The sequence below is a fragment of the Bidens hawaiensis genome, unplaced genomic scaffold, assembly GCF_021521415.1.
Source record: "Bidens hawaiensis isolate Kalapana, Puna unplaced genomic scaffold, B.hawaiensis_p1.1 tig00060888_1, whole genome shotgun sequence".
Classification (NCBI taxonomy): Eukaryota; Viridiplantae; Streptophyta; class Magnoliopsida; order Asterales; family Asteraceae; genus Bidens; species Bidens hawaiensis.
The window spans coordinates 6,023-69,726 of record NW_027500952.1 but is presented as its reverse complement, the minus strand read 5'-3'; the positions used below and the strand labels follow the sequence as shown (position 1 = coordinate 69,726).

Below are 63,704 nucleotides of genomic sequence, written 5' to 3'. Positions count from 1 at the left end.
AGCTACAAAAAATATTATTTCATCTTGTGTAGGAAATGTTACACCCAAATTCTCCAGTTGGTGCGTTAACCACAGGATTATCAGCGGTGCAAATTTCCCAGTTACCGGTCTTCAGCTACACATCCAGAATGCTTTTGAATAACGATGACGAAAGGTAGGAATTGTTTCCCGCCAAAGAAAAATATTTCAATCATTTGATCTCATATTCGTTATTTTCACGGATAAATATGTGGATTAAATTTAGGTGCGCGATATGTCAAGAGAGTTTCAAAATTGGGGAACACATTATCACATTGCCTTGTGTTCATTTGTTAGGAATTGCATCATTAAATGGCTAAGCCTTAAAAAGGTAACATGTTTGTGTATTTTAACATTTGACATGTTTGTTAGTTCATCTATGGTTATTTTAAGGTTATTAATCTTTTTTCAGAACTGTCCTATGTGTCAAAAGGAGGTGGTTTAAGATTTCAACCTTGAAGCCAAAACTTATGAAAGGGTTTGCCCAAAAGTAGTTTGTTAAGATTGACTCAGTACTCTATTTTGATTAATCTTGTTACATTTATTTTTTTGCTTGTGTTTTTGGTTAGAAAGATTTATACATGATGGATATCTAAGTTTCTGATAGATTCAGTCTTGTTTAGTAACTTGTTATCGCTCTTTATCTTTCTTGGCCCAAAGAAAGAAATGCACATTTGGTATTTAGTAAAAATACCAAATATCTCGGTCAAAGCGGGCATATGTCAAACCTGAATGCCTCCCGAAGTTACAGGTAGGGGTTTGCATGGGTCGGTTTGGGGCAGATTTGAGCTAAACCCATAACCATAACCGATATGTCAGTTAATGGATCATCATAACCATAGCCGACCCGTTATGGCGGTTTCAGTTAATCGGTTTTGAATGTTATAGTGAGTCGGTTATGGAACAGTTAACCGTAACCAAAACAATTTAATTAGGCCTAAAAGTTTGGTACCAATTATTACAAAAAACCGGCATGACGTAATGCAACAAAGTATATAATCCATAATATTAATACCAAATTTTCAAAAAAAGAATGACATTATATAATTCAATAATGAAATCCGACTTAATTTTATACAAGCGTAGAACCAAAAACATCAAAATGATGTAATCCAACAATATGTTGGTGGAAGTTAATCCCAAACATATTGTTGGTTAAATAAATAGGTCGGTTCAGTCATGGTGGTTTTGGAATTATCTTTAACCAAAACCGACTCGTATTTGGTGGTTTTTAAAAATTTATTAAACCGACCCATCGGTTATGACGGTTATCGGTTAAAATTGGTTTGGTTATGTCGGTTATCAGTTAAAATTGGTTCGATTATGTTGGTGGTTCGGTTAACAGTTATGGCGGTTAAGTTGCTCATCCCTTAGCTACAGGCAGAACACCTGATAGTGAGACCCAATCATGGGTGAAATAAATACCGTAACTTTTATCTTTTTCAATAAAATCATCACGTAAGATTAAACAGAAAGTAAATTCTAGTAAAATTACGGTAGGTGATTTAGTAAAATGGAAGAAAACTCGGTTATATTTTACATTTTTTTTTTCTTCTTTTTACCACATGCATATGATTTCTCACATGATCCATGTGGGTGTTTTTTTATTCATCTAAGGACCATGCTTTCACATCAAATGATATATATAATAATAATATCTCTATACTCTAATTCATCAATGATGTTTAAAATGAACAATATTAATAAAACAATATAAGATGCCAAATGGAAACCGAATATAATAATGAGTGAGCCAATAGACAATAGTCATCGTGTGAGGACATGCTGTAAGATATCGTGTTTGAAGTTGGTTTGATACGCCAACTATCCTCTCAAATATATGATTCTTCCTTAACGTCTCAAGTTGATGTTACTAATAGATGATATTGTACTTGTATATGAAAATTTTGTTTTAAATTTGTTTATAATCAGGCCCGACCCAGGGGAGGGCGACAGACCCAGGCCCACTCTCTCAAAAGGCCTATAATTGTTAAAAAATAATATTTATATTTTTATATATAATTTTGTTTTAACACAAATGCCTACAAAATGTCTTTTTGGCTGAATGAAAAGTATTCTAAACTATGGAAACAAATGTCATGTGGTCATTTTAGTAACATAGGGAAAGGTTAACGTACAAATGAAATTAACGTGTTAATTGTGAGAATCAAATAGAGTTTTTATATATACAAGTAGAGTAATTATGTTATTACTCTACGATGTAATTACATAATTACTCTACTTATATATATAATTAATTTATTTAATTTTCACAATTAGCACGCTAATTTCATTGTATTAATCCAAACTGTTTGTTATTATTATTTGTTTGTTTTGGGCATTAAAAAACACCTTTATTGATAAATTGTCAAATTATCTATTACATAATTGATAACACGATTTTAGGGCCGTTTTTTACTTGTCCAGGCCCCAAAAGTTTAAAGAGTTCTCGAAGACGCCCTGTTGATAATATTATATAAATATGTTGGAAATTTGGCTTATGGTGAACTATTAGTTTTACGGTGGTTACTCGTATTTACGCGCTTAATTCTAATTGTCTTAGGGTAAAATAAATGATCATGGACCCTCATAACCGATAAATTTGAAGCTTGTTTATCGTATTAAACTTGTATTGAGTATGTCTTTTTATCACGCTATGATCACATCTTAGACCCGTATTTTAACCGCGTGTGAACACGTAAAGCAATATTCATATTCGTGATCTTTCTACAGCATCCATCAATTGGTGACCCTACCTTATCAAGTTCTCAATAATACATTTGAAAACAAACAAAGAATTGAAAATGTGGTTGGGACGTTTACATAAAATAAATTATATGTATATATGTATCATGTATGCATAAATGTATGTATCATGCATGTATCATGTATGTATGTATCATGTATGTATGCATGTATGTATAAAGTTAAATGATGGATAAAAACGAAGCACATATAGAGGATTAATGAGGGCATCAGTGGCACGGGTCCTGAAATTTTTAAGTGGGCCAAAACGATCAACCTAGAACGGCCAAGTCAAACTAAAACGGGTCAAACCAAAATGGGTCAGGTCAAAAGAAATTACATTAAATGAACCACGTATCACCAAAGCACAATAAACAAAATACATATTACAATTGACAAAAACCTTTGCATAATTGTCACAACTCAAAGCTCTTATGTACAAATAAAAAAATTAGAGTTAAATAGTGTAGAATTATAAAAAAGAAATGATACTCTGAACACTATCATATTTTGGTCTAATTTTTATAACGGTTCAGTTAAACTAACAAAATAAATCTAAGCTTTTTGTGAAAGAAAAAGTAAACTTGCGTTTGAAAAGTTGGCTCAGAAAGTCAGGTTTGGAGCACTAAAAAACTACGGATAGAGCACTTGTGATATCTGAACCTAATACATTAGAAGTTTATAGAAGAAAATACGAACTTTAAGGGGTGTCTACGCTCCCTCAGTCTCACCATTGAATCTGTCCCTAAAGTAAAGGGTATGGTTTCTCTCACTTGGGGGATTATGAGGTGTCAGTAGCTAGAAACAGGTTTCACAAAAATGCTTATATATATATTCACACCAACTTATTGGTTGAATAGGTAGTGGTACCAATGTGGGTGTCGTTTTCGGCTTTTATCTTTGCATGCACTAGTAGTATTACTTTTAAGATTCAAATGACAATTGTGAGTCTGGGGATGACCAAAAGAAATTAGCCTAAAAGCTAGTATTCACCTTTTATTGCTATTTTCTACAAAATAATATTGGTTAACTAGATTCAAATTTTAATAAGTTATTGATTATACGATGCTATTAATGTTAACTATTTTAAAATGAAGTATTACTATTTAAGATTTTTATAGAACCAATTATAAAATAAAATACGTCCACCCATAAGTTAAATAAGATGCTTGTTTAGCAGCTCCAACTCCAACTCTGTCTTTCGGGTTTGGCAATGGCGATTGCTTGCCATTAAAGGAGACGTCTTAAAGGCCGTACGCTTGTTTATGTTTCTCCATATTTTCAAACGGAGCTTGGACGGATGGTGATGAAGCCTCTCTCACACAACCTCAAAGAATATATAACACACACGTGACAAAAAGTATTTGTTATAAGATGTGTATGTAAATATAAATTTGTAGCTTATTTGTTGTGTTTATGAACATCTCAATTCTCAAATACCTATAATCATATAATCATAGGATATAAGCTTATTCTATACATTCTTAGAAAACTGGCCAATTTCGATCTTCTGAATTGCCTATTTTGATTGCAATTGGCTGGTTTTTTCAGTTATAATAATAATAATAATGCCAATTTCGATCTTCCAGATATATTGATTGCAATTGGCCAGTTTTTTAGTTATAAAATAATAGCAGCAGCAACAATAATAGTAATAGTCTAAATTTAAGGACTGTGCTGGCCTAACATACAATAAAGTCGTCTGTTTCATAATAATAACAACAACAATAATAAATAATAATAAAATTATAATTGTCCCGTATACATATTAATATAATATAAGAAGTCGTGATTCACATTAGCCAATAAATGTCTTCGACCTCACATTACCTTTCCTTAACCTTTCACACACTACTCTTTTCCTACAAAATCATATCCTAATTAACAATCTGATCATTAATTCTATGTGTTTATTTCAATGGGATCTAAGTTTTCCACAGCTAACAACTACGTGTCCCCGAGCAGCGAACAACAGCTTGGTCTTGGGGCCATACCTGAGAACTGTCTGGCTTTGGTTCTCGCTCACTTAGACCCACCCGATATATGCAACTTGGCAAGAACCAATAGATCTTTTCACCGTGCATCATCAGCTGATTTTATATGGGAACCGAAACTGCCAGACAATTATTGGATGCTTGTCGAGAAACTGATAGCTTATAAAGGGAGTGATGAGTGTTTAGGAAAGAAAGATATCTATGCTGGATTGTGTCGTCCGGTTCGGTTTTCAGGTGGTAGAAAGGTAAGATTTTTTCTTTTACTACAAGAAAACTCGTTTGATACGACGAAGCTTTTACTGACGACACCATGTTGTTTGTATAAGCTCTATAGCGATGACATGTTACCGGCATAGCATGTATGAGAATTTCACAAACTCCTGTCTCGATAGATGTCTTGCGATTGTTTTGATCAAAAATTTTCAAAGCTTGACCGTTCATGGTCAAAACAATAGTCTGGATATTGGCTAAACTGCTGTTTTGACTAATAATTTTCAATGTTTAACTAATCTAAGGTCAGAACAACCGTATGGATATTGTCAAACGGCCATTCTGACCAATCATTTTCAAAGTTTGTCGTTTTTTGGTCAAAACGGCTGTCTGATTATTTTCTGGACGGTCGTCTAATAGTGTGAAATCAAATGGGGGTGGTGTAGTTATAACATGACCTACTTCCCAATTCTTTACCTTTACTGACGAATTGTCATCAGTTTTCAAAGCTTGGCCGTCCATGGTCGAAATAATAGTCTGGATAGCTAAGCCGCCATTTTGACTCCTCTAAGGTCAGAACGAACATCCGGATATTGTTCAAATGGCCATTCTTACTAGTATTTTCAAAGTTTGTCGTTTCTTGGTCAAAACGACCGTCTGATTATTACGGACGATCGTTTGATGGGGCGAAATCAAATGAGGTGTTGTAGTTGGAACATGACCTACTTCCCAATTCTTTACCTTTACCGACGACATGTCATCAGTACACTTAAGCGTTAAGTTTGAAAATGACGGGAAATCCTATGCCGACAACATTTGGCAACTTGTAGTCCTAGAGGGTCTGGGGTCGACGTATCAGACAAAAAATGTTGTGGCGTCTCTCACTCGCACACACAAAAGACGAGAAAAACACAAAAACATCGACACGATTAATGGAGGTTGATCATGTTGCAGGAAGTGTGGATGGATAAAGAAAACGGAGGTATTTGCATGTTGGTTTCTTGGAAGGGGATGAAGATCACAGGCATTGATGATCGTAGATATTGGAGTTACATTCCCACCCTTCAATCAAGGTTATTATTTATTATATTCATCCTATCTTATGATCAAATTTTCTGTCACAAAGATTATGAAAAATAACGTGGAATCCACTGCTTTACTCAAATGACTCACAAAACTTATAGTTTGTTCATATACTTCATCTAACCGAAAGGTTATAGACAAACCGAAAGGTTTAATGTTGATATAAAAAACTATTTATATATCCTATGAACCAAGACAGTTTTAAATAATAGGGATGGTTATATATTAAGAAAGAAACTCATAAAGGCTAGCCAAAATTAACATAATTTTAATAAAGTTATGTATAACTCCTCTAAACGGATCACCCATCGGGTCGGGCTTAATCTTGAATAAGATGTTCCGCATAAAAAAAAAACCTAGTATTTGTGAGGATTTCAAACATGGTCAAGTTATTCTACAAATATGGACAAAAATAAGAATGCTGAGAAGGATTTTTGCTACAAAAAAAAAACCCTCAAAGAAATGACGGGGGAAATATTTTAGTTTTTTAAAAAATTTTCGGTTTTTATTTATATTTTGAGTTTTTGTTTTTTTATTATTATTATATTTAAAAAAAAAATTTAAGATTTTTTTGTATTATCACAAATTCTTTTCACATTTCTTATTTTTTATCCTTTATATTATAACTTTTCCTGATAATTATTGTTTAGAAAACACTCAGCATAGTTTTCTATAATGAGTTTTAAAGATGCTCATAATATTTTCTAGCTTAAGAAATTATCTATGTGTATATTTGATTATTATCATGAATAAAGGATATCATGATATTGGGATATTTGTGAGATTAATTGTGGTTTATATTTTTTTTGTTTAATTTTTTATGTTACGTCCATGATCATCACTTCATCATTAGTCAAAACATAAATTTATAGGACCAATTAACGAGTGTATTTAATCAAATATTTATGGCATTTGTACGTTATCTTATGTACATTCAACATCAATAGCTATCTTAATCATGCTTAAGCAACAATTTGTAATTACCCATTACTTTGCAAATGTACTCAATCAATAGCTATCTAATGTACATTCAATATCAATATTAATAAAATTATTAATATTGTTTCATTTAATTTGAAAAATTATTAGTTTATTACTTTGCGATTTATAAAATAGTAAAACACCCATTAATATATGAATGAATCTTTTTAGAAGTCAAAAAATGAATCTTCTAAATTAATTTATACACTATTTTTTTCTATTAATTTATACCTATGTGTTATTAAACAAAACTAGATTCTTTTACAACGTTGTCAACATTTGTCTAAAGTATTTCATGATTAACTTGTAGATTTCACACGATTGCGTATCTTCACCAGATATGGTGGTTAGAAGTCGAAGGAGACTTGGAGTTTAAATTTCCAGCCGGAAGATATAGCCTTTACTTTCGACTTAAACTCGGGAGACCATCTGACAACCAATACTCGAATACAACGTTTCAACAAGTCCATGGGTGGAACATTAAGCCTGTTCGGTTTCAGTTTTCTGTATCCAACGGTGAGCATGCAACATCTCAACATTTTCTAAACGAGCAAGGGGAATGGTTGCGGTATCATGTTGGTGATTTTGTCATCCAAGATTCGTATAAACCGACAAAAATCAACTTCTCGATGATGCAAATCGACTGTACTCATCAGAAAGGTGGGTTGGCCTTAGATTCGGTGTTTATATGCAGCCATAAAAGATGATTATGAAATATTATTATATATGCTTGTAAGGATTGATTTTGTAAGTTGTTGAATATATTAAAGGGATATTGGATTTTGTCATTTTACAAATCCAAATTTGACCTATTAGCTGATATTAATTTCAACTTAAAAAATTCCCTGCATTAGTCTTAACTTTAACTCTATTGGCCTCCACTAAGCCTTTTGTTAACGGGAACTAACGCGGTTAGTTTTAGAGCAAAATATATCATTTCTCCAAGTTGAGGAAGACGAATGAAAAATATAATTTAACTTCAGAACTCACCACCACGGCCGTCCCGCCGTGGCCATCACCACTGCCGCCACCAACGCGACCGCCGCTTAGAGGTGTACAAAACTGGTTTTAAACCCAAACCGAACCGGTTTATAAACCGAATCGGTTTGGTCAACGGCTGGTCAAAAAAACCAGCTTGACTCAAACCGGTTCGGTGTATAAACCGGTTTAGAAGAAAGATAGGCCAGCTTGGACGCCTAGTCACGTCGGTTCGGTCCAATTATAAACCGGTTTTCCTCAAACCGGTTTGGTTTTAAAATCGGTTTAGTAGATTTTAAGGGGAACCGGTCATTGAATTGACGGTTTGGGTGAAACTGGTTTTAAACCCAAACCAGTTCGGTTCAGTTTGCTTAAAACCGCTCCCAAACCGATTTTTTTTTACACATCTACCGCCGCTGCCGACATCGCCACCACCTATATTAAAAGTTGATTTTAAGTAATGCACACAAAGGTCCCTTAAAATTAAGGCTGAACACATGAAGGTTTACTGACGAAGGCCCAATATAAAAGAGCCTATTAATATGGGCCTATGAATATACTAAAACCCAAAATTCAGGCGAAACATTATACTAATTCCTATTAGGTGGATTAAAAAAACCACTTTCTTAAATTAAATAAACATGTATTCCTATCTTATTTTAAGATTTTTCATACTGATTTGATATATACAGCATGATGCTTTCATCATGTTTCAACATTTTTTTTGTTGCATAAAGTTGCATTAATGACATCCACACTAAACCATATCAAAAAGTAAGCAAAAAAGATACTTTAGAAATCTAAAGAATATTAACCTTTCTTTTAGAATGGCGACTTTTAACCGAGTTCACGTTAGCTTCAGAGTTTGGCTTGCGTATTCCTCTGGGAAATCATACAACCGACTGTCACTTGACAATCGCTGTGCCACTACAAGAACAAAACTCTCTGATGTAACACACGATAGTACTAAATCCCAAATGAGCTCGGGATTTGAATTGACAAACTCACAAGGCATAGCTCAAATGACTTATTGTCATAAATAAAACACTTTTAAAAACAAGGATAAACATTTTGTCACGTATTATTCAATCGTTTTTAAATGAATTTATTCAACTACTTTTGTTGACATTTAAAAGTGAGAAAAGAAAAGGACATGAATTAAATGGAATAAAGAAGGAATATTATGAAATAGAAAATGATAGTAAGCATTATCATTATCACCATTCACCAACCTCATGAAAATAGTCAATCTGTTGTTTAACTGTCAATTCTATGATTTCCTTTATCATATCTTTTTGACAAGTTTTTAATATTATAAGGCTATAGGCATAATAAGTAGTTTATTACAAGCTCATAAACATATTACTTCAAAATCTAGTTTAGTTAAGTAAATTTATCCTTAGATGTATGCACATTGGTAAAAATATAAACCAACGAGCATTTGGCCCAATGGTGTTTCCCTTTTTTAATAAAGGTTAAGAATTTAAATTATGCATTTAACAAGTTATGTATATTTATAATTAGATTTAGACGTTAAAAAAATCATCGTATCATATCTTTATATCACACCTGTTAATAACAAAGTTTCTTTAAATGTCCTATTAAAGTCATTCAACCTTCACTTAGTAGTTCAATCTTGTAAAATATGATCATAAATGTTAATTTTAAAAAAAATAAGATAATTGATTTAAATGGAACGCATATGAAATCCTAAATACTATTTACTGTTTAGTTTTATTTTAACATTTAACTGAACTAGTGACTAGCGAGTGATAAAAATTAACTTATAAATAATTATTTTTTTTAATAACACAGGCCCCCGACAGTCAGACACACCATGAAACATCCTTCTGTCCGAAGAACAAAATGTGGTGATCCGAATCATCCACCCACAAGCGAAACTAACAACTCGGAAAATCATCTATAGCTCAACTTGAACGGATTGTTACATACGAGACTCGAAACCCACAACTTTTCATAAGAAAAGTTACGGAATTACCGTCAAAACTTGGTTGTTATTAGTTGGGTTTGATATAATAGGAAGTATGGTTTTTGTAGGAAGAATAAGAAATATACTTGTTTATTAATTTTGAACATGGATGGTTGAGATTAGTTTATGGATGAAATAATTATTATTTAAGGGGGATATCATAATAGGGATAACACATTTGTTGACCCCCCCCAAGACAAATGTCAATTCCCTCATCATTTTAAAACGTCTATAAATTTTTTATACAACATTCAAAAATAATAATAAAAATAAAATCACCATAATAACGAGTGTTTTTTAATCTTTTATATGAGTACCTTGCGATATAAATAAAAAAATGAGTTTTTTACAAATTATATTTTATCAAATTGTGTTATATAATTGTGTTTTTCATCGTGTTTTTCCATTGTGTTTTCTCCTGCGACTTTCCGGCCAAAATTCTCAACGACTTTTCCACCCAAAAAAATCCTGATGAATTTTCCGGCGAATATTCTCGCCGACTTACAGTTAAAATTCCCGGCCGGCGAAATTCCGGCAACTTTTCCAGCAAGGTGTGGCGATGGGTAGTGGAGTGGTGGTGGTTATAGGAGATGAGTGAATATATAAGAGCATTCCCAATCCATTCTTCATCTTTATATCTATAATTACACTAAAAACACCGTCTTTTTACTCTCATTTTCAATTAAATAATGTATTTTATTATTTCATTCACTCACAACCACTTCCAAAAAATATTAAAAAATTATAGAGTGAACAATATGTTTCTCTAAATTTAACCATAAATAATAATATTTTCTCTCAACCACTTTTAACCATCTTTAATAAATGAAGAGCCTCCTCGCATAATTTAAAGAATGGATTTGAAATGTCCTAAGTGAGTTTTTAATATTAAATTAAGTGAACTTTTAATTAAAATAGTGGAACAAAATACCTTTCACCTAGACTTCATACAAAAATGGAACTTTTTATTTAACTCGAACTCTTTAACTAACTTTTCATTTTATTTTATTTTCGAAACACAGTTTCATAGTGATATTCTTTTAATTTCGAGAAAAATAAAAAAAAGAAAGACAGTTTGGATGAGATCGAAAGAATTGGTAATTTTGGCTTCACTCCTCCTCCGATCATTATCATCACCAACACCAACAAACGCTAACGCTGTTTTGATCCGGTAATGCTTTCATTTCATTTCATTACCTTTTGTTATTAATATTATATCAATCTACCAATTTCCTTATAATTAATTCAAATTCTATCTTTACTTTATGCTTCTTGTTTTGTTTTCTTCTATATTTTTTTTCCAGATTTGTGTGCATTGGAACTCATAGTTACCGTCTAGCATATTAGGTTAGGTACATCTAAGGTGTAAGCGAGCCGTGCCCGAGCTTGTTTTGACTTTTGATTTACAAGACCTCGGATTGTGAGTTGTTTTTTCTGGCTCCGGCTTGGCTCGTTTACTAATCTAATAATTTATATATGTTTTAGATTACTTTTTTCCTTTTTTTATTTTATTATTTTTTTAGCTACTAATTTAGTAATATTACATTTTTATTTTAACAATTCTAGTTTATATTATAATAAAAGGATCCAATTATAATAGAGAAGCAGGTAGTTTGTGATTCGTTTTTTCTAGCTCCGGCTTGCTCGTTTACTAATCTAATAATTTATGTATGTTTTAGATTATTTTTATTTTTTTTAGCTACTAATTTAGTGATATACATTTTTATTTTAACAATTCTAGTTTATATTATAATAAAAGGATCCAATTACAATAGAGAGGCAGGGGCACCCCTTTTGAATGGCAAAACTGAAAACCGATCCTACTGAAAACAAATTTATCGTTCTTTGGCGTAGTTGAGTTACTGTGTACGACCCGCTGAACTCTTTTTATGTACATCGAGAAAAACCTTAAACGAGGCTAAGCTCGGTTGTGTAGGGGTGTGTGCAGTACCTTAAATGAGCCAAAAGCCAGCTCAAGCTCAGCTGTGTAGCGTGAAATTAATACATAGAAGTCTAAAAGAGGTAAAAATACACAAGGCTCAGCTGTGCTTGTTGAGCCTAAACGAGCTTCCCATGCAAGGCTCGAGTTCAGACTTGATAAAAAAAGAGCTTTATTTGAGACTTGAGCTCAAGCTTTTTTTATCCGGAGCTTGAGTAGCTCACAAGCGGCTCGGCTCGGCTCATTTGCACCCCTAGGTATATTTGACTTATGCACAACTCTAATCTACACAAGCTCGTGTAGTACCTTAAACGAGCCAAAGCTTTGCTATGCCTTGTGAAATTAATATGTAGAAGTCCAAAAGAGGTCAAACTTAAAAATACCAAAGGCTCGTGAAGGCACAACGAGCCTAAAACAAGCTTCCCATCACAAGGCTCGAGCTTGGACTTCATAAAAAAAACGAGCTTTATTTGAGGGCTCAGCTCAAGCTTTTTTTATTGATTTGAGCTCAAGTAGCTCGTGAACAGCTCGGCTCTATATTTGACTTCTGCACGACTCTACGCATATGGAAATCCTTAATATTAATTTAAAGCTTTGTGCAGAATTAATACTAGAGTTGTAATTAATGGAAGATTGTTGTGATTTCATACAATGGCTTGGAGCTGATTTGTCCATAAAGATATTAATGTGCTTGGACAATCCAACTGATCTCGTTCGCGCTGGTGCGGTTTCAAGCTCTTGGCGTCAGTTTGGTGAGTAGTTTACGGCTATTATTTAAGTACATTTTGATGTTATATGTGGTTGATTAATCGATTGTAAGTTTGTAACACGGTGATGTTGTTGATGCAGTCATCATGAATGGACTTTCAAAGCAGCTTTGCATAAGAATGTTTCCAGAAGTAGCAAATATTGCTAACGTTATAGAACTTAATGATGAAATCGAGCCGCTGCAAAATAGGTATGAAACTCCTACGGGACGGTTGTGTTTTGAACGAGAAAACCGAGTATTTGCGTTTTTAGCTAGAGGGTTAACATCTTTTATGAGAAAAGATTGCATGTTAGAGGCGGTTGTTGCGTCAAGCACAGATAATTACCCTCAAGAAGGCATCCATAACACGTTAGAACCAGGTGATCGGGTTGACCAGAGGGCTTGTTACTGGTCAAGTCAAGGCGCAGTTGACCCGACGGTTCCTGAAACTTTAGCATATAAGCTGACTTCAAACCTGTGTGTGATTACTGAAATCCACATTCACCCGTTTCAAGGTTAAAGTCGTAATTTGTCTGTAGTCAAAATGTCGAATATCTATAGTTATTGTACTAACAAAAGATTTGTTGTCTGGCAGCATATTTCCAATTTGGTTTTCCGATTTACTCTGCGAAAGCGGTGCGGTTTCGCTTGGGTCATCTGAAGCCGGCTTATGAATTTGAAACTGAAATAAAAGACAAGCCTTTGTCTGCTTTGAGGTTTATTAGCGAGAACGTTGTGTGGACATATACATCTCCATCGTTTCCGATGGCACAGGTGAGTTTAATACGAGTATATGGCCCGTTTAAAAAATTACCCACTGACCCGCCCATTTTAACACCTCTAATCATGACAGGAAAGCCGTCTGCAAAAGTTTAAACTGCCAGAACCGGCTCTGTGCATCGGAGGGTACTTGCAGATAGAGTTATTGGGTAGAGTTCAGAAACAAGAAATGGATGCAAAATACTACATATGGTAGGTTTTTTTATAATTTTGTCACCCTCTTGAAATCGAAATTTTTTAAATCTTGATAAGTCGATCGGTTTTCTGTGATTTGATGCAGTGTGTGTCATGTACGAGCTGTGGGACGACCACTTTCGCCTGCATTTGATGTGGATATTACTGATCCTAGTGGAAAATGTACCTTAAAACACTACCCTGATGCAGAGTATTGCTGTTCGCCGACAAAATCTGAAGGTGAATCAAGTGGCAGTCCGTCCCGTTTCCGTTCGTTTACCGCGAGTATAAGAGGATGGGAGCAAATGATTCGCAACACATTACTTGGTGGTGGAGCGGTGGTTGGTCATGATGATGATTCAGATGAGGATGACATTGTTGGCATGGTATAAAGTATTAACAATAAACCATAAACATACATGTAGTAGCAAATAACAAAGTTCTCTTTTGTTCTATATCGCGTTGCTAATAATCGAGCTCGATTTTTCTTATTATGTATTTCTCTGTTATGTTTTGTCAAAACTGTATGGATTTTCAAACTCATAATTGCATAACATAAAGTCATAAAAGTCATAAACCCGCATAACCATATAGCATCAACTACGTCCATATCTCAGCATTCTAAAAAGGAAAGAAAATCCAACTATACAAACCAAAGTTCTCATGTTCACGGGTCAGTCAGGTCAGATCGGGTCAAGCTTTCCACCCAAAGCCGAACCCGTCTTCAGATTCATTGTTAAAAAACTCACTGGCTATATCCTGAAAAACGTCCGATACATGAGGCAGATCGTCTGCACACGAGTCGCTGTGTGAACCCGAGCCCGCTTTAAAACTGTTGCTTCTTGTGGGACCACCTCCGCCTCTGCCGCGTCCGACGCCACTTTGCCCTGAGAAAGACGGTTTTGCCCCTCCATCGCTCATACCCTTGAGTGCTTGCTGAATGATGTGGTTTTGAGCCACCTGGCCACCACCTTGAGAGGATGACTGTTGAAATATACCACTCGGGAACCGCTGATATCCGGCCGGGATATTGTTGCTGTTAATCTGCAAAGGCTGACCTAGAATTGGAGATCGGTTCTGAACAGAGTTCATGGAGTTCTGTCTCATAAGGGAATTCTGGTAATTTGAATGCGCCATAGCTCCTCGGCTGCTGCCCAGTTGAAAATTATTGTTCATCGAGCTGTTAACTCCCAGCTGTAATCTAACAAGGCCACCGAAGGCATTTCTGTCATTTGGTATGCCCCGACTACCCGACGACATCTGTTCCATCCCCTGCATCCTTTGCATTTGCGATTTGCCTACACTCGTCTTTCTGGGAAACCTTTTCAAAGCCTCTGTAAAACATAATGAAACGGTTCATTTTCGCATACAAAATAACGGTTTGAAAATTGAAACTTTGAATACAAGATATAATGTTATGAATCATTACCAATGGGGCCAATTTTAGTTTCTTGAGTGAAATCCATCAAGTCTTTCATGCTATTAACAACTTCAGCAATCTAGCACAAGTAATTGGATAAAAGAAAACAATATGAAATATTGAAATATGCCCAAGGTACAAACTAAATAAGTAACTGACTTATATTTAATATTTTTTACCTGTAAGGACCTCACGTATCTTTTAGTAAATCCCAAGTCGTTTATCGACTGCAACTCCAAGCTCCTGGCTAGCTGCCTGCCAGCTGTCATGAGCCTGAATGCCAAGAAACAACCAGCCATAAAATTAATATTAGAATGTCACCAAACCGACAGCATTGAATTAACAGCCAACACTCACATATTACTGCTTGTCTGCAAATCTTGCTGAGAAACGCCACCAGATCCACTTTCAACAATAGTAGACTGCAGTTTCTGAGCAACTTCTAAGAACTGATTCACCTGAAATACACAAAAACCTGCTTTGTTAACATGCAAAAAGTGGTTGTTTTGATATATACTTATGTTTAAAAAATATAATATTTACCTGAGGAGCCACGAGTCTACGAGGAAGAAGCTCCTCGTGGCAGCGTGAACAGAATTCCCAACTTAGTATCTAAAATTGTTTCAAGGTGTTAGATTCAATTTCCAAATCAGTTATTATATCAGATTAAGATATACACTGATCAACCTTCAAATCAGGAGCGAAAACAACTTTAAGCCGACCCTCATGAACCACACGAAGTTGCTCATAAACACTTTCTTGAACCGCTTTACCATACTCTAACACCATGATTCCAGAAGAAAATCTATATTCCCGAGGTAAATCTAGAAACCATAGCTCATCAATCACACCACTACCAAACTTAATTTCATTAAGCCTAGGTATTACTTCAAAGGCCGCCTCTATCAAAATACACCAAAATAACAAAAGAGATTATTAATTATTACATATCATAACCACATCTATAATTCAAAAACTTTGAATAAAATTTGGCATAAGTTGCATACCGAATCCTCTTCCAGATTTTGACCCACAGATGCTACACTGCCATAAATCCTAAAGAGGTAACAAAGAAAAACTCACAACATGATTTTGTTAACCAATTGAATGTTATATTATTGTTGTATTCAGAAGGCACTTACTGTAGTTGCAGGAGGAAATGCACCTAACGGGTGATGCCCGACATTATTATGTACAGACAAGCACCATCTTTGTTTAGCACGTGGAGAATAATATTCCGCCACAAACTTCCGCCAATAAGTAATATCCTAAAACCAAAGGTTACACTGCATTCAAAAACATAATTAACAAAAAAATAATGAACAACGAGTTAATTCCTTGATAATCGACTCACAGCTGGACGTTGACTCTGATGATATAAGTATTGCATCAGTCTACGTGAACACACACCACCATCAAACGGTCGGTTGACTGCAGATGCAGGTTGTTGACCATTTTGCCTAGATTGCAATTGTTGAAGCAAAAGGGCCTGCTGCGGAGGCGGTAAAGACTGATACAAAGCTTGAAGCTGATTGTTAGAGCTTTGTAACTGCAACTGTCTGAAAGTTTGTTGTTGCATGATATCCTCTTGTTTGTTATCAACTCGAGGCTTCTTTTGCAAATGGTATGCATTTGCATTATCATGATCTGGAACGAAGGGCCCATGAAACATTGAACTTGGCCCGAGCCTTGGGTTAGGTAATGATGTGGCGGTTGAATCTCCTTGATGAAGACCACCCTGTTGACTGGATGGCCCGTCTATGACAGTTGACCCGGAGATGCTGATATTATTAGAATTAAATGATAATGGTGATCCTGGAAACCGTACATAAGATTCTGTGTTCATACTTGCACCTTGTTTGAATGAGCCCGAGTTAGCATTTGTAACCAATGAACCCAGCCCGGAACTACCATTTGCCAAGTCACCAGAAACAGGAACCATGTTCGGGTACATGTTTTGAGGAACTACATTTGGATTCACATAAGGGCTTAACTGTGAGTTTCTTAAAGTTAGAGATTGTTCATCTTCTTCAAAGAAGATTCCAGAACTTGGTGAAGAATGCACCATCCTTCTTTTCACTTATCCACAAATTATAATACAAACAATTAGAATAATAAAATTGTAATTTTAAATGAAAGATTAATATAAAAACAAGAGTACAAGGCGCACCCAAAATCTTTCCAATATCACTAATTTCGCTTATATTTAGTGCTGTAAACGAACCAAACCGATCCGGACAAGACCTTGCGCATGCTCGTTCGTTAAGCTTTTATCGAAGAAACAAACGGTTCACAAACACCTAACCGAACAAAATTTCTTCACGCGTTCATTCATAAAATGAACTTGTTCGTGAATGGTTGACGAACACAAACGAACCAACACAAATGAAATTATTTGATTTTGGTAACCGATAAGGCAATAATGATAATGGCCAGTGTCAACGGTTTGGTCCGGATACCAAGTTTGTGTTGGTGCTTTTTAACATTCATACGCACATGTTAATATGCATATATAATACTCGCATACTTTTTTGTCTTATAACTTATAAGTAATTATTTCGCTTAAATCTATATAATAAGATTAAAAAAGTCATTAAAAATATTTTTCAGAAAAAACATTAATGAGCAAACAAACATTAACGAGCATAAGCCGCCATTAACGTTACTGAACGTTCACAGACACAACTGAACAGACACGGCCTGTGGTCATGTTCATGTTCGTTCATTTAGCTAATTGAATGAAATTATGTGTTCATGCTCGCTTATTTATTAAACAAACTAACATAAATGAACTTCCTGCCGAACGAACGCATATGTTAATTTACATGTAAATTAATCACGTAACCGGTAACACTCGTATATATTTTTTTTTATTTAATAAAGTTTCTTAAATCTATATAATAAGATTAGAAAAGTCATTAAAAAAAACCTCAATGAACAAACAAACAAACATTAGCAAACACCTTATCAAAACTTCACAAACACATTTGAGGCGCAAACACATTTGAGGCTGTTCACGAGTCGAGCCAGGGTGGTTTCAAGCTCGAAATTAAATGAGGCAACTTAGCTAGGCTCTAGCTTGATTTTGAAGTTAAAAGAGCTTAAGATCGAGCCAACGAGCCGAGCCTGGCTCGATTTTGGCTCAGTTACAAAAATGATCCAAATCAGCTCATGATGTTTCAAATCAACTTTTTAATTTTTATAGCTAATTTTATTCGAGCTTTTATCGAGCGAGCCACGAGCCTCGAGCTTTTTGAACAACCCTATTTGAACCAGCATGGCCTCTGTTCGTGTTCGTTAATTTATTAAACGAACGAACTTCCCGCCGAACAGTCCGCCAAGCATTTCGGTTCGCTTACAGCCATTTACATCATTAATAAAAAAAACTGCAACTAAACATGAACCAGAGCGGCAGTTACAACAAAATCCCTAAATTAGAAACCCTAATTTATCGATAGCGTGCTGACAAAGAAAACACAGACATGAAGTAACTTATGCTTAATAATTAATATTTAATACCCTAAATAACCGCCTAATAACACGTAATCACAAACAAAACACGATATTCATCATCAGTAGTCATAAACTCATAATTGATTAATTTCCACAACCAATTTCATCACATTTTATTATTATTTAAAAAGTCCGTACAATTGCATCAAAAATGAGAAAATTAAAATTAAAAACCCTAAAACTCGAAAACGTATACAGATTCAAGGTTAAATAAATAAGTGATTAATTGAAGCAGTTGATAATGATAAGCTTACGTTATACGGACGAGTGAAGAAGCATCACCGGCGAATTGAATAGAATTTGATCGGAAAATGAAAATATCGGAAAGAGGGTTTATATACCTGGCGGGATGAGTGACCGGCTAGTGGCGGTTTGTAACACCTATGTGATTGGCTATAGGAGGTTGTCCAGTGGTATAGTTTAATTAAAACAAGTTGGATGTTTTGGTGTTGCAGCGGCACCAACTTTATTCTCAGATGAATTTTGACGTCTCTGTTGGTTTATCTGTCAAAATCCTCTCTTTGTAGTTGATTTAAGCCGAGGTATTGTGGTTGAAACTTAGGCGTAATCGGTTTGATTCGTTACGGTACTCAAAGTTAAAAGTGAAAAAATGTAGTAATTAAGAAATGTAAAAAAATGCAATAGAAGAAAATGCACAAGGCCATAAACTATAGTCTCGCATTTGAAAAATGGTTAAATGTTTGAAAAATGCCTTTTTTTATATATAAAAAATGTAGTAACTTAAATGCTTCAAGAGCTTGCACACCAAGTTAAAAAAGTTGTATATCTCATGAGCAGTGAATATGTGAGTGGGAAATCTTTTGGTTCTTAATATATATATATATATATATAATATGTGTGTGTGTTAAAATTCCTACAGACTCTAATGAAATTTTGGTACCGATCATCTTCCGACCCCTGTGAAACTTTTTCTGGGCTTGTTACTATCTGAGTCTCCATTAAAAAACTATGATTTCCTATCACTACACACGGTTGTCCGGAGGTATAATACGGTTGCTATGATAAGGGTCACACTTTTTTAAATTAAATAATATGTGTTTTAGTTTAAGGAAAATAAGTAAAGAAATGATACCAAACATGCTAAAGTTAAAATCATTAGGACTAATGACATGAGGATTGATACTCATTGGTTGGTTATAAGTCAACTATATAAACTTCAATTTCTTTTAAAATAATATTAACTTTTTTTATGTTTGGTAATTGTGAAGTATACATGTTGTTAACTTATACATCAAAGAGTTGGTCAACTGTAACAACTTAGTACCGAAGGATTTCATAGTGTCGACGGTTATTGTGGATGGTAACTAAATGCTACCAAACTGTTTTTATTGACAAATGACTAATCTTTCGTAATGTTGTGATATACTCCATCTATAAGGGCGCTCGGGACACCTTTGGGTATCCCATTGGATTTGTTTTGGGTTCTCGGCAACACCACCACCATCCGACCAATTATGTTTGGTGATTTGATTTTCATTTTCGGTTTCCACAACCAAATGATGATTTCCAAAACAGAAGAGTGTCGTGTGTGTGAAAAGCATTCGGGTACTTAGGGTATTTTTGAAAAACCACCCCAAACCAATTTGGTTCATTTGGGTAATTATGAGTTGTCTCCATTTGGTAGTTGCGTTCTTGTGTTTCAACAGGTTATGAACTTAAGAGCATGCTCCTAGTACCCAAGACGAAAGTCTTAACTTTATTTATGGTATGAACTGCTATAAAGAAAAATATAAATACTCATTCTTGTTTCTCTTTGAATATTCAGTTAAATATTTTGACAGTATTAAACTACGTTAATATGACAGGTATTCATACACGACCAGGGAGGTATCTAAGCTAATCCAAATTACAGAAACGAAACTAAAAATATTAAGATGATATAAATTTAATTATTAGATTAAATAAGAACATTTTAATCAAATAGACACCCGAGTGAAAACAAAAAAAATGTAATAAGGTATAAAAATATAACATAGATGTTATGTACGAATTTTAAAATACTTTAAAATTATATAAAAACGGATGACTGTTCTCCTATGCTTTTATCAGTTTATGTTTTGACTCTTAACGTAGAAATCGTCGAGCTTCTTCATCAATCATCATCCATTGGGCCTATGGGCCTATACAAAAATATTAGACTTCATGGGCCATCAGTGTTTGCTGTTTTACTAGCCTCGGTGGGCCTATACAAAATATTACATCCACTGATCCACCCATAAAAAGCCCCAAAATCTAAAATTTAAAATAGCCCACATTAATCCGGCCCTTCTTTATTCTGCAAAATGTTTTGGTCGTCCACTGGCCCATCATCAAGCACTCAAACCCGGGGTTCTTCGGTTCAAGTTTTAGTTACCTCGGCTCAGTTTTCTTGACTTGAAAATTCTTTTCAGTCAAACCGAAGCCTTAATATTTAATGACGAATATTCATCTGTTTGGATTACAAGTTCTCCACGGTTTTGTAATGGCCTAATGGGTTAATTATTAAATATATTTAACCATGCTAAGCAGAAAATTGTTCATTAGATTGTAACTAAGACACTACATGAGCATTATAAGAGTCGATCCAAAACACGACATGAACATGATTTGATATTTTGATTAAGTTGTTCTAACCCAAACACAACATAACACAAAACAAATATACGAATGGGATTCGAGCTCATCTATTCAACCCCATCTACCTATAACAATATTGAAACAGTAGTTGACATAACCCATATAAGTATTTAATGAGAAAAATTGCTAAAAGAAACATGTAAACAATCTGGTGCATTGTATGATTGCAGTACATTCAAATGAATCTATAAGCAAAAGACAAAGTTTAAACTGTTTTTTACTTTACTTTGTTATAAATTATATTACTGGTGGAATTCTCTTATTTAAATATATTTTCATAATACCAACTTTTGACACATATTAAATAGTTGTGGGTCCCACAAAGGACAGGTGAAATTGAGACATCTAAAATCTAAATCTAAGTAGTTCGACTTCTAGACAAATTCTATGTATTTGAATCCGACGGTCAGCAATTGTTTTCATAGTCACACGACCTCTTACCTTTTTTGACCTTAACAACTTTCAAACAATATGATTGGTTCTGCGTCTAACCTACTTACAATTAAGAGTTTTAAACTACCATACTCGGAGATAGTTAGCCGAAAATATTAATGTAGCGTTTGGTATACAGTAATAACAGGGGAAATGGAATGATTTATTACGTGAGAATGAAAATAGTGGTGTTTGTTTGCTCAATGGAATGGAATCATTCATTACACATAGAATCTCATTCCATCAAAACCATTCCTTCTCACCCCCCCCTTCTTTTTTTTCATTCCATTCCTCCTTCACCTTACTTTCTCAACAACAACACCACTTAACAACAACCACCACCACCACTACCATCTCCACCTCCATCATCTCCGCCTTACCATCAACGCCACCGCCGCCGCCACCATCATTGTTGTAACCACTGCAACCATTGTCACCGTCTCCGTCTGGCCATCGCCGCCACGACCACTGTCGCTGCCTGACCACCACCACTTAATCGCCACCACCGTTGACGCCATCCTACTATCGCCATCACTATCAATGCTACCATCGCTTGACCATCGCCACCACCACAACCATCGGCCATGTCGCCTGACCGCCACCACCGTCGCCATTGTATTTTTTTTATTTATTTTGGAAAAAAATATTATTTTAAGATATGAGTGCTTTTATTATTTTTAATTCATTCCTCCAATCTTTTTGGATACCAAACAACATAAAGTAATAATTCATTTCATTCCTATAGGTTAACCAAATAAGATAAATGAATGGTAATGATCCATTTCATTCTCTTGTCCATTCCATTCCTTCTCCCATTCCATTCCCTCTTCATTCCATTACCTCCAACCAAACATACCCTAAGAAACGAATATTATTTTATTTTTGTTTTAGCTATTTTAGTATTTAAAGATATACCATTTGATTTATATTGATATTTATATTTACATATTTTGTTTTAAATATTAGTAAAATTATGATATTTAGTATTTTTATAATTTTCTAAAAGTTTGTCATGTCTGATTACTATCCACTTAGGCCTAGTATTCACAACTCCATAGTTGACTAACCTGACAACGTCTTGCGGCTTGTGCAACCATGTCAATTTGTAATAAAATAAACACTCATATATGAAAAGGAAATTAGACATGTGGCTCTTGGCATTACGGTCAAATGACATGGGGGTAATGATTAAGACCAAATTTCAGGTTTGAAACCAGACTCAATAGAGTTTTTCAACAGTTATAAATTTCCTTTTTGATAGTGTTTTATTCTTCCTTCTTGATGGTGTTTTATTCGTAGGAGATTCAGGTGGTTCCAAACATTGTTTAAAAGAATTAGACTTGTAACATTATTAAAATATAAAAAAGAACAATAGCTTTAATAATTTGGATATCATATCAGTAAAGTATGATTGGTTTACAAATTGATTAAATAATAGTTAAGTATTAAAAAAAATAAAAATAAAAGGACTATAATTTGGTTATTAAATTTTGGCATTGAAGTTTGAAGTGTCGGTACATCATCTTTTTAACAAAAACTGAAAAACATGAAAAAGTCGGTCGGTTTGTTGCAAGTTTTTGCCTTAAAGATTCCGTTAACGCAATACTGTCGGTGGCACATTTCGATGACGTACAATAAAATAATAAAATTAAAAAAAATTGCTTAAAAATACATTTTATTGATTTGAATTCAACCATTTTTGTTTTGGATTTTAGATTAGTTGTTTTATTATTTAAAGTTTACTTCAACATTTTTACACAAATTCCCATTTACTTCTTTTATTTATTTATATTTATCTAGTAGCTTTACATATACCTTAATATGTTATACCATAAAGTTACAAACTCTTGCCTTCGACGGGAAGACGATGTTGCAACCAACCTTACACTGGTCATCACGCTACATTATAATGATTAGACGTTTCTTGTTATTGAAATAACGAGCTATTAACTTCACACAAGTCTTCCAAATGTGCGGGTCCTAGGGTTGTTGGACCAAGTCGAGTTCTATGGAATGAAGGGTAGAAGTGCTATACGAAATGAACCATAGGAATATTGTACAAAATGAAAAGTCTAATGAAGTCAAGTCATAGTTTGTGACGTTAAGAAAAAACTTAAATTTCAAGCACAAATTTCAAGCACTTACGGCCTGTTTGGTTAGAGGATTTTAAAGGATTTTAAAGGAATTGGAATTCGAATTCCATTGTTTGGTCTGTTTGGTTGGGTATTTAAAGGAATTGGAATTGGAATTGGAATTGGAATTAGTTTCCATCTAAATTCATCATTTAATGGAATTTAGATTCCTTCCATATATCAAAGGATTTTAAGGTATTTCAAAGGAATGTTCACAATTTACTCAAATAACCCTAGCAAGTAGTAACCAAAGTCACCTGCATAGTCACCAACTACCACCACCATTTTTTCCAGCCACTAACATTTTATTCCGGCACCACCATTTTTTCCGGCCAACACCAACGAAATTCCGGCGAGATCTGAATCATGTTTTTCCGACCCGGAAACAACGGCTAATTAGTGCGTTTTCCGGCCAGATATAAACGTACGTTTTCCGGTAAGATCTAAACCCGCATTTTCCGGCCATGTTTAAGTCAACGCAACCCTTTTTTTCAACAGTTTTGATTGCTAGCGGTGGTCGGAGATGGTGGTTGACAGTGCTGACCGAAGGTGGTGAGTAACAAAGGAGCAGTGACCGGCGGTGGTGGCTGGCAGCTTCAAAGAAAAAGGAAGAAGTCTGATAATTTTACAAATGGGTAGGGTTAGTTATATTTGATAATTTGGAAGGGTAATTTTGTCTTTTTATGTGTTTTTCAATTCCAATTCCTTTTAACAAATGTATAACCAAACAAGATATGGATTTGTAATGGAATTCATAAATTCCAATTCAAATTCCATTTCCCATACAAATTCCAATTCCAATTCCAATAAAGTTCACGAACCAAACGCACCCTTAGGTTTTACTAATTCCAATGTATATTAATTAATGACAATATCAATAGATGATTACCAACAAATTTGACAATTTCAAATGCATTTCTTGAATTACTATCACATATAAGCAAATAAATACCTAATTTCAATTATTTTATGTTCACTGAAAAAGTGAAAATAGATAATGTTTCTTTCTCCAAAGTATAAGATGAGTTGAGGTAGCAAACTAACAATTAAGTCTGATGTCATAATATGTTGGAAGTTTTTGGGTATATGTGTGTGTTAAATATAGAAAGTGGTAAAACATGAGGAGTAGTTTATAAGGTTTAGCATTTACTGCTTCATTGAAACTTTATGATGTGTTTTACCACAAGTCTACCCGTGCGCAGGGGGGTGGGGGTGGGGGGGTGCAAATTTGGGTTTCTGGAACAGAATTTCTTCGTACTCGTCCCGCGGACACGAATGCAACTCCGAAAACCCGGGCCAGCGTGAGGATTTTGGGCAAGTGATCCGGCAGTTCGCTGCTGCTTCGAATCGGAGTACCTTGAGAACAGGCCACGAATCTTTTTAAGGAAATTGTGTCAAACACAAACCTGATTCATTTTTTATCGTTTTCAAATACTAACAAGGTGGTCTTTCTTAGATGCTTCTATAAATAATCATATATCTTTTTTTGTTGGTTCAATCCCATTTTTTTAATCATGTGTTCGTGAGACGTACTTTCTATGAGAAAATAATAATATTATTTTTTAAGTCTATAAGAAAAGCAATTGATGTTTAATTGATTGAAACATTATAATTACAAGATAATATAAAAAAGCTGAGAAATTGGATTGAGTAGGTAGGCAGGTAAGTTGTAGTTTAATAAAAGAGCAATAATTTGGAGTAGGGAGAAGAGTTGGAGAGGCATAGTTAACTACCACACCTACTTTAGGCATTTTGTTTATTTATGTTTCTAACACACCCTTACAATGGACCGAAAGTAAGAAATCATCTCTAGGTACCATAATTTTTAGATCGAGTTAGGATGGCTATCCCAATTTAAATTTAAGGATACAACAGTAAAGAAAGCAGATGTGCGAGAACAAGAAGCATGATTGAATAACGCGGGAGAGCGAAAGCACAATCGGGGCAGGATAGAAATAGATTATCAAATGCTATTATTAACTACCCTCTCCCTAATCTAGGAGCCTTCCCTATATTATCTTCAAAAAATACAACACTATTATTTCCTCTGTAAAAACACGTATTAACTCAATAAAAATGGTCAAATAAATCAAAAGGTATTTAATATGTCTTTCAGGTTACATAAAATCAAACAAGTTCGTATGCTATATATCAAAAGTAAGTTAATTTAGTGGTTTCAAACTCGGTTAAAAAAATGTTAATTTAAGTAATTGCTTATAAAACTTAAAAACCAATATACATTACCCGACGCAAAATATATCATCAATCTGAAAGAAATACAACTAAAACATTCCAGTAATAACTAAATAATTTACTGAAAACATATTATTTCTAAAGCCTAAAGCCAATATTATTAACATTAAAAACATTCATTTAAATCATCATTCTCTTTATAGTATTCATTATAATTATAATGTTGTACGAGGTGATCAATATCGCAAGTGGGAAACCAAAATAAATGACTAAATACACATATAATTTTAGTCTTCATTTCCATACTCATAAATATATGATTTCCTTTACAGATAAAATCAAAATCATGTTTTAAAAAGGATCTAACTACAATAAAGACAAATGTAAGTGGCCAACAAGCTGCGTAACCACTCCCTTTTGAATGATAAAACGATCTAATAAAAACAAAGTTATGGTTCCTCGGCGTCAACGAGCAACTGTGTGCAATCCGCTAAACTCTTTTCATGGGCGCAACTCTTTTCAAGAAACCAATATATATTAATATATATACCATCCTAAGTTTCTAATTAGCTTTGCAACTTTTTTTCTCAAATTTTTTATATCGACTTTACTCATGCTCAACCCAACCGAATGCCCAGATAAACAAAAGAGAGTTTTTCGGGTTTGCAACATACAATACAACCTTGCAAAATCTCTAACTTCCATAAAATCTACCCTTACTTCATAGTTACTTGATTTGTGTAAATTTATATACCGAGGCAAATAAAAACAGTTGAAAACACTTATATTATTTTTCAAACACTACCCTATTATAAAAACACCATCGACCTAAATGAGTCGACATATACAAACTTTGTCATGATCAACCGAGCCACCATTGCGTAAATCTCTAAAAATAATCTCTCCAATAGCAATATCTATACCCTCCATAACAATAACAAGCACTCATTTTTTATAAATATTTTTCAAATCACCCATTTAAATAACATTTTTTTTCTAACAATACCTATTTGAAAAAAAAAACTAATATTTTTTATAACATTAAAAACATTAATTTCATTTACAAAATTACAAGTCTATTTATAGTATTCATTATAATTTCAAGTGGGAAAGCAAAATAATCTCTCCAACGGCAATATCTACACCCTCTATAACAATAAAATACACCCATTTTTAATAAATATTTTTCCAAATCACCAATTTAAATATCTTTTTTTCTAACAATAACTATTTGGAAAAAAAACTAATATTTTTCATAACATTAAAAACATTCATTTTATTTACAAGCCTATTTATAGCATCCTTTATAATTTCTAGTGGGAAAGCAAAATAATAGTCAAACCGTGGTAAATACACACGTAATTTTATTCCAAATTTCCTTATTATAAATAAATCTTTATATTTGAACATTAGGATATTTATATATTTATATACTATTCTTATTCTTATCTCTTTGTCTCACTTCTCATGTTCTGTTTGCCGACCAAACATATTAAACTCTCTCTCTCTTCTTCTTTCTCTCTCTAGAAAATTCATTTATATTTATTATTTTACCACTTTCTTATTTTTCTAATTGCATGATTCTTTCCTTCATATCATAGACTAAATATTTGCAGGTTTAATATTGTTTTTTCCTACTTTAGATCTCACCTCTCTCATATGTTCAAATTCATGTTTTCCGGTACAACGTCTTAGATCATTGCCAGGTCAACGCTTTGTCTTTAGTAAGATTGGTTTTACTATTCAAAAAGAAGGTTACAAGGTTACTGTAATTTGTGGCTTGTTAACCTGCCACTTTATTGCAGTCGTTTTTATATTATATGAAACACTTGATTTGATATCATAGTAAAGATGATGCACATGAGAACTAGGTCAACGGAGCCGGTCAACGGGCGGTCCGGTGGTGATAATGAATGGGAGGTCCGACCCGGTGGACTGCTAGTACAAAGACGAGATCCGAATGAGGAACAAAACCGGGTCCCGCCACCAACTATTCGAGTTCGGGTCAAATACGGGTCGGTTTATCATGAAGTCAATATTGGTTCACAAGCTACATTTGGTAATTGAATAATATTATTATTATTATTATTATTATTATTATTATTATTATTATTATTATTATTATTATTATTATTATTATTTGGTTGTGTGTTATATAGGGGAATTGAAGAAGATGTTATCGGGTCCAACTGGATTACATCATGAAGATCAAAAACTCATGTATAAAGATAAAGAGAGGGGTTCGAAAACGTTTTTGGATGTCGTCGGAGTGAAGGACAAGTCGAAAATGGTGTTGGTTGAAGACCCGATTAGCGTAGAAAAGAGATACATCGAGATGCGAACGAAGTCCAAGATGGAGAAGGCTGCTAAATCGATATCGGAGATTAGCTTGGAAGTCGATAGACTTGCTGGCCAGGTATATTTGTGAAAACACTTGTAAAACTTGGTTACTATTTAGTATTTGTTTTTTTGTTTTTTTTTTCGCCAGAATGTAATTGTTTTAATTTAAAATTTTAATAGTGGTGGTTTTGAATGCGGGACAGGTGTCAGCGCTTGAGTCAGTTATTTCGAAAGGCGGGAAAGTGGCGGAGAAGACATTGTTAAGTTTGATCGAGTTATTGATGAACGAACTGCTTAAACTGGATGGAGTTACGGCGGAAGGTGATGTAAAATTGCAGAGGAAAATGCAGGTACATTTGCTACTTTTTCAATAGTTAACGGAGTTCATTATTAATTATTGTTATTTTAGAGAAACGCTAGGTACTAACTGCTTAATTGTGTCTTATTTATTTGATTTATCACTTTTAATTTTATACATTATATATCTAGTTTGTATATAAGGATTGTTATTGACATTTTATTGTAACATTGTAACAACGATTATGTTATCGTAACGACTTTGTTAACGTTGTTTAATTTGTAGGTGAAAAGGGTTCAGAAATATGTGGAAACTCTCGACGTGTTAAAGATTAAAAACTCGACTGAAGAGACCAATGAGAATGTTAACGAGAGGCAAGTCAAGGAGCCGCCGGCTACACGAAATCAAGAACCAAGATATTCAAACAGCCATGTCTACGTCGCCTCACCAAATCATCACTACCCCCAGCACCACCACCAGACGCCATCATTCCCTAATTCGAGACGGTCAATTGGGAGTCATGCACCTATTCCTACCGCGCCTAAACAACAACCGTCAAGGAACTCGATATCAGGGGATGTCGTGGTAACGACACAATGGGAGACTTTCGATTCGATGCCGACGCCTTTACCGGCACCACCATCAAGCAACACCAATTCAACACATCCCAAATTCCCCTGGGATTTACTTTAAAAATTTTATAATATCAAATAATCAAATACTTGAAACACATGAATAAATAATATTTGATGTAGTGTGTAAAAGTATTGCTTTTGGATTGGTATCTATGATATATTCTTTGCTGTATCTAGAGTTTTTGTGTTGATTTTACAAATAAACGACATCGTTTACAAATTAAAAAATATATATTAAATGTCATTTTCATTTTATGTTGGTATCACTTTATAAAAAAATATTTTGTTACAAACTTTAGAAGCTGGCAATGGGTCATAACACCAAATACCGTGTTGGCCCACATTCATTATGATGTTTACATCTATTTATTTGCATACTACCATCTGGTTTCAAAAAATTAATTAGGGTTGTGTTAAGTCGGGTCGGTTTGGTTATAGAAAACTGCTTAACTATAACCCTAACCGAATCGGTTAACCATTGGTCATGGGTTGAATAAATGTCCAATGTAATTTTTTTTATGATTTATCTATCTTTGTTCTAGTTGAAATTGTTTCGGTTATTGTGCTTCAAACTCACATAAAGTTTCAAAACCTAAATATGTCGTTTGAAGCTTGGTTACGATATTCCAGACTATGTTATAGATTACAACATATTTTAAACATTCAAAGCTGAAGATATAGAGAGATTAAATTTGGAAAAGCATAAGCATTACGAGGTTTGATTCGGTTTCGTTTAAAGTCGGTTTACATAGACACATTGACCATAGCCATAACCAATGTTTTAAAAGTAGGTTTCCAAGGCCGAGTACTCGCTACAAGGTATGGCGCCGAGGGGAGCTTCTCCAACTCCGCCTAGTTACTAAGAATTAATTAAATGTGGTAAACCTCAGCAAAAATCACATCTAATCGGTTAACTTGGGCCGATTTTAACTTTAAGAATAAAATATAATTCATATTTCTATAATATTAAAAAAACCATCACTTTTTTTAGTTAATGATTAACAAATTTTAGAATAATTTAGTATTTAAAAATGTATTTCTCTTATTTATATTGATATTCACTTATATTTATATTGATATTCATTTATTTTGTTATAAATATTAGTATACTTATGATATTTGACATTTATATAATATTCAAAAATTAATTTTCTTTATATTTACCAATTCCGAGTACTCTCCGAGTACTCCCCGAGTACTCCGAGTACACCCAACTCCTAAGTCTTCCGTATAGGGTCCGCCTAGCGACTTTTGCAACCATGGTCATAACCAAATGGTTGGTGAATCATTTTTTTTGGTTACACCTTTTAAAAAAATAATGAAACTACCAAAAGCTATGAAATAAACTAAGTACCATTACATAACAAGTAAAGGATATTTTATCCAGCGGTCCAACCAACGCTACTTTTATTGTCTCTAACTGCTATCCACGAAAAAGAGTAATTATGCAAATAGTCGTAAACGAGTTCTTTTCTTCTATCACTAGAAAAAACCGTCTTATTTCAAGCCCACCAAATGATCCATCACGCAAAAAGTGAAATGTTCTGTATTACTTTCCTTTTTTTATCACTTAACCATAACCGTCTGTTTTATTCGATTACGGTTACTTTCAGTTAACGTTTTGATTTTCGATTATGGATTGGTTTTTGCCTCCTAATTATTGATTATTGATTACTGGATGATATACTCAGGGTAATTTAATTACTGGCATATTTGATGATGATGATAAATCTTTTGCAGGATGTGGTGGTCCAATTAGTCAGAATCACATTGATGCCTTGCTACTTTCATAAGTTATTAATTATTTTTTATTTACTTTTTTTCTTTTTTTTTGCAAAATGAAGTTAACTCATAACTGGTGTTTAAAAACCGGTACGTACCGGCAGGTTGAACCGGTTATACCGGATTTTTGTAAGGCAACTGGTATTTAGAGCCTGATGTTTTTGGGCGGTTTACTTGAACATCATACTGCCGGTTTTTTTTTGTTTTTTTTAATACTGGTTTAAACCAGCAAACCGGTTTTTAATCCAAAAGTTTTTGATATTTTTTGCCGCCCATATTTTTTAAAAATGACTTTTAACATAGCGGATAAAATTGAAACGAGTAAACACGGTAAACGACTATTCGTTAATCAACCAATTTCGTATCATGCAAATCCAATGTTGGTTTATTTACATCTTTTGTAATTGACTAATTTTACATACAAAATACAAACTTTATGTCTAACTCAACCATTGTTCATTTGTAATATATGCTTCAAGTTTGATGCTTATTAATGTAGTTTTGGATTAATTTTTGAGTTGAAATTCTATTTATATGAAATTAAAAGGTAAAATATTCAACCCACCCGGTTGAGCCTCCCGACGCATTTCGATTTAACAGGTTATACCGTTTTTAAACTAAATCCGGTACGAGTAAAATACCGATTTTTAAAACATTGCTCGTAACTGACCTTTTGATGAAGTTATTACTAGTGCCTTTGCATCTTGCACATGCAAGTAAAGCTGGTAAGGAATTTGGTAAATATAACGTACGTGTTCACAATCTTCACCAAAGGATCTTCAAGATCATGTGGGCCTAATAGATTTTGGACAACATTTTGAATAAGATATGAAGAATTGAAACTCAAAAAAATTTATTTAGCAAATACAAGTTCATGTTTAGATAATCAATAAGTAGTTGTTTGAAGTTTAGAATTTATGTTGTTAGGTTTTTTTTATCTGTACTGAACCGGATATCTGTAAAATTGTGTAGAGATGCTTACTTAAAATAATTTCGATTGTACTTTTAAAAATTTAATCGAATAATTGTAAAAGAAAACAAAAAACGAATATGCAAATTCTGTAATGAAAACAACGCATCTAAAATCAAAGTTGAGCTATAGTTGGGGAGTAATTACAACGATTACGATAAATTAACATAATTCTTCTAGAAAGGGTATGTCACTTAACGATGAGAACTACTACGCGCCAATTATTCAGTTACATAACTAATGACTTCATCGGTAGAAGGCACCATTAGTAACTCAATGACCCACTTATACCGCTGACCATCGATTAGCATTTTTTGTAGTCGTCATTGATCAATTAAAAGAAATATCACTTGCTAAAGATAAACCACGTTGTTGTCGTTTACGTTTGCCATTAATAAACAAAGTTGCTTTTGCTAATTGACATCAACTATGACCCTAATAATCGATTTCACGCAATTTCCCATCAATTGGTGAAACGGCCACCAGGGTTGCCCCTGCCCTCGGGGCCCCTTTGAAACTTTGGCTTTGTTGACGCATGAAATAAAAACACTTCTAAGCTAATGTGTACTCTCTAAAACTTATAAGTAAATAATACTTTTATTAAATCGAAAGAATGATAATAAAATCATCAAAAGTTGTTTATCTTAAAAGGCTAGCATACGAAGTATTTCGACCTTCTATTTGGTATTTTTGCCATATTGGACATGATATATGTGAAAGAAATGTTACCGGAAAACATAAACTTACCTCGTATTCTAGAATACGCATTCTCATAAACATACAAACATGAACCAAAGTGACAATGAGAGGTTGTGACTTATGTCCTGCTTTCCTGGATTAATTTGTCCTTAATATGAATGCAGCATGTACCATCGAATTATATGAAGGCATGGTCCAAAACAAGACATGACATTTTAAGGTCACATGTCTTTCTTTTTATAACTTTAAAACTTAAATGGGCCTAGTTCTAACATGTGTGTGGAAAATTTCATAAAGATCAAACAAATTAACATTGTTTCTTTGTAACATTTTTTTTTCGAGTGTATCTACGACGGGATTTCAACCATACCCAGTTATTTAACGCTTCAAGTCTGACTTGAAAACCCCCTTAAGTGGAAACCCCGATAACTGGGCAAATTAAAAAGTTAGCCCATTAAGTCACTGTTAAGAAGGAACATTAGGCCCAATAATCAGCGGAATAATATAAGCCCTTGTTAAGAAGAAAGGCCATTTTAGAAAATTATACTATTTGAGTATTTGGGCTGGATGCATTTAGGAATTAGGATAAGAGTAAAATGGTAAAATGATATATGAATAAAGAGTGCTAGTTTGTTACTATCAACACAATATGTATTATATAATCATTGTATAATAACAAGATAAGTATTAGGACTTAAAAAAAATGTTGAGCAAGATACATAAGTTTTGATTACATCGAAACAGAAACAGAAGGCAGGCGGGCAACAAGCTGCGCCGCTACCCCCTTTTTGAATTGCAAAACCCAATCTTTTAAAAACTACATTTGCTGATCTTGGAGTTATAACATTACTATGCATGACCCGCTGAACAAAAATAAACAAACACAAATAAACATAAAACATTAAATAAATGATTCATTCGAAGTTTCATAAAGTAAAATAAACAAACAAAACACGAGTTTATATTTGTTCGTTTAATCAAATAAACACAAACTTTTGTTTATATAAAAGATATGATGTAAAGAAAGCCAGAAAGGTATAATAACTAAGGAATAAATTACTTGAAAAAAATTGTTTGGTGAACAAAAAAATGTGTTGTATAAGTTAAAAGCTCCAATAAACAAATGGGTTGTTTCTACTTTCTAGTACATGTTTTTGTAACCAATTTTTTTGTTAATAGTCCAACCCAATTATGAAATTATTATGGGCTTTGTTGTAGGCATTATAAAACCCCGAACGTTATAACTGGACTTTTGGTCCATCCATTTAGTTATAATCGAAATGGGATATTTTCATATTTTGTTATTATGTTATTTTGACAACGTAGTTAGATGTGGGCATCTGGGGTGTAGGCAGTTTTTGGAGAAAGGGTTCAGCCGAACCCATACAAATTCTTCTTTTAATGTTATATATCATGTATTTTGACATCACATCCGTTGAAATTTCGACATGAAACCCGTAGAAAACCCAAACTTAAGTAATAGACTTTCTACGCCATTGGTGGGCATTTGGTAATCTTAGAGACAATCTTATTTTGATTCTAGTGTGCTTCACCGGAAAAAGTAAGTTAAACCTTAAACATAACGAGTCAAACAAGTCAATAATCATTATTTTCGTCTCTTGTATATTCGAGTTTTCTAAAACTCTCAAATCTCATTCTTTTCTAAATGATTATGGTTTTAAGGAAGTTTTTAATATAGTAATTTTAATATAGTAATGTTCATTTAAGAAAGTTAAAAATAACAAAACTATTTAGCCATTATGTATTTATACATTAACAAATGGACTTGTTAATATAAAATGGGTCTTCGCTATATAAAAGAGGACCAAATGAGTCAGTTTCAATCCAAAAAGATATAAAATTCAAGTCAAGGTCACATAAAGTTGAATTGAGTGAGTCCATAAAAACAACTAAAAGCTTAATAATTTAATTAAGAAAAAAAAATATCAGTGTACAAATATGACCCTCAACTGATTTCAAAACTAAGGGTGAGTTGCTTTTAGGAGATAAGGCTTTAGCTCTCGTGACCAACTTACACTTTAATTTAACGAATGAAAGCTCAATTCAAGTTCCAACTTGGTATTAATTTAGTTTAGCGAGGCGTGCTTTGACCGTTCGACACAAAGGTAAAGTATATGAAATGTTACAAGATGTAACTGATAACTGTGTATCTACAAATATTAAAAGATTTGTAATATTTTAGTTGTCATGTAAGTTGTTTTATACACAAGTGATACAATGTGATTTGAAGACATGGAAAACCTTATATTGATGTTGAAAAGGTATCGTATGGGCTAAGTTGAGAATGCTTATAAGTTGGATGACAATAATTGCAAATGCCAAAGAAGATATGAAACAATTGGAAGTTTGGAACAACCTTTGGTTGAATTGAGTAGACCACGATTTGGAAATTATCCACAATTTTAAAATCATTTGTATTGGATGGAGTTTTTATAGGGACATTTTATGCCACGTGGAGCCATACCGGCATTTGTCTTTTTTTTTTTTGTTGAAAATGGATGTAGTGAATGGAGACCTTCTACTAATCAACTATTTACTATAATTTAAATTAAACATAAGCAAGATAAATTTGTGATTAGTTGAAGTTGTTGGGGGTATAAATCTGAATGGTTAACCATTTAAGGGAGGGGCGCTTTCTACAAAAAGCCACAACCCAAAAAGCCCCTAAAAAAGCCTCGGGGACGGTGCTTGGGGGGTTTGAGGCTTTTTTACACTCTAAAGCGTCCCGAGGTCTTAAAGGAAATGAATTAAGCACTTTCTTTTTTATCAATAAGTTTCAAATTTCATGTCCCTAACATTTTTTATTGGTTGAACAACCAATAAAGTCAGGCTATCTGGGTACACACATTGGCAAAAGGCCACCCACGCCCATGATCGTAGACTGCGCTGGTGACCAGACTCCCCAACAATTTTAGGGAAAACCATAGCCCAAAAGCCCATTGTGGTAAAACCTTTACACGCTCATGACATTTTGTAACAAACGTAACTCGAACATAGTATCCCACGTAAGAAAGCCATGGGACTACCATTGGACCAATTGGCATGTGGTAACTTCCGATTTCGCTTGATGTCCAATAAATTTCGATATAAATCTATGTTCGGTTTATGTCTAATAGATTTCAAATTTTATGCTATATTGGTTATTTCACATAGACTTAACAAAAAAAATTAATTTATAATGTGATTTGACGTTTGTAATTTGGATATGTAACTGCTACAAGCAACCAAAAGAACAATGCGAACTAATTATTAATCACAAGAATCATCTAATTTTTTTCCCTTTATATCATGGACCATTATTCAATAATTATAAGTTAGGTCATGTGACATGAATTTCTAACTAGCCACCTAGCTAGGCTAATGCTTGATGACAATGTTCATACCATGCATGGATGTTTATCTTGCTTTCTTCTGACGTTAGAGCATTTATCCGATTTGTTCACCAAAATATGCATTTATCTTTAAATTTGTTCACCTTTTAAAAACACTTCACATCCGATTGCCCGATATTCATACCCAATTAGATAATATAATTTTCTGTCACTAACAGCCAATCAGAATACAAGATGATGAATAAATAATAAACCTTCTAATACAGGAGTAGGGCTGGCAATTTTGACGATGCATAAATACATGGCACGAACTTACACGATTTTAATAGGTATCAGCATGGCCTTAACAAGTCTTGTATATTAAACAGGTAGACGCGAATAGATCTATTAATTTTCCTGTCTAAACAGGTAAAATATCTGTTTACCAGTAAAACACCTGTTAATACTTATTAGATTTTTTTATAAATAAAAATATTAAATGATATAATATGTTACATATCTAAATAGTTAACCATAAATTTTTATATCAAATAATTGAGCATGGTGCACATCATTCCAATCCAGGGCCGGCCATAAGGTGTGGCGGGGTGGTCGACAGCCACAGGCCCGACACCCCGCTAAGCCCAATTTTTTTTATTAAATTGTATGTATTTTTATTAAAACAATATGTATATTTAGTTTTTAAACTCAATTACATAGCCACTAGCTTGGTCTGGTGGCAAAGAGGTATTATACTTTCAACCAAAAGGTTATGGGATCTATTATCATTTGAGATACGTTTAATTCTATTCTTATACAAAAGTTTTTTACACAACCTAAATTATAAGCAAGTAAGCCCATATTAAAATTGAATTGTTTAAAACCCAGCAAAATGCTCCTTTTACTTAAGGCCCAAAAAATATTTTCGCTTTTGGCCCAAAACTTTTTTTTGTTTTCTCGGAGCCGGCCCTGACAACATCAAGCAGACGACGCACAAACCCTTCTCCGATTCTCCCTCTCCGGATTTATATTAGTCCGATGGTTTCCCTCCACATCTCCGGTAGTCACAGCCATTCGATTCTCCAGTCTACCTCTCCACATCTCCGATTCTCCGACAGTCCGGTCACCTCGCAATTGCAGGTTCATGTTTATAAACGACTCTTACCGTGTTTTACTGTATATACCTGGTATTAACAGATTTGTGTTCGAATATAGAATACGGGTACACGATGTGTCAACCCAATACAGAAGTCTATTTTAGTACGATGATAGAAACTCTCCTTTGTGTGCTTGATAATATCCAACATAAAGGTGGTGGATCACCATTCGCCACAACATACTCTTTCATTATTGTAATCCTTAATTTATATATTTTTAATCATCTTTTTCAAGAGATCTAGTCATAATAGCAAGTCGTGCTTCTTTTGATGACTAAACAAGATTCACACCGGAGTAAATAATTTTATTATATTTTATTATAAAACTAATTAAGAAAGATTATAAAGATATGAGAGAATGAATTGGAGTTCGACACATAAGCAAGTGGGCTGTGTCCAAATAAAATGGTCTTGCTTACCACGTCAAAAACATACCAATAAAAATATGACCAAGTTACACAAAAGATAAACCGAACTTGTTTTTATTTTTTATTTAAGATACAAAACGTTTGTATGTCATCACTTTAAAGTTACACAAAAGATAAACCGAACTTGTTTTTATTTTTTAAACATACCAATAAAAATTTAGAGCTTTTTATCGATTCTAAGCTTCCTAATCGAGTAGCTCATGAGCGGTCGGCTCTTGCATCTCTGTAAACACCTTGTTCTACGGAAGAAAATTTTTAAGGGTTTTAATTAAAAGTCCCGAGTTTGATTTTTAAAAATTCTTGTATGTGAACTTAAAAACTAGCTGTCTTTGAATTGTTAAAAAATAAAATTCTTCGTACATGCATCTAGAGTTATTGATTTAAGTTTGAATCAAATATGGTTGGTTTTATCAGATAAGATTAATTTCAAAACAAAGACTAGATTAAGGTTCTTCATTTTTTTTCCCTCTCTGTTCTTCCAAAGTAAGTATTATTATTTTAAAACAAAATATAATAATACAATTTATTAAATGAGCTCATCCATCCGTGCGCGTGACTGCCTCCACAAAGGGTTCTGGTTGCCCTTTTTCCCGCACTTCAACCTTTGACAACGACCTCCTTATTATCCATCTGTCTCCATATGCTAGCCGGTAACTTATGCATTAACAGTTGTACATTAATTATGTAAACGCCTAGAGATTCGAGCCGACTAAGTTCGAGTTTGGCTTGCTTTAACTTACGCTCGAGCTCACGTCGGGCTTGTTTCGAGTTTTTTTTTCTAAAGCTCAAGCTTAGCTCGTGAGTTGTTTTTTTAAATTTAAGGAAAGAAAAATTAAAACAAGCCTAAGACTGAACAAGGTGGGCGAACGTTCAGGCCTGCTATCTTCCGAGGCCCATATTGTTAAAATAAAATATATACATATTTTATACATAAATTTAAAATAAACTATATATATATAAATTTATTGTTATTATTATTATTAAATTGTAATGGATTTGTATTGAACAAAATGATCCAATTACAACATAGAGACGGCTAAGTAGGTAGCAAGTTGCGTCGTCACCCTCTTTTGAATACAAACCGATTCTGCTGAAAACAAAGTTATAGTTTTTTGGCGTTGATAGGTTGTTGTGCACGATTCGCTGAACTCTTTTTAGAAACGTAATAGCTTTGGGGGCAAGAGACCAAATGCGTCAAAAGCAAAAGGAATAAAAAACGAAAATGGTTTTCTCATGCAATAGGTATGAAAACAAATGTTTTGACCCTCGGAGTGACATTTTGTTTTATAATATCAGGGGCCTATTTCTTCCCCCCCCCCCCCCCCGGTTTCAATAGTTCTCAAGGATGGCTTTGTTGTGTGGTATTTTAAACGAGCCAAAGTTTGGGTCAAGCTCAGCTATGTAGTGTGAAACTATAATACATAGAAGTTGAAAAGAGGTAAAATTAAAAAGATACATAATGCTTGTTAAGACGCGACGAACCTCAATGAGCTTTTGATACAAGTCTCGAGCTCGGGCTAGATAACTAAATGAGCTTATTTAGAGCTTTTTATCGATTCTAAGCTTCCTACTCGAGTAGCTCATGAGCGGTCGGCTCTTGCATCTCTGTAAACACCTTCTTCTACGGAAGAAAATTTTTAAGGGTTTTAATTAAAAGTCCCGAGTTTGATTTTTAAAAATTCTTGTATGTGAACTTAAAAACTAGCTGTCTTTGAATTGTTAAAAAATAAAATTCTTCGTACATGCATCTAGAGTTATTGATTTAAGTTTGAATCAAATATGAGTTGATGTTTTTGGCCTTTTATACGTACGTTTGTTTTTTATTTCAAAAATCCAAAAACGAAGAGACAAGAAAATATAAATATAATTTTATGGTTGAAGTATTGCTTGCGTTGTGTTAATTAGTCCAAGTCAAGTTTTTTTTACAACGTTGTGGTATATGAACATGCTTTGCAAATCTATATAGATTGGTCAATTTTCTCGCTCAGATTTTATAAATATTCTTTTACTTTAAATATTATTAGTGAAAACATTTTCAACACAAAGACGGTTCATCCCCCACTTGTGTCCTAGTGGTAAGAGGCTTGGGTTCTCCAATGGAGACTCTAAGTTCGAAACCCACTTGTGTCATATTTGAGTGGATATTGGCAATGGTAGATTTGAGCTAGGCCTTGTGCAAATGTTGTCAGTTCAAATCTTGAGCCCACCCGGGTTTTTGTCTAACCGTGTGTTACGCCAGAGAGTTATGCTCTTGTGGTGGCACAACGGCTGTCAAGTGGCAGTCGGCGGTAAGGTTTCCCGGGGAAACACCCAAGCCAAACTCTGAAACTAGCGTGGGCCCGGTTAAGACAACATAATCTAGCCAGAGTGGGGTATCGGGGCTCTCCAAATTTGGAAAGTGCGATAGCCTAAATATAAGAAAGTCGTCGTTTTAAAAAAACACAAAGACGGTTCATATAATATTTTTAATAAAAATAAGACGTGTTAAAACATGATATGGAAAAGTTAAATTTGGGTTGCACTATTGACACCATATGATTTTTTAATATTTTTTGAAATTAGTTGTGAATGAAGAAAAAGAGAAAATATAATGATAAAGGTATAAACAAGTATTATTTAATTGAACATGAAAAAAATTTATGATTTTTATTATAATTATGGAATGAAAACATAATATGAATGCCCTTAGATTCTAGCTTGACCGAAATATTTCATAAACTAGAAACTTGTGGAATTCGTTACAATTTTATTATTTCTACAACCAAATTTGTTCACTTCAATAACATATTCTTATTCCATTGTAATTGTGAAACAATAGCACGACTTAATTTTTGACTATAATATACTAGTATGTGCATTTGGAAAATATAAATGCACGTTTAAAAGTTAAAAATATTTTTCTTTTCAGGAATATATTGTGTGTTTAGATTATTTAATATGATGTAATTGGTTAGCTGGTCTAATTGCATGGGGGTGATGGTTAATACTTGAAATTTTGTGGTCTCAGATTCGAAATCTGACTCAATGAGATTTTTCAACAATAATAAGTTTTCTCTCAATAGTGAGTCAGATATGAAGAATGAAAATCAATATTGACGGTTGACATTCTGCCTCAGAAATGATACTTAAGAAAACACTGTTAATAAATAAGAAGAAAAAGATTATCTAATGTGGTGAAATCATTCTCCACGTTTGAATAAGCCCTCATAAGTCATAAACCTTTAGCTTTGAGTATCTTCTTTATAACCGTTTTCTTTAAGCCTTTGGTTTGTGAGTCTATATTAAATACATTTTATTAATATTTCAATATGAGATGACATTTTTCTTTAAATTCTTTCAAATTTATTTATTTTTTCACTTTAAACTATATGGGCTGCCAATTTATACATGTATTTAAAAAAATGACAAAATTATGAAAAAACACAGACAAAATTTAGCCGGTGCCAAGATCAAAGATATCGATAGCACGAAAATCGCGTGTCAGAGACGCATGCGTCGATAAGAATCTTTTTTATTGCAATACTGTTGTAGTGTTGACATTTTGAGCCAAATTTGCACTTGAAAACAAAACTAGAAGATATATATATATATATGGCCCTTATCTCTTTTCCATTGTGCATATATGGTCAGTCACTCAATTGTGTAGTTGATAAGTCCTCATGAGGGATATATATCTTATCTTCAATGCATAAAGTTTAGGGCTAGGGTTCACTGAAGGGTCCCCTTATCCATGGGCTATTAAAATCTTTTGTTCTATTTCATTGGTTCCTTTTTCGTTTCCACACTTGTTATATGTGCTTTTAGACTTTTCATCACACCCCTTTTCAACATGATACCATTTTCCCAATTAGTATTTAATCATTTTGTAACTTCAAGTTTGGTATGCACTTGCATATGAGAGAGTTTTGGGCTCAAAATTAGTGGAAAAAAAGAGTTGAACTATTAATAAATTGCTCAAGGTCTGATGGCTAAAAGTTGGAATTGATATGAGCTTAAATGAGCTCAGGCTGAGCTGAGCTTAAATGAACTCAAGCTCGAGCTTATATTGAAGTCCTTTTAATTAACGAGTTTAAGCTTGACTAAGCTCACAAGCTTAAACAAGCATATTTTTGTAATTTTTATTTTATATATATATATATATATATATATATATAAAAGTATGATAAAATAACTTAATACTAAATATGATGTTTTATACAAATTTTATAAGCATAAATGTTTAAAAAAATAATTATAAATATAGATAACTATATAAATAGAAAAAAAATAAATGAGTTGATTCTAAACCTTGAAAAAACTAAAAACATATCGTACTAGAATTTATTGTCGCTCAGCTCTACTTGAATATGCTATCAAAATAAGGATTAGATTTGTAATTTACACTAAAACAAAATAAGCATTTAAAACTTACAAGACCACCACGAATGCACCGTGCTTGCAATGCATTTGGCTAACTTGGGCGTGCACACACCACGGGCGTCAATGAAGTGCCCTGCAATTACGGGCCATGCACATCTAGAGACATCTAGTGCATTGGGTGAGTGGTGAGGTCAATTTCTATGATAAAAAACGTAAAATTCTTTTTTGTTTTTATTCTAAAATGAAAACGTTTAACAAAAAGTATTATGTTTAAATTTAATATGACAGCTGAATTGGCACGTTTGTAACTGAACTGTGGTTTAGATTTTTTCAGCCAGTGATGGTCCTGCCATAATGCACAACTCTTAAGATTTGATGACTCCAATTTTGTTTTATACTAGCCAGATGCCTGTGCGATGCAGCGGTGTACGCGCAAACGCAACTGGTGTTAGTACGTTTGTAACCTCGCAATAGTACATGCGTAACCTGACGGTGGTATGCATTTAACGTGGCATCGGGCGTGTAACCGGTGCCAGTTGGCGCGCCACATAACGCTTATACACGAGCAATCCGATATGTATAAACAATGCCATCTGCGTAAATGTTGCTTGAACGCGCGCAACCGGTGGCGACAACAAGAAGCAAATATGAAATGCACAATAATTTCAAATAAACTACTTTTTAACCCAATCCGTTTTGATGGACATGTTCCGACCCGAAAATGTTTTAACCCGAAGCCCATTTTGACACGACCCCTTTCAATCTAAACCCGTCCCGACATGAACTTAAATTAACCCGTTTTTTGTATTAACTTGTTCCAACCCTAACTCGTTTTGACATGACCCGTTTCAATCTAAACCATCTCGACGTGAACTTAAATTAACCCTTTTTTTGTATTAACTTGTTCCAACCCTAACTCGTTTTGACATGCCCCCTTTCAATCTAAACCTATCCCGACATGAACTTAAATTAACCCTTTTTTTGTATTAACTTGTTCCAACCCTAACTCATTTTGACACCATCATCCAAACTTGCCTGACTGTTGCCGGTAATAACCGGTAATCACATAACATGCTAGTTTTTAAAAAATTAATAAACTATAGCAATACTATACTCAAATTAAAGAGAATAAAATTCTCGTTTTTATGGTGTAATTTATTTAGAAAAAGTATTAACGTGTGAAAAGGTTATGGACGTTAAAAAGTCATGAGGGTAGTTGGTTTAGAATAAGGGGAGAATGTATAACTATTTAATAAATTAACAAAACGTGATTGAAGTTGAAGGACCATTATTGTAAATTATTTTTGAATGTGTAAAGACTATATTGTCCCTAGATTCTTAAAATTCTATGCATTGTTACTTGTATAAAACACTCATATATTATATATATATATATATATATATTATTGTTATCGTGCAATATATATGAAATGATAATAAACTTATGAGAAAATTATTGTTTGCGTCCCAATGGTTTTAAGGCGGAGGCACAATGAGTCTTCGAAAATTTTTTTGAATTGGTTGAGTCCCTGTGATTTCAAAAACGAACAATTTGAGTCCTTGCCGTTACTTAACTTTCAGGGTAAACTTTCATTTTACTGAAACCACAGGGAATCAAATTGTTTGTTTTCTAAAACCACAATGACTCAAATTGTTCGTTTCTGAAACCACTGGGGCTCATCCAGTTCTAAAATTTTTCAGGGACTTATTATGTCTCCGTCCTAAAATCACAGAGACGAAAATAGTAATTTTCTCTAAACTTATACAATTGGGTGACTAATTGAAAGTTGGAATCGAGCATCAAATTGATCCAGGGATATAAAGTGTAAATTCTCAGAATGTCTAAAGGTAGAAAGCTTTGCTTGGCCAATCAACAACCACAAAATCAGAAAGATTTGTTACGTGTGCAAACTGCAAAGTGCAATACTAAAATATCCCCATTCTTTGATGTGCTTTAGTATATTCTTTTTCTTCTAAAATAGTACTCTAAACTCCAAATTTTATTACGTGTTAGTGCAATTTTATAACGTCAGCAATCATATCTAATAAAATTTCATTAACAGCAAAGCTACAGGTATGATCTGATGAGTGTTTTATTAGTAAACCATACATTGATTTCATATGATAGGTAAATTGGTTTTAAGGAGCTTCTAAACACCATTGCTATATAGAGTATTAGAGTTTGTTTTCTTTTATTGAGTTACGTTGTTTTAAAATAAATTATTTACTATTAGTGTTGTTACGTGGTTTATCCTTTAAAAAAAATACTTATCGTCTTTTACAACCAGCTATAAATAAATACTAAAATAAAAATATACCTTGGTTGGCACACGATGATATCGTGACAATATTATTTAGCCATCAAAGTAGTTTTACACGTATGTACCAAATGTGACATATATCTTTAACCAACTGGAGTAGTGTAGGGAAAAAAATATGTTAACATAATATATCAACTAATTATATGTTATTAACTCCATGGGATGTTTGTATCAAAGAACATTTGATCCGATGGTATCTTGATTTAGTATAACTTGTAAGGCGCTCTCTCTTTTGTAGGTTGAGGGTTTGACTTCCGTGGTGGATGTTGGTGTAGTATTATTAGGAGTACATTAGGTTGTCGCTTGAAAAAAAAATACTTTGCAGGGTTGTGACGATATTAGGTGATCTTTGACCACGCTTCATGAAATCAACACTACGGGGAACAGATGATTTAACAGTTCGAAAGTAGTAACTACATGATGGAGGCAAGACCGTGTTTGGGTTACTATCATAGACTTATACCGAAGATACCAAGAACTATTCCAAAACCCATTATCATCCATGTTTTAACCAGTGTAACCACCTATCATAATTTTATTGTTATTTGGGTGACTCATTTCTGTATTCTAAATTTTCTTTTGAATTGATAAAAACTATACCATTTGAATAACACAAAGGCTTGTTAACACATTCAACACCACGCCGAGCAAAGAAACGGGCGCGCCAAATGATTGACGGTAGCCTCTTAACTTGGTAACGCCTGGTAGAGAGAAAGGTGGCAGGGACCACCCAAAACCAACCAATCCCACTTTTTCTTCTCCTTTTTTTTATTTATTTTTTGTTTAATCAAAACGAACTTATTAAATGATGTGTTAGCTAAAACCCTAAAACCCACAACACACAATACTATAAGATAAAAGACTTGTGCTTCCTACATTATACAAGCACACCTCTTTCCAATGCATCATACAAATAAACATGAGGCTAAAGCACCTTTTACACATGATATTTGGAAAGTAACACAACCTATCTTAAGTGTTGATCAAAAGATTGATTCTTCCAAGTACAATGATATTATAGTCCAACAACTTGCATAAAGAGTCTAACATATCCCCAAAGCCACGGATCCAAAGGCAACTTCCATGCTCTCGTACACATGTTTAATGTACGTAATTTTCACTTCATATGTGTTTCTTGTCTTATATTCCTTAAGTTCCAATCTTGTTTCTTTTAATCTACTTAATTAACATAGCTTTTTTAACACCCTTAGATCAACTTTTATAGGGGTGTTCTTCGGGTTTGTTTTTCGGGTTCGTTTTTCGGGGTTCGGGTTTTTCAGGTCCGGTTTTTCGGGTTTCAATGTTTTAAATCTTAAGCCGAAACCCAACCCAAATCTCTCACGGGTTTTTCGAGTTCGGGTAATTCGGGTTCAGTTAATCGGGTTTCGAGTATCCTAGAAAATGAAACAAAAAACAAAAAATTTAAAAAATTTCATTGCTAAAATTAAAACAGCATATTCTTCTTTGCTCGTAACGCAAATAATCAAATAATAAACCAGCATAACTTGATAAAGTTATAAAACAATTCAAAAGAAGAGTAAAACTAAGTAACTAACTCGAACCGTAATCGTCTTCAATCAGACGTGATTTGATTTGTTCAATTACGGTTGCTATTAGTAATGAACGGAAAACATAAATTAACAATAAACAATCGATCCATAATAGTTGAAATGACAACATACGATTAGGCTCAGAATCTGATAACTTTAATGACTAAGACTAAGCCTATCATACCTAAAAATATATTTTAATTTTAAAACTAAAATTTATTCGGGTTTTTCGGGTTGATCCAAAACTTATAAATCAAACCTGAGAACCAACACGAATTACTTCAGTTCGGGTTCGGGTTGGTCTTTTATTGGGTTCGGGTTTTTCGGGTCGGGTTAGTTCGGGTTTGGGTACGGGTTTTTTCGGGTAAAAGTGACAGCCTTAAACTTTTATATGGGTGATGGCATTCATTGGTTTATTCGATTCACTCTATCTGGTTTTAAACTTGTTTTTTTTTTGCTCTAACTGAAAAACAAAGCTGATCTAAATCAATTACAAAATGTGCTTAATCGAGACCAATTAAATCAATTTATCTGGTTCAGAAACCAGATTAAACCGGTGATTGGCCGATAGATAGATTTACACTACATCCTTCTATTTGTTTGATTGCCATCTTTTTTCACTTATGTATTTACTCATTTCTTAATACCCAAAAGCTCTTCAAACTAATATCTTGTTATCAAATAAAAATTTAATTAAATAATAACTAATTTAACGTCCCGAAAATCTTCCTTGAACCTTCATAGGTTGTCTAGAAGATAATGATGTAAAATTATAACTATAAAATATCAAAATGGCTTTATAAAAGTGTCTAATTGATATTTCATCTTCATTCTTGGATATGATTCGAACATTTTATGTTTAGGACTTGATATGACTCCATATTCAGACATATTATTCACACTCTTTTTTTCTCTTTTACACCTTCTCATTAGTAGCTACATATATCACTAGCGATATCAATCTATATCTATATGTGAAGGAGAAAATAAGTTCACAACTAGGTGTACTACTAGTCTTTGCAAATCATTTTGGTTTTAAACCATGATGCTCTAGTTTTTTTTTTTTTTTTTTTTCATTATCTTTTTTTTTGGTGTTCATGTTAGCCTATTATATTCATGTTATCCGTAGCATTACACATTAAATCTCCAATCAGTCATAATATGTCCCATACATATCAAGTTAACATTATCATCATATAAATCATGCCCATAAACATTGTGACATGGTTTTTGGTTTTAAACCATGATGCTCTAGTTTTTTTCTATTTTACTTTTTATTTTTATTATCTTTTTTTTTTGGTGTTCATGTTAGCCTATTATATCCATGTTATCCGTAGCATTACACATTATATCTCCAATCAGTCATAATATGTCTCATACATATCAAGTTAACATCATCATCATATAAATCATGCCCATAAACATTGTGACATGGTTTTTCTAATTTAATACAGTTATTATGGGTTTTCATAGATTTCTATATAGTTTGCTAAGACATATTGATTCGATTTGAATACAAGGATTATTGGTTTCTCATTTCATTATATTCATAAAGAGGAATACAACCATTATATAGGAGATTACAAAGCTCTTGATTTAGAAATAACAATAATATGTGGCTGTCATTTTAAGAAAGGAAACCGAATATCTTGTTTTGATGAAAAAGATGCAATTGTTCCACCAATCATGCTGATCCAATATTTTTCAATCCTTTCCTTTTAACACTCCCCCTCAAGTTGAACGGTAGGATTTCCGAAGTTCAACTTGCTCAAACAGTGGTGTAGTTTTTTTTCATTAACAGCCTTTGTTAAGATATCAGCAAGTTGGTCTCCCGATCGGACAAACGGAAGTGAAATGATTTGTGCTTCCAATTTTTCTTTAATGAAATGTCGATCCACTTCTATATGTTTTGTTCGATCATGTTGTACCGGGTTTTCTGAAATCTGAATGGCTGCTTTATTATCGCTCCAAATTTTGCTCGTTCCTTGTGGAGGATATCCTATCTCTGTCAGGAGCCTTCGGACCCAAAGGACCTCAGTTAGCCCTCTTGCGATTCCTCGAAATTCAGCTTCTGCACTTGAAAGGGCAACCACCTTTTGTTTCTTGCTTCTCCACGTAACGAGATTCCCACCAACCATGGTGAAATAGCCAGCCGTGGATCTGCGGTCACTTCTATCTCCTGCCCAATCTGCATCAGTGTATATTTGAGTTTCTAGATCTCCATTTGGTTTGAACAAGATCCCGTGCCCTGCTGTCCCCTTGAGATACCTTATAATTCTTAAGACTGCTTCCATGTGAGCTTCCTGGGGTTGATGCATAAATTGACTGACTGCTCCCACAGCATACGCTATATCAGGTCGGGTGTGGGATAGATAAATTAGTTTCCCCACAAGTCGTTGGTATCTTCCTTTGTCGGTTAGACATGCTTTTTCTTCCATGAATAATTTTTGGTTTGGAATCATCGGAGTGCTTGTCGGTTTGCAATCAACCATGCCAGTTTCAGCTAATAGATCAAGAACATACTTTTTCTGGTACATGAAGATTCCATGTTTTGATCTCAGAACTTCAATCCCAAGGAAATATTTGAGTCTCCCAAGGTCTTTCATCTCAAATTCTGTGAACAAGTTTTCTTTTAGTTTAGACATTTCTTCATTATCATCCCCTGTAATAATCATATCGTCAACATAGATTATTAGACAAGTTGTGAGGTTGCCTCTTCTTTTGAAAAACAATGTATGATCTGAGTTACTCTGTGTGAACCCATAACTTTTCATGGCTAGCGTGAATTTACCAAACCATGCTCTAGGTGATTGCTTCAAACCGTAGAGTGATTTTTTTAGAAGACACACTTCTCCTTTCCTGAAATCCTTTGTGAATCCGTGGGGAGCTTCCATATAAACTTCTTCTTTTAGTTCCCCGTGTAAAAACGCATTTTTTACATCAAACTGATATAAGGGCCATTCTTTATTTGCTGCTATGGAACAAAGAACCCTGACTGTATTGATCTTTGCAACTGGGGAAAAAGTTTCAGAGTAATCAACTCCGTATGTTTGTGTATAGCCTTTAGCTACCAGTCTTGCTTTGTATCTTTCAATCTTTCCATCAGGCTTGTACTTAATTGTAAACACCCAACGACAACCGACAGTTTTAGTTCCGGGTGGAAGAACACATTTCTCCCATGTTTTGTTTTTTTCAAGAGCTTTCATTTCTTCCTCCATTGCATCTTTCCAATGTCTTGACTTTAAAGCTTGTTCTGTATTCGTAGGGATCTCATCAAAGCATATTGATGCAGCAAAAGCTTTGGCCTCCTCGGATAGTTTTCCTTTGGCTATGTTAGCCATCGGATATCTACTCCCTCTAGACTTCTTTTCTGGGGAGTATCTTTTTGGTGGGACTCCCCGATTTGCTCTTGGCGGCAGTACATACGTTTCTGTTGTTTCCTCTTGTGGAGGAGAATTGTCCTGTGAGTTTTCCTGCACATTTTCATTGTTTTCATGGTCTTCTTGTGTAGTACCCATCTCTTGTTCCTGTACATTCTCATCTTGCTTTGATGTGTCAGTTTCAACCAAATTAGGTATAGGCGGATAACAAGTATTACTTACCTCGGATATCAGGTTGGGAGCAGTTGGGGTGGCACTGACGTTTGGATCTTCAGATTGTGACTCAACTGGGGTATATGTAACATACTTTAACCAACTCAGTGTGTCAAGATCCTCCATCCCCCCCGGACTACTGTGTTGGGAGGCATAGTAGTATTCAGTTTCAAGGAAATCACAGTTCATTGTTGTGAACATGTGACGGGTTTTTGGGTTGTAACATCGGTATCCTTTCTGATTTATTCCATATCCAACGAAGACACATTTTTCAGCACATGGACCGAGTTTATCTCTGTGTGGTTTGGGAATGTGAGCAAAGACGGTGCATCCAAAGATTCGTGGTTCAAGAGTGAGAACAGAGGGGGGGTTGGTGTGTTCGGTGAGAACTTGTAATGGGGTTTTTGATTTTAGAATATGAGTGGGAAGCCGATTAATGAGATACGCAGCCGTAGCAAGCGCTTCTGGCAAAAAAGACTTTGGAACCTGGGATTCTATTAGAAGGGCTCGAGTTATCTCTAGTAGAATACGGTTTTTCCGTTCAGCTACACCATTTTGTTCTGGACTATGGGGACAGGTAGTTTTGGTGAATTATTCCTTTGTTTTGGAAAAAACCTTTCATCTTAGAGTTAACAAATTCTCCCCTATTGTCAGATCTAAAAACCTGAATGTTTTTACGAAATTGAGTTTGGATCATGGTGTAGAAAGTGATGAATTTATCAAGGACTTCTGATTTATGTTTTAACAAATACACCCATGTCATTCGAGTGCAATCATCCACGAATATAACAAAAAAACGAAAGTCCTGACCCCCAAGAATTGGAGCAGGGCCCCATACATCTGAGTGGATTAATGAAAAAGGTGAGTCCACCCTTGTACTATTAGGTTTGAATGTTTTACGATGACTTTTGGCTAACACGCAAGTTTCACAGAATGACTTACAATTAGAAGGAAATAACTTAGGAAACAAGATATGTAAATAACTCATAGATGGATGCCCGAGTCTTCGATGCCACAACCATGCCTCTCGTTCTATTGTCCCATGAGAAAGCATTACAACACCATTTTGAGTCACCTCATCTACGTAATACAATCCTTGCCTTTCAGTGCCACGCCCAATTATCGCTCCCGTCCGGATATCCTGCAAGATACAAAAAGTGGGCTGCATAAGGACGGAGCAGTTTAACTCCTTTGTAACATGGCTTATTGACAGGAGTTTGTGTGATAGGGCAGGTACATAAAGACAATTTGAGAGTTTAAGTGTCGGTGAAATTTCAATAGTTCCCCCGGTTTTTACAATCATCGTTTCCCCATTAGCCGCTGTTATACACGACTTTGTTGGCTTGGTTGAGGTGGCGAAATCTGATAAATCATAGGTCATGGTATCGGTTGCTCCGCAATCAAATATCCATGACACTTCGGATTTCTGATTATTATTGTGGGCCATATTTGCCATACCACCTACAATGGGTTTCTTTTTGCAATTTTTGTAACTTGCTTTTATAAAGCTAGTAAATGAGGTAGATTGCCAATTTTTGAAAACTATGGGGTTTGTTTTAAAATTTCCAAACAAATAAGATGGGGGTTTTGAGACTTTTTGTCTTTCACCCCCTGTACCTATATCCATCGAAAAACCCTCTTCTCCATCTTCATCAGAGACCGCCGCCGCTGCTATCCCACCAAATCCGGTGGTGTTTTTCCGATCGCCATGATTTTTCCGGTCGCCACTAGTATCGACGTTCTTCTTTTGAGTACCGGTAACAGATGCTTTGCGTCTTTCTGGTTCGGAGTTCAAGGTGCCTTTTTTGTGGCCATCGGCCCACCAGTCGGGGTAGCCGACGATACGAAAGCACTGCTCTTTCGTGTGTCTGGTCATTCCGCAGTGGTCACACTTCAGGTGTGTTTTATCATCCTTACCGGCTTTCCTTGATTCCGATCGGCGACCTTTAGTTACGAGACCCAACCCTTCTGTTTCGATGGCACTTAAACCGACCGCTATGCCTTGTGATTCGCTGGTGGTTGCTCCCAGAATGTTCTGGTGAGCGGTTTCTTTACGAACCACGGCATAGGCCGCCTCTACAGACGGAAGGGGGTCCAACCGGAGTATTTCCCGTTTAATGGGTTCGTACCTCCGGTCGAGGGCATTTAGAAACTGGAAAAGTTTCTGTTCTGATCGGATTCTTGCGTAGGTCTTGATGTCTTCAGGGCATTTCATGGGATTTGGATCGATTCTATCGATCTCTCCCCATACCCCTTGTAACACAATCCAGAAGTCTTCAAGGGGTCTGTCATTTTGCTTGATGTCATTAGCTTTGACATGAAGGTTGAAAGTTTGTAATTTGTCTCGTCCGCTACTGTAGGTGACCACCAGAGCATCCCACAGCATTTTCGCGGTAGGATACTCGGTTAGGTTGCCTGCGAGTATTGGCTCGATATTCTGAATGAGCCAAGAAAATACTATGAGATCTTCTTGTTCCCATTTCTCATAATCTTCACTTGTCGGTTTTGGGGGATCTGAATTCAGGTGTGACAACAGGGCTTTGGATCTTCCGCCTATGGCAACTCGGATCATACGGGTCCATAGTCCGTAGTTCTGGTTGTTCAGCTTGAGGTTAATCTGGAGATTATCGGATAGTTTTGGATTTTGAGGCTGTTGGTTGAGATTGTTTCTTAGCAGATTCTTGATTTGAAGTGACAAATCAGAACCTTCGTTGCCGTCTCCGGACATGGTGGCTTGGGTTTATTGATTTGGGGCTGAAAAAAATCAATCGGTATGTGATGAGCAAGCCTGCTCTGATACCATGATTCGATTTGAATACAAGGATTATTGGTTTCTCATTTCATTATATTCATAAAGAGGAATACAACCATTATATAGGAGATTACAAAGCTCTTGATTTAGAAATAACAATAATATGTGGCTGTCATTTTAAGAAAGGAAACAGAATATCTTGTTTTGATGAAAAAGATGCAATTGTTCCACCAATCATGCTGGTCCAATATTTTTCAATCCTTTCCTTTTAACACATATCATGGCAACAACTATAATCGACAATCGATATTTACTTAATATATATTTTCAAACGACTCTTGGTGGAATCTTCTATATGTTAGATATATCCTTTTGGCCACTGAAGTGTCACGCATGGAATCTCTAGTTAGATAGAGAAATACTTGATTTTGACGTCGAATCTCTTTCGAAAACACCAAATTAATTATCTCAAAACAAGCGTTAACACGTGTTTAAAAACATTGTTTATACATAAATCTGACTCTTAACCTTTTAAGATCACATTAAGGTACCTCATCAATGTTTATAGTACAAGTATCATTGGGGTTAACATTAGTATATTACTAAGTATATTTTACCTTGAAAAGAAAATCATAGGATGTGTTGGAATCTTTTATACTATTGGATTCATACTTTGTTTATATTATTGTTCCTTAATGACCGGGATCAACCTTAAAAAGATGTATGACCCCTTGTAGCAACTGAAGGGCACAAACTTAAGGTGTTCCAAGGGACGTAATTGGATGCTAATTAGAGTAAACAATAATTAAACATGACCCCTAACATTTGAATAATAATTCATAAATGTGCATGCTATTAACAAATAATGAATTATATTAATTGAACATAACCTGATCCTTTGAAGATTCATTAACATATATAGTTTAAAAGAACATGTATTATGACAACATAAGAAGCATTTAATTAAGCTGTTCACGTAAGAGTAGACAATAATTAAGCACAACCCTTAACATTTGAATAATTGGAACTTGTGAAGAGAAATGTGGATATTCCGAGTAAGATGTGTGCCTTATGCAAGTCATGTGAAGAATCTGCAGATCATATTTTTTCGGCTTGTTTTGTTGCTATTTCGGTGTGGGAGGGGATCGAGAGATGGTGTGGCTTGGAGCCCATTTATGCTTTTGAGGTTAGAGATCTTATGGAAGTTTTCAAATCCTCTACTGAAGGTAAAATGGGAAAGAGAATTGTGCACAGGGTGATTATTGTTGAGGTTTGGGGTATCTGGTAAGAAGGCTAATATAGGGGATATTGTGGCGAGTGTTAAATCTCTCTAGTTTGTGTGGCTAAAGTCTAGATCTAGATTTAAGAAGATTGTTTGAAAAGATTGGTGTTGTCTCCTTTGTATATGCTGTAAGGTTGTATTTTGCCTTCGTCCTTCTTTTGAGGACCGTTTGGTGTGGTGAATGAAAATTTAATTTCAAAAATAAATAAATAAATAAATGTGCATGCTATTAACAAATAATGAATTATATTAATTGAACATAACCTGATCCTTTGAAGATTCATTAACATATATAGTTTAAATAAACATGTATTATGACAACATAAGAAGCATTTAATTAAGCTGTTTAGTTAAGAGTAGACAATGATTAAACACGACCCTTAACATTTGATTAATTCATGGAAGTGCATGCTATTAAATTGGAACTCGCTCAATGATAAAGCACTCACTTTACTAGTGAGAGGTAGGGAGATCAAACCTCACTATCACCAGTTTATATGGGAGATATGAGGGATGACCCTGACTTGCCAGGGTTCGAGTACTGATCTCACCCGGTTTTACCGGCTCCTCGCTGTCGTGCCGTTTGGCGGGTGTGAGGGTCGGGTTTTATCCGGGGAATCCCTCAATAGGTGGACTGTTAGGGGCTCCGTCCGTCCGGACTCGTGGCCGGCTTGGGCTACCTTTAGCCATTGGGGGCCGCGTACGGAGTACCCGGCATTACTTAGTTGGTCGTTCAAAAAAAAATGATAATAACAAATTATTAATTATATTAATTGAACATAACCTGATCCATTGAAGATACATTGATATATATGTAAGTTTAAAAAGACATGTATTATTACAATATTAGGAGCATTTATTAAGTTGTTTATTTATTGTATCATCTATGAAACCACGTACACGATCTCTATCTCCTTTTAGATAGTTAATAATGATTCATAATTTATAATCCTTTATGTAACTTGTGTTAATTAATTTGGAAGATAGTTATATATGTTTGTAAAAGGCAAGTTAAACAATGGTACGTACTTGATTCCGCTCTGGCATGTGTCTTAAGTTTGAATTTTGTTTTCATTGGCGTATTCGTATCTCCTACTGTTATATGTTAAACACAATGTGCGATTTATTTGATCTCATTGTTTAGCAAGATATAATTCCTATACATCGATCAAGAAATTAGGGTTGATCGAAGGTCAGTTTTATTATGGTTGTAACCGAATACTTGGCGAGTCATCCCAAAATACTCCCTGACTAAGGCCGAATACTCACAATTCCTCAGCTCACCGAGTGCAACGTCTAATGACTTCTGCAAACACCAAACTTACGTTTAAGATTACAACTAGAAAACCACATAAACAAAAATAAGTATTTCAATAATATTTGTGCTTACAGTCACGTTTATAGAAATTTTAAGAATTATTTTCATAACCGACCCATTCACATTCATTTGTGTTAACCAATCTTACATAAACAAACCTATATTAATAAATATCACGATCCTTATCTAATGGTTAAGTATAATAGGTATTAAATAAATAAGTCAGAAGTCTTAATGTTATTATAGGTGCTTATTAATATAGGTATTTGTTTATTGATTTTTATGTTATGTTTTATGAATACAATACAAATAAAGTTGTGAACGATATTGGGGTGGCAAAATGACAAGGCATGGCTTTAAAGCCCCGCATACCGCATCATGCTAGTAAAAGAGGGGCAACAAGGCGGGATCCGACAATGTCTTAACGGGCGGTAAGGGGGTAAGTGGCACCAATTTCAATAGGCGGTAAAGGTAACTGGTAAAGAGAGCTTTAAATCACAACTGGACTTTAAGTTTAAAGACCTATTATCTGCGTGGCACCGTAGCAATGACGCGACACTTTATTATGGCTTTAAAGCCCCTACAACACATACCCTACCAAATCTAAATAACTATACAACCGTGAAGCATTTACACAAAATCATTACACGGCAACTAAATAGATTTTAATATGGTTGTCTAACCTTCAAAATTTTTGAACCGCTGTTCAAATCACTAACGGGTACAGACTACTAACCCATCTGATTATCTCTGTTCTATAATTATAACGAAATTCATCATAGGTGAAATAACTCTCTGACCCAAACTAAACCCCACCATTTTTTTTTGTCATAGATGAGATTTCAAATTTATATGAATTTTTTTTCGTAATAACTATGAAACTTTTATTATTATTTATTATTTTTTATAGTATACTGTTATAAGTATATTATTAACTATTTTATTAAAATAATGCAGCAGCCGGTCTAAAAAATATTTAAAAAAAAAACAGCATGAATTTCTTGTGTATAGTGGAAATTGATAATAAAAAAATTAAAAAATTAAAAATTGATAAAAAGTCAAATTAAAAAAATTGCCGGCCCTCTTATCTTCTTCGTGGCCGCATTCCATTTCCATATGCAAACATGCGGCTACCTCTAAGGCTGAGGGGTGTGGGGGGCTCTAACGAGGGCGCGAGTGGGGGCTCCAGCCAATAATATTGTGACGTGTGGCAGAGAGAGAAACTGGATAAGGGGGGTGTTGGAGCCCCCGCTGGAGCCCCTGGCCCTGGTGTGGAGGGGCTCCAGCAGGGGCTCCAGCGGATTTTTTTTTTTATTTTTTTATAAATATATTCAAAAAACGTATTATTAAAAAAACTCATAAATTATTAAAAAAAACACACATTTTTTTTAAAATTCAAATTACAAAAAAAAACATACTAAAAATTAAACAAACAATAATACTTAATAATAACACTAATCTAATACAAGATCATCGGGTCGCCTCGCCCACAAATGTTCAACCAACTCATGTCGAAGATCCCCGTGTATCTCACGGCTCTTGATATTTGCTATGTTATGAAGTCTTTGTTGATCACTGATTGTGGACGGTTGTGGCGGAATGTCACCTTGGTAGTTTTGGCAGATAGCTTTGCCCTCGTCTTCTAACGTCATGTTGTGTAGGATCAGACACGTGTAGACGACGTCCGTTATCCTCTCCCGAGTCCAATAACGTATCGGGTTCGCCAGAGCATAATATTGTTTTTTTATAGCTCCAAAAGCTCTTTCAATATCTTTTCTAGCAGACTCTTGCTTCTTCGTAAAATACTTCCGTTTGTCGGCGATTGGATCTGTAAAAGCTTGAACTAACAAAGCCCATTCGTTGTAAATACCATCGACCAGATAGTACCCGTACTTGAAGAGTTCTCCATTTGCAACAAAAGATTGAGGTGGTTCAACCCCGTCGATAAGGTCGTTGATCAAATTTGACTGATCTATAACATTAAGGTCGTTATTTGACCCAGCAACACCAAAAAAAGCATGCCAAAACCAAAGATCCTGTGACACCGCCGCCTCAAGTATAAGGGTCGGCCCTTCATGATCACCACGGTGGAACTGACCTCGCCAGGCCATTGGACACATAGCCCATCCAACATGCGTACAATCGATGCTACCTAGCATCCCAGGAAAACCATGTTTTTCTGCGTGCACCTCATATATGCGTTGGATGTCATACATTGTTGGTTTACGCAGATATCTCCGAGCGTAAGTCGATATGACTCCTACGTATAATATATATTACAAAATGTAATAAATATTTAATAAAAAGTAAAATTAATGTTTTTTACCTTGGCAGAAAAAATGAAGGGATTCACGAGCAACCCTTTTCGACATCTGTAAATACTCATCCAAAGCGTCCGACGAGATGCCGTACGCTAATTGACGGATAGCAGCCGTGCATTTTTGAAGAGGGGTAAAACCGGGGAGACTCCTAGCATCCTCCCTTTGTTGAAAAAAGGGATACCGTGCCTCTAAATCACTTGCTATACGCATGAACAATTGTCTGCTCATTCGGAAACGAGTTCGAAAATCCGACCCCTCATATACCGGTTGAGGGCTAAAATAATGCCTAAACAAAGTATCGTTAGCACCCGATCGATCACGATCACGAGGTGGTGCTCTAACCCTCGGGAGTCGAGGTTGATGGGCTTGATTTTGCAAGAGATCGATCACGGTTGCGGTCAAAACTCCCCCTACATGAAGAAGCAAATCATCCTCTTCGGAGGAGTCGGAATCAGACGAGTACGACGACATTATTTTAAAAAAAAAATTGGGAAGATGGGTTGATTTTGGGTTTTATTTTGAAGTTGTGGTGATTGATATGGGTGAAATGGGGTATTTTATAGATGAAATGGGGTATTATTTAGGTAAAAAAAATTTTTTTTTTTTTTAATTTCTCACTTCCCAACGGCTATTTTCTCACTTCCCAACGGCTATTTCTCTCTCTTCTCCCGCGACCAGGCTCACGCCTGCCTGGATTTCCGCGCTCGCGCCCCGCTCGCGCCCCGGCTCGCGCCCCGGTGGTGTGGGGTTAGCGCCCCGAGGCGCGAGCGGAGGGGCTCTCGCGCCCAGGTTAGCGCCCCACACCCCTCAGCCTAATGCATAATTGGAGAATACAGTCATACCTTTGACTTTGACTTGTACATTTCTAAATAAATTAATCATTGAATATATACCCCTCGTCAATATATATATATATATATATATATATATATACACACACGAAAACCCTAAAATCCTATGTGTTGCGATGTGATCGCTCCCCTTTTTATGGAAGCCATCAGGTTGCTTGATTTTTAAATGGAGACCTCATTGATTTAACCCAAATTTATGGGTACGGGTCTTCCCAAAACCAGATAGCTCTTAAACGGGTTATAACATCTTATTAAATTAAAAATTAATCTTACCAATTATTTGATATGAAAATCCTATAAAATATGGATATACTAAAATTTAATATCCAATTTAAAAAGAAAAAGATATTATTTATAATTAATAAACAGTTTTACAGTGAAAAACATAAGCGGGTCATGGGTCACCAAATCCAGATAGTTTTTAAACGGATTATAACATATCATTTATTTATGAAACCCTTTTATCATCAAACCCTAAGTATATTATTAACTTTCTTACAATAAAGAAAATTAAAATCTAAAAAATAAATATTAAAAAACAAAAAATGTAAAACAACCATTATCTCAAGTCATTAGATTGCTTTATTTGTAAATGAATGCTTCTCACGCATTTGATCGGAATTCATGGGTAAATGTCTCACCAAACCCAGATAGCTCTTAAATTGTTATAACATCTCTTTATATTAAAAAACAATCTCATCAAATATTTGATATGAAAATCCTATAAAATAGGAATATACTAAAAATTAATATCCTATTTTATTTAAAAAAAGATATTATTTATAATTAAGAAACAATTTTATAATAAAGAAAATAAACGGGTAATGGGTATCACCAAACCCAGATAGCTTTTAAACCGGATTATAACATATTAAATATTTGTGAAACCATTTCATCATCAAACCTCAAGTATATTAATCATTAACTTTCTTACAATAAATAAAATTAAAATCCAAATATACATATATAAATATTTAAAACGAATAATGTATAACAACTCCTGTAATACGGAGGATAAAATCTAGTATATATATATATATATAGGCTAAATATAAAATGAAAACCCATTTGAGTTGTGAAAACTTTTGAAACCCATTCTCAACCACATGTTTTTAATTAATGTTTAAATTTTGTGGTCCACAATTAAAGTGAATAAAAAATGTAAATATAAACATAATTTTTTCTCTCTCCTGAAAACATATATAAAAAATGGTAAAAAAATGTGAAAAAATAGCAAAACATTTTTTTTGATGTTTCGATGTTTTGTATTAAATGTTACAACATATATTACATGTAACAAAAAAAAACGATGTTACATAGGGTTTTCGCGGGTTTTCACAACTCAAGTGGGTTTTCATTTTAACCTTACCCTATATATATATATATATATATATATATATATATATATATATATATATAGGCTAAGTATAAAATGAAAACCCATTTGAGTTGTGAAAACTCTAGAAACCCATTATTAACCACATGTTTTTAATTAATGTTTAAATCTTGTGGTCCATAATTAAAGTTAATAAAAAATGTAAAAGTTAATTTACACTTTCTCTCTCCTGAAAACATATATAAAAACTAGTTAAAAACTATAAAAAAAATAGCAAAACATTTTTTTTATGTATTTGATGTTTTGTATTAAATGTAACAACATATATTATATGTAACAAAAAAAAACGATGTTACATAGGGTTTTCACGGGTTTTCACAACTCAAGTGAGTTTTCATTCTATACTTTGCCTATATATATGTGTGTGTGTGTGTAATATATAAACTGGTTACCTTGTAGGAGTACTTTCGGTTTTCTCGCAAGTTTGTGCTTTCGGCAATAATTTTGTTTCAAATAGTATTGTGTTCAGTTGTTTATAGTACCTAATCGTATGAGAGTGACACTCAGTAAAGCAACTAAAAGAAAAAACAAAATGTAGTTGTGATATGCCCAAAATATATCAACCTAATCTTTACAACGATTGAAAACCATAGAAACTTATGAATAAAATATATGCATAAAAGAAACCGTCACATGCCTTATATTGAACGAAAACCATAAAAATTATACAATTAGTGTGTGAATCTCTTGTGAGTGCTTTTAGCAATTAACTTTTTAGAGTTGTTTTAAGCTTGATAGACATATTATATTTAATTAGTGCGTGAGCTTTAAATATATTTTTATGTTATTTAATTTTATTAATAATATAAACTACTTCTATAATTGCTTTAGTTTTTATATTATGCTATTATTATTGAAGGATAACTAGAATGATATTTTTTGTTTTTATTTAGAATGAACATACTAATTTCATATAACAACATGCGCATTTTTTGTTTTTATTTATTTATTTATTATTATTATTATTATATTTATATTTATGATGAGTTATACCAAACAATGTACTACTAATACTTATATAACCACCTAAATAACTGTAAGTAAATGAAAGCTTGGTGTTAACAGTAAAGTACCGCTATTGTAGCATGGGTTATATATACTTTGCATTTTAGTTTTAAAACAAATAGAATAACATTAGAAAATCATTCATAAGGATTGCTTATTGATTTAAATATATTAATAAATGTATAAGTTTAAAATCTGACTTTCAGCAAAATGTCAACCCTTGTTTATGTTGTATAATTGCAATTATTCAAAATAAATCAAACTCAAGTGATTGGGTAGGTAGAAATAGTACATAATGATATACATTTTTAATGAATAAAATGCCTCTAATTATTCAATGTTTGACACTTTACTGTTATATTAACCTCATGCATTGTTGTAAAAATTATTATGGTCTCCCTCCATGTCTCTTATACATATTACAAGACATGATCTAAACTGTGACATCACATAACATGGTATAATTAACACCCCATATAATTTCTTACCATACAAATATCACTTTTGAAAATCAACCAAATCTGAAACCTACGTCTAACAACATGTAACATCCCAGTTGCCATCACTACATATATTTCTCATCATAAAAATATCAAATTCAGATATACCATAAAAACCAAAACCAAAACCAAAACCAAAACCAAAACCAAATTGAAATTCAATTCGGTTTGATATATTTTCCTTTATGCTGCTAAGTGAGTAGCACATTATCTTCATGGTGATTAACTTGTCAACATATTTTTCATATTTCTGTTCATGGCGTGTGAATGCTTAAATTAAATTGTATATAAGTTATCAATTTTTTTCTCAAATTTTAAATTCAACAAGGTTAAGAGATATACACCTCTCATCACTCTTCTCCTCACTCGTCATGTTTGCACTAAGTCAGCTTTCTCCCATTATTTAACATTACCCTTCAACACCTTTCAACATAGGGGTATATACTATTTTCTCATTCTCCATCATTCTCCATTTTATATTTTTTTTATTGAATACAAAAAAGGAGAGGGAGACTATGTGACGGGAGCAAGGTTGTAAAAGTCGCTAGGCGGACCCCTAGGCGTCTAACTGGGGAGTTGGGAGTACTCGGCCTTAGTCGGTGAGTACTCGGCCTTAGTTGGAGAGTACTCGGGGATGGGTCACCGAGAACTCGGCCTAGGCGGGGATTACTCGTTGAGTACTCGCGCCTAGGCGTGATTTTTACATCCATGGACAGGAGTGACCACGGTCACCATTCTCATGTCACGCGTAACCAACAAAGGGGAGGGGAGTTAGAATTCCAGGGGTGTCACGTGCGTGACCCCTTTTAACGTAGGACGCCACATCAGATAAAATCCCCTCACACTTGAGGGGAGTTGAGTATACCAGCCAGCCTACCTAACAAAATGATGAAAAATACCCAAAAGAAAACGAAAAATAGAAAAAAAAAATCCAAAAATTGGTTGTTTTGATTAACCTTTAAACTTTTAACAAAATGGTTAAAAGTTTTCCCACCCTATATACTGTACAAAACATTTCCCAAATTACAAAAATAAAAAAATAAAAATCTTTCTAAAAAATATTCTAATTCTAAAATCATCATTAAACTAAATCAGACCCAAAACCCATAGATTTATTAGATTCTTCCTCCTTGTTTTCAGGTTTTATTATTAACTTATACTTCTCTTCCTTAACTTCTTCATTGTCAGCAACACCACCGCCGCCGTCGTGGCCACGTGTCAGCACGGCCGCTCTCTCCGCCTCCAACCGCCAATCGGTCCGCCCCAACACCACCAACATCGTCCCCACACACGACATCTGTGCCGCCAACATACCCAACCACAAACCTTTAAAATCAAACCCCATATAAAACCCCAACACAACTGCCACTGGCATACCCACTAAATAAAAACACCCTAAATTAATATTCGCCCCGATTTTCGGGCGCGCAGTGCCCCTCAGGACACCGCACCCAGTCGTCTGCGGGCAGTTTCCCAGCTCGCAGAAACCAATAATCGGTAACACCATCGACGTCAACGCGATAATCTCCTTATCTTGCGTAAACATCGTCGCCCACAAATTCCTAACGCTCGCCGCAAAAAAAAGCGCCAAAAACCCCAAACCGAAACTACACCCGAGTCCGACAATGGCGGCCTGTTTCGCCTTCTCGGGCTGGCCCGCACCCAATGCATTACCCACCCGAGTCGACACGCTAAAACTCAACGACGACGGGAATATATAAATTAACGCCGTCGTTTGAATTAAAATCCCCATCGACGCGACGGTTGCCCTCGGGTTCACCAACAGCCCGCATAACATAATCATTATTTCGTACCACCACCATTCCAAACATACCGAAACACAACTTGGTACCGCTAGACTTAATAAGGATCTCCACCCGCTTAGGCATTCTTTCGTGACGCCGCCCCACGTCCTTTTATAAACACCCGAAATTAATATGTAAATAACCAATGACGCGACTAGATTAAAATTCGTCAACACGCTACTAATCGCGACGCCTTCAATACCCAAATTTAGACACTTTACTAGATAATAATTTATCGGTATGTGGAGAATAATAGAAATCGTCGCACAAAATGTTAGGGGTAACGTTATAGACTGCGACCGAAGGTAAATTCGCAACGGGTGTAATAAAGATTGCATTAAAAGATCCGGTAACGAATATAACAAATAAGTTTGCGCTTGTGTCGCGATTTCTTCGTCTTGCCCGCAATATAACAAGATTGTTTTCATGTTCATCCACAGAATCGATATCGGTAAGGACACTAGAAGTAACAAAAGAATGGTACGTTGTAGGCAAAGACCAAGACGAGTGAGTCTTTTAGCACCAAAAGCTTGACCACAAATGGGTTCCATTCCCATAGCTAAACCGGATAACACTGAGTATCCGGTAATGTTGGCGAACCCAATCGCCAACGAGCCACCCGCGAGCGCTAGCTCGCCGAGGTGGCCCAAAAACAACATGGATATCATGGACCGGGAGTATAGCAAGAGACCCGTGAGGATCATTGGGATGGCGATTTTCGCTAGCGAAATGGCTTCATTTATGGCTAAGGAAAGATGGGTCTTGTTGGATTCTTGATTAGTAACAATAATAATATTATTGTTATTAATATTATTATTGTTGTTATGAATTGTTTCTGGGGATGGTTTGGTGTTGTCATGGATTAAAAAGGGGTCTAAAATAGGAGATGAAGGTTGCTTGCACATTTTGAAATAATAATATTTTTTTAAGGTAAGTTTTTAGAGAGAAAAAATGTAGAGAGAGAGAGAGAGAGAGAGAGAGAGAGTGAGAGAGAGTTTTGGGGGGGTTAAAGAGAAGTGATTGGTGGTGGGTATTTAAAGAAT

The 63,704-nt window shown here is 34.4% G+C and overlaps 5 protein-coding genes across 5 annotated transcripts; 3 read left to right on the top strand and 2 right to left on the bottom strand.

Moving 5' to 3' along the window:
* The first annotated feature begins 4,681 nt into the window (after positions 1-4,681).
* On the top strand, positions 4,682-7,795 carry LOC143603149 (F-box protein PP2-A11-like). The gene is made up of 3 exons (XM_077080043.1): positions 4,682-5,002; positions 5,922-6,040; positions 7,342-7,795. Exons 1-3 carry the CDS (start codon positions 4,682-4,684, stop codon positions 7,736-7,738), a joined length of 837 nt encoding a protein of 278 aa, XP_076936158.1. The 3' UTR covers positions 7,739-7,795.
* Positions 7,796-12,535: 4,740 nt separating this feature from the next.
* LOC143603147 (F-box protein At4g00755-like) lies at positions 12,536-14,041 on the top strand. The gene is made up of 5 exons (XM_077080042.1): positions 12,536-12,690; positions 12,788-13,201; positions 13,282-13,460; positions 13,540-13,658; positions 13,747-14,041. Exons 1-5 carry the CDS (start codon positions 12,564-12,566, stop codon positions 14,030-14,032), a joined length of 1,125 nt encoding a protein of 374 aa, XP_076936157.1. The 5' UTR covers positions 12,536-12,563; the 3' UTR covers positions 14,033-14,041.
* Positions 14,042-14,294: 253 nt separating this feature from the next.
* On the bottom strand, positions 14,295-18,852 carry LOC143603145 (putative transcriptional regulator SLK2). Its single transcript, XM_077080040.1, has 10 exons — positions 18,828-18,852; positions 16,415-17,139; positions 16,203-16,328; positions 16,068-16,116; positions 15,748-15,962; positions 15,604-15,672; positions 15,418-15,518; positions 15,240-15,333; positions 15,070-15,139; positions 14,295-14,974 (listed from the first exon to the last, which is right to left on the bottom strand). The coding sequence occupies exons 2-10, from the start codon at positions 17,126-17,128 to the stop codon at positions 14,334-14,336; spliced, it is 2,079 nt and encodes a 692-aa protein (XP_076936155.1). The 5' UTR covers positions 17,129-17,139; positions 18,828-18,852; the 3' UTR covers positions 14,295-14,333.
* Positions 18,853-27,767: 8,915 nt separating this feature from the next.
* LOC143603146 (BAG family molecular chaperone regulator 3-like) lies at positions 27,768-29,478 on the top strand. Its single transcript, XM_077080041.1, has 4 exons — positions 27,768-28,026; positions 28,127-28,383; positions 28,511-28,657; positions 28,891-29,478. The coding sequence occupies exons 1-4, from the start codon at positions 27,819-27,821 to the stop codon at positions 29,296-29,298; spliced, it is 1,020 nt and encodes a 339-aa protein (XP_076936156.1). The 5' UTR covers positions 27,768-27,818; the 3' UTR covers positions 29,299-29,478.
* Positions 29,479-61,937: 32,459 nt separating this feature from the next.
* LOC143603150 (protein DETOXIFICATION 49-like) lies at positions 61,938-63,566 on the bottom strand. Its single transcript, XM_077080044.1, has one exon. The coding sequence runs from the start codon at positions 63,564-63,566 to the stop codon at positions 61,938-61,940; it is 1,629 nt and encodes a 542-aa protein (XP_076936159.1).
* Between the last annotated feature and the right edge of the window lie 138 nt (positions 63,567-63,704).

Coding starts and splice junctions, on each gene's coding strand:
- LOC143603146 (XM_077080041.1), top strand. CDS start 27,819: ATGATGCACATGAGAACTAGGTCAACGGAGCCGGTCAACGGGCGGTCC. Junction 28,384..28,510: donor TCGATAGACTTGCTGGCCAG/GTATATTTGTGA, acceptor AATGCGGGACAG/GTGTCAGCGCTTGAGTCAGT. Junction 28,658..28,890: donor AATTGCAGAGGAAAATGCAG/GTACATTTGCTA, acceptor TTTAATTTGTAG/GTGAAAAGGGTTCAGAAATA.
- LOC143603147 (XM_077080042.1), top strand. CDS start 12,564: ATGGAAGATTGTTGTGATTTCATACAATGGCTTGGAGCTGATTTGTCC. Junction 12,691..12,787: donor AAGCTCTTGGCGTCAGTTTG/GTGAGTAGTTTA, acceptor TTGTTGATGCAG/TCATCATGAATGGACTTTCA. Junction 13,461..13,539: donor CATCGTTTCCGATGGCACAG/GTGAGTTTAATA, acceptor TAATCATGACAG/GAAAGCCGTCTGCAAAAGTT.
- LOC143603145 (XM_077080040.1), bottom strand. CDS start 17,128: ATGGTGCATTCTTCACCAAGTTCTGGAATCTTCTTTGAAGAAGATGAA. Junction 16,117..16,202: donor CATTTCCTCCTGCAACTACA/GTAAGTGCCTTC, acceptor TTACCTCTTTAG/GATTTATGGCAGTGTAGCAT. Junction 15,963..16,067: donor AAAATCTGGAAGAGGATTCG/GTATGCAACTTA, acceptor GTATTTTGATAG/AGGCGGCCTTTGAAGTAATA.
- LOC143603149 (XM_077080043.1), top strand. CDS start 4,682: ATGGGATCTAAGTTTTCCACAGCTAACAACTACGTGTCCCCGAGCAGC. Junction 5,003..5,921: donor GGTTTTCAGGTGGTAGAAAG/GTAAGATTTTTT, acceptor ATCATGTTGCAG/GAAGTGTGGATGGATAAAGA. Junction 6,041..7,341: donor ATTCCCACCCTTCAATCAAG/GTTATTATTTAT, acceptor ATTAACTTGTAG/ATTTCACACGATTGCGTATC.
- LOC143603150 (XM_077080044.1), bottom strand. CDS start 63,566: ATGTGCAAGCAACCTTCATCTCCTATTTTAGACCCCTTTTTAATCCAT.